We start from the raw sequence: 52,265 nt of genomic DNA, 5'->3' as shown, positions 1-52,265 counted from the left end.
AATATAATATAAATATTACAAATTTATATTATATATTAAGTTATAATATCTAATTAATCTTATTCTAATTTTAATATAATATTTATTAGTATAATTTTAATTATTTTGATTATATTTTATTTAAATATTTAATATTTTAAAAATTTTAGATATTTTTTTAATATATTATTTTTAATTTATATTATAAATTCTTTTATTAAAATTTCATAAATAAATTAATTAAATATATTTTATATAAATAGTAATATAAATATTATTTATAATATTAATAAATATTATATTTAATATACAAATATTTTAAAATTAAATTATATTTTCTTAATTAAATGTTACATATAATTAATTATTATTTATAATTAAATTATAATGACTAAGAAATTAAATTTACATAATAAAAACATATAATCTAAATTTTATCCTATTATTATTCTGTATTTTCGACTAATTATTAATTACAACATTATAATTATATTTTTAGTTTCTAATTTTAAATACGCCTTATTTTTACAGTATAAACATATCCTTTTTAATAATATCTTTATTATAGACAGGATTAGTTTTACTCAATTTAACATTTTTAGACCTAATAAGAAACAAAACAACAAACTACATTATGTTAAATTTATTTGCATTTTTTGAGTCATATTTTAAGTTTTCCATATATTCTTTTTACGTCTGGCATTATGCTATAACAAGAATATAAAATACTAATTTATAAAGCTTGAAAAACCGTTTTATAAGTTTCGTTATAATTGTGATAATAACATTGAAACTAAATGTTCATTCTATTAAAATAAATATGATTTGAAAATATTTAGTAGAATGATTTATTTATATAACAAGTGTGTGCTTTACTTTATGAATTTAATTTTTTTTTAATTCAAAATTGCATTTTCACATATGCTCTTTGTGCCTTAAATTGGTTGTTTTAAGAGAATTAATTAGTTTATGATTTGTAACTAATTATGTTAGAAAATAAATATTAACTTTAAATTGATAATTAAAATTTATAAGCCATAAAATTAAATATATAATACTTAATTTCTTATTAATTTACTAAAATTATTAAATGAAGAAATTTTATCTTTTATTAAAAAAAATTGTATTTTTAATAATAAAAATTGTATTTTTTATAATAAATAATTAACTTTTTTATAGAAAAAAATTGTATTTTCATAATAAAAATAAATATTAATTATGCATTTATAAATATAAAATAAAAATTTTATAATGTAAATATAAAAATTTTAATAAATATTAAAAAAAATATCTAATAAAAATAAAGTTTAAAATAAAGAATAATAAAATTGAATTAATAATCATGTTTTCAAATGTTAAATTTACTTTAATTGATTAAAGTTTTAAGAATTTAATTAGAAAAAAATGATTATTAAAATTTATTATTATGATTATTATTATAATTATTATTATTATTATTATTATTATTATTTATATTTTTAATATTATTATTATTATAATATTTATTTTCAATATCCTTTTTATTATTTTATTTTTTTAATTAATTTTCTTATACATTAATTTTTATATTTTTACTATTTTGATATTATTTAATATTAAATCTATTAAAAATTTTTTTTAGTTTTCTTCATCATTTTTTTTTATTATTATGTTTCTTTTTTAATTATTATTTTTATTTAAGCATTTTTATTTTTTTATGTTTTCTAATAAATTTTCAAAATTAATTTATTCCACATTATTCTTTTCTTTATTTATAAAAATACTATATTTTAATTAATTAATAAATTCATTTCTTCTTAATTTCAAAGGTATATTTCTTTATGCTTAATTTAATATTTAAATATTCTTTATTATTTTATCTTACTAATTATTATTTATTTCGTATTTTTAAAAAGTACTTGATAATGTTTTATTTTTATAAGCAATTTATCTTTTTTAATTTTATGATACATTTTTTTAAAATATATCAAATGATTATTCATTATGTTAGAATTTCGAATTATTTTATAAATATTTTGGTATAGTAATCGTATATTATTTTTTTAAATATATATTCTAATGAGATAGTTATTTTTTCATATAAAGAGGTTATTGATTATTTTTTTAATTCATTTATATTTATATTATAATTTTTTTATATTTAATTCTTGTGTTTATTTTAGCGTTTTGTATTTAAAATATTAAACAATATATTATATAATGTTATTAAATTAAGTGTAAATTTAAATGTATAATTAATAATAATGTATATTAAATTATACAAATCAATAAATAAATATAAAAATATCAATACAAATTAATTTTATATATATATATACAAAAAAGATAAATATAAAAAATTATTATTATATATTATATTATATATTATAAAATTTTATATTTAATAATTCTTATATAAAATATTATTATATCAAATGTTATATTTAAAATAATTAAATTGATATATAAATAAACTATTATATAAAAAGATAATAATATATTTAAGAAAAATAATCGAATAAAAATATTAATTAAATAAAAGATTAATTAATTAAAAAAAAATAGAATAATATATTAAAATATAAAGTTTTATTAATATCTTTATTAATTAATTAACAAAAAATTGTAATTTAAACATAAATAGATAATAAATATATATATATTATATATATATTTATATATTTTTTATATTTATTTATATATATATATTTTTATATATAATATCATAAATGAAAATAATACAGAATTTAAAAAATATATTTAAACAATAATAGTAAAAGCAATATATTTAATTTAATAAATTTGAGTCATAATTGAATTATTAGCTTTTGACTTCATATAAAAATATAATTATTTCCATATTATCATTGATATTTGTGAACTAATTGCATTCGCGTTATTAAGTAAAATTATAAGGATATATTTTATTTTTATATAGATTTATTATAGAATTATTTGCTATCTTTTAAAAAGATAATAACCGGAAATTTGAAATATTTCATTGTTATAGATGAGGCTAATCCTAAATTTTCATATTTTCCTGTAAAAAGAAAATTATCAAATTTTTAATACTATTAAAAACCTTATATTTAGCCTGTATCTGATACTTTAAAAGAAAAAAACTTTCAGAGTTTTTATAAAGATTATTAAATCAAAATAATAAAAAAAGTTTTACGTGAAAATATAAATAATAAGAAGACGATAAAGTTGATGATAGGAAAATGCATTGTATAAGTATAAATAAGCAATTTACTAATGATATAATTTTAAGATTAAGTTTCAATTGTAAAAATTGCAAAAAAGGTAATAGAGACTGTTTTAAGTAAATTTTAATATGGATTTAGTTGTTAGACAATTCAAGCATAAAAATCATTTATTTCAACGAATAATAGAATATTTAAATATTTTTTTATTTTTAAAATCTTAATAATCAGAATTTTTTATTTCTAATTAAAAATTTAGAGAATATGTCTTATAGGATTTATAAAAGGCAATTTTTATTTACTTTTTGCTACTAATATTGTTGCTCATGGTATAGATATAAGAAAAATTGGTTTAGTTATTAATTTAGATTGTCTTCTAGTGAATAATAAAGAGAAATACTTCGATATTAATCGTTAAACTTATATAAATATGTTAGGATGAAAATAATATAAAATTATTTGATGGAAATAATACTTTATTGGGTAAATATTTTTTAAGAATTGATTAAAAAGATAATGAAAATTTGGTAGTTTAAAGATTAAAAGAAGTTTTTTTAGATTTGAAAAATATTAATTTTAAATTTAGTTAATATTGTAATTAAGTTTACTTATTTATATAATAAAAACTTCATATAAAAAGTATAATAAAATTAATTATAAATATAAAAAAAGTTTTAAGATTTATTTTTATATATACATAAAAAACTCATTATTAAATCAAAAGTTGCATTTTTTTAATCAACTATTTTCGGATGACAATTCATCTGAACTTTAAAAAGTATCATTTAAAATACATTAATCATAAACATCAGTAATCAACCTCAATTACATTACATCTATATATGTAAATATCATAGATAAAACTGTAATAACACAAGACTCTAAAAAAGTAAACAAAATCAAATAATTATACTGATATTTTGCATAAGTAACATCCTCAATTTAACCTATAATCATAGTATTAAGCAAAAGTCCTATTTTTAATTAAAAATATATATAAAATAGTATATATAATAACCTGTCTACAATAAAAAATTACAAAGTCCTCCAGCCGTTCCCAAATTTTTTTTTTTGACAACCAAGTTTAAACACGGCCATAAAACACACTATAGAATTCCATAGCCAATCCCAAATATTCCCAAAGAAACGAAAACAAAAAAATAGCAATTATTTTATTATTTACAAACAGGTTCAGAATATATCATAATGAAAAAAAAATTAAAAAGCAATCCACCTGTAATCGCGAAAATCCCTTTATTTCCAAATTTATCTGAAAGTAATCCCACAAAAGGAATACATAAAGCCCCTAAAACAAACGGATAAGAATAAAAATTACTCGCATAATTTCTTTCTATACCATATCTATTAATTAATATTTCTAAAAAAAAAAAATGTTAAAAAAATTAAAAAGAAAAAAAAAAACCTTATATATTAGCCATAAAAGGTTCCAAAATCATAAAAGTGAAACAAATAGTAATAATAATAAGCCAATAAATAGGAATAAATTTTTTAATATCACCTAAATGAACATTCTCATTATTTTCACAATTTTATTTCTCATTTTCTCCGACACATATCCTATCAACAAAATTTAATAATAAAACACTAAAAAACGAAAATATAGACACATAAATGCCTATTAGTGCAGCTTCCCAAATTAAACCATTTCTATCATAAACATGAGGATATACAAAAGTAGAAACAAACATTGCAACTCTTCCTACTGCAATTATAAATCCCATTGAGAATGACAATTAATATTTAGGAAACCATCTATTTATTATATTAAATTCACACACATTAAAATTCTCCATCCCTAAACCAAAAAAAAACCGACCTAATAATACTAAATAATAGTTTTCTTTATATAAACCATAAGTACACAGTGATTACCCAGAAAGAAGACATATTGAACAAAATATCATGACTTTATAAACACCTAATTTATCAACTAAATATCCAGCTAATAAGGCTAAAGGGGGTACATTCATTACACTATAAAATAAATTGTATTAAAAACCAGTTATTTTTAAATGCTATTTTATTTGATTTTATAATACTGCAGGGAAATCATCCGAAAAATAACAGCCTATATTTGCACAGGATATTATAAATAATATTAAATAACGATATTTGTTTGGAATATCACTTTTTTTTATATCGATTTGTTCTATTTTTTTTAATTTTAATTTTTTTTTTTTTGAATAAAACCCTATATATCTTCGTTTTATTAGATTTAATTATAGCTTTTTTAAGGGGATTTCTTATTTTATCTGATTCTTAATTCATTAAAATTTATATTATTCATTGTATTTATGTATATATTTTTATTTTATTTTTACGTTTTTGATTTATATTAAAATATTAAAAATATAAATATATATATATATATATATATATATATATATATTTTAATATATAAATATAAACTTATATATATATTTAAAAAAAATATATATATATGTATAATTAAAAATTAATAAATATTTTTTTCGCAAAATTTATAAATTATAAATTAATTTTTTATTTTATAAATTAAACATAATTATTTAGAAGTGATAAGAAACATTAATTGAGACTCGTGCCAGCAAACATTATTTGACTTGTATTAGTAATATTATAAAAAAACCAAAATATAATTAATTTAAAAAATAAAAATAAGGTATTTATTTTTTTATAAAAGATAATATTATAAAAAAAATTATAAAAATTTTATTTAAAATTTAAAAAAAGAAATTTTATTATAATTTGCTTTATTTTATAATCCTTTAATCAAAAAAAATAATGTCTATGCTTTCAAGAAAAATATAACCAAGAATAACTTTTTAATTAATTATATAAAAATTAAAAACCAATAACTAATATAAATAGTTAATTCTCTTTAATTAAAAGTCTTATAAAAATTACAATTTATTTAATAATAATATTTAATGAACATATAAAGTAATCTTAATAAATAATAAATAAATAACTATATTAACACAAATTATTATAATATTTATTATCTCTTATAATTTATTTTATAAAAAAACTTAATTATAATTATACATACTTAATAGTTATTCTTTGATTTTAATTTAAGTAATGTGTGATTTTCGTTCTATTTAAATAAGAGATAAAATATGCTTGAAAATATTTAAATGGTTAACAAAATTGGAATAATTATATTATTTTTGAGTATATTTTTCGACTTTTTTTCATTTATGAAAATGACATCATTTTATATATTTTCTTTAATATAAATTATTTTAGAATTGAATCTTTATAAATTTTTACAATTACTACTATATTTAATATATTCTAAATTATACATTGGTGATTATATTAAAAGATCTACTTGATAATTTATTTATTTTAATTATTTGTTATACAGCTTTTTAAAAAATATCAAATGTGAATTAATATGAAAAAAGTTTATTTTAAATATTTTTTTTTATTATCTATGAAATTTATTTTGTTTTTCTTTTTTTAATTAATTTAAACCTTTTATATGAAATTAATTTTAGTAAAAAAAATATAAAAAACATTTATTTTAATTTAATTTGCTTCATTCTTTAAAAATTTTAAATGCCCTTAGAAAAGTACAAAATTTACCATTCTAATAAATTTCGTTTTTTTAAAATAAAAATTAATTTACATTATTTACTATATAAATTAATATAATAATAATTTAGCTAAATATGAATTTTTAAATTTTTCTTATAATTAAACTAACAATTAAAAATAAAAAATAAAAAAATGCTTTCTTATTCTTAACATTAAAATGATATTGAAAATATTTTTTAAATATAAAACATTAATTTATAATAATTAAACCAAAAATCCATAATAAAAGTAATTTAAATTTCTTTTATTATACTCTTTGTAGAATTAGCAACATGTGTAATAACAATATTTAATAATAATATACAACAATACCTAATAAATAGTAAATTTATAACTTTATTAATAGTATTAACATTATTAATATATATGAATGTAATACTTCTTAAAGATAAAATTGCTTAGGAAGTACCATAGAATTACTTTTTACTATTTATTTTTACATTTTGTTCTACCGAGTTTATGTGTTATATTTGTTCGGAAGAAATAAGGATTATTTAAAAATCATTAGGTTATCATTTAGGACTTAAAATAATGTTTTTTTCTATTTTCGGAGCTTTTTTAAATTTTGAGAGCTTAATCTTGAATTGTTTTTTTATTCATAAAAAATATAAATATATATATTTAGTTTTAAATACTTATTTAAACTTTTTTTTTTGTGCTTTTTTTTGTTATTATTTCTTGAATATACAATTTTTTGGTACTGGTTTTTCATTAGTTTTTACATTCGGAGCTTTTTTAAATTTAGATATTCTAAATTCGAAATAATATGGATCTTATTTTGATTATTATATTAAAGGCGTTGTTTGGTAAATTTATTATTTTAATTTGTTTTTCCTTTGTCTTTTAAAAGCTATTAAATCAGAATTGATTTGAAAATATTAAATATAATGATTTAAATGTAATAATATTTAGTTTTATTTATATTAATTTTATGTTTTATTATAAAAGCTTTTTTTATCATTTTTATGTTTAATTATGTAAGTTTTTTTTTATTTAAAATTAAACTTTTATAATTTTTAAAATGAATTATTATTATTACTTGCTTTTAGAAAAAATATAAATGGCTTAAATATTATATTTTAAAGATAAACAAATTATTAACTTTATAAAATATACATTAATTAAAAAACTTTAAAATAAAAAATTAAACTAATTTATTAAAAAACTAAACTAATTTATTAAAAAAATAATTTTTTCCAAATATAAAGTAATAAATAGATAATTATTCCTATAAGTCAAATTATTTTTAGGCCAAATAGTATAAAATTTAAAAATCCTGATTCTATAAATTAAATAAATTTTATATATTTTTATTTTTACTAATAATATTATTATAATTAGAAATAAATTATTTACAATTATTAATAATTAATTAAAAATATTTTAAATTATTTAGTTAAAGAATAATTTTAGTATTTTTTATTATCAAGTTATCTATAAAATTAAAAAATAAGTAAAAACGAAATTTAATTTAAAAATTATGTATATATACAGCAAATTTTAAGTATGTAATCCCTAAAAAATAAATCAATAATGATTTTTATATTTGTGACTGTATGCAATTTATAAATTCTAATTATTAAATGTTATAAATCTTAATTTTATCATATTAAAGGAAGTTTTTTTAGTTAATTTTATCAATGATTTAAAATTTAGTCTCTTGAAAATATAAAATTTTTAAATTTTAAAAAAATGTAAATTATATTAATATATTTATGTTTCAATCAATATTATTATACTTAATTTTTTAAACCTTTTTATATATATAATTTATGATTTTTATTATTTGTTAAATAAATCTAAATATAATAAGGCTATTTAATTATATATATTTTATTTATAAATTTTAACAAACTAATAATAAATATGTTATTATTATTTTTTATATTCTAATACTAATGTTTTTTTGTTATTTATATATAAATATTATAATTTTTAAAATATGAAAAATTAATATAAAGTAATTGTTATTATAAAAAAATATTTTAAATATATATTTTTATCGTTCAAATTTACAAAAGAACCAAAAATAGCTTGAATTTAAAAAAAAAACTAATGATTATTATTCTTTTATTGATTTTAATAATTTCAAAACATAAAAAAATAAATTTAATATTATTTAAAATTATAAAAAATAAATTTAATATTAAATATCTAGCAAACCGAATATTCATATTTTTTTTTTTATTAAATTAAACATAAATAAAAAAATCAAAATATATATATATATATAAATAAATAATATATATACTTACCTAATTATTAACTAATAAATAATTAAAAAAATCTTTATTTATTATACAATACAATGTTGAAAAGACTAATAAATAAATAAGATTTTAAAATAATAAAGATATAATTTATTTTACCTTTTTAGAATTCATAATTCGCACGTTAGCAATATTTAGTCAAAAAATACAATATTTTTATTATTTTATAGGTATTAACATTTTTAATAGCACTATCAGCATTTTTATTAATTATTTTAATATCAGCTAAAATAAATGTTATGTAGAAAGTAATTTATTATTATATTTAGCTTATTTTTATACTTTTTTATATGACCATATAAAAAAGTATTTATTGCTGTTTAGTGGTAAAGAGATATTTAAAAAAAATTCATTATTAAAAAGACCTTGAAATAGTTATAATTTATTTTTTAATGTTTAGAAATCTAGCCTCAAATAATTTTTAATTAAAAAAAAATTATATATTCTTATATTTTTTTTAAATAAATTTATATATTCTTATATTTTTTAATGTAATTGCCAACTTATTTTTATTTAAATTTTTTATTATTTTACTTTTTAGATATATATTTTAAAAAAATTGGTAATTGTAAAGCTGGTGCTTTATGTAAAATAGAAATTATATATATAGAGATTTTATAATGATTCTTTTAAATAAATACTTAGTTAATTAAAATATATTAATTATTTATTTTTGGCTTTCTTAATAAATATTAAATATGGATTAAAATGAAAAAATCATTATTAAGTCTTTTTTAATAATATAATTTATTTTAAAATTTTATCACTTAAGTGTATTTTTTAAAACAATAAAAATGATGTATATTGCAATAATAATATTTATTATTGCTTAAATAAAATAAAAATATATTAATAATTAAATAAAAAAATAAGAATAGGATATATATAAAAAATAAAAAAATTATTTAAATAAAAATAAAATATAAATTATATTATAATATTTTATTTCTATTATAAAAATAATTATTTTTGCTTACAATAATATAAATTATAATATTTTGAATTATTTAGCTAATTTAGTATTTTATAATATTAATAAATATATTATTATTATCATATTTAAAAAAATAATTATATTGAAAATTTATTTCGATTATTAACATTAAATTTTTGATAAATATTATACAAATCTTTAATAAAAGTATTTTAAATTTCTTCTTTTTATTAACTTTTTGGTTTATATTTTTTACATTACTAATATATAACCTATATTTAAAAAAAAATCTATACCTAATTTATTAAATAGTATATTTTTAATTATTAGCAAAATGGAAGTATCTTAAGAATTAAATCAATATATTCTGATAAAAAAGGCATATAGAATATAGGTTTTAAATATTATAATAATTGTTTTTTAGCATTGATATATTTTAAAATTTAAAAAATAATATTAAAATGATTAATTTTTTTTTAAAAAAAAATACAAATGTTATCAAAATATATATACTAAAATAAAAAAAATTTAAATATATAAAAAAAATTATCATTATATAAAAAAATTAAAATAATAAGTAAACAAATTATATTATTATAAATCAAAAAACTAAATAAAAAAAAAGCTAATCCATTTAACCTATAAAAAATAAATAAAAAAGTAGTGAAAATATAATTCGAATAAAAATATAAAAATATGATACAAAACAATCAATAACAAATATCAAATCATGTAAATAATAACTAAAATGGATAAATAAAGATAATTGGAAATTATTCTTACAATTTAAGACATTGTTTAGGTGAAGGAGCCTATGGAAAAGTGTTTGAAGGCATTGAGAAGAATACATAATAAACAGTAGCAATAAAAAAGCTAGACATCCGTTAATTTTAAAACGACAATTATTTACGTAATTCAATAATAAGTGAAATAGAAATTCTAAAAAGATTCAACCATAAAAACATAGTCAAATTTATAGATTTAATAACTACATAACGATCTTTATATATAATAACTGAGTTTTGTAAAGATCGAGATTTAAGGCATTTGTTACAAACAAAAAAATTAAATGAAGAGTAATCTATTAAAATATTAAAAGACATAGTTGATGGTATATAAAATAAATATTTATAAATTATATATAAATATATTTATTTTAAAATAATATAATAATAGGTTTTCGAGAATTAGTAAAACATAATGTAATACATAGAGATTTAAAACCTGCAAATATCCTAATACATGAAAATATTCTAAAAATAGCTGACTTCGGATTTGCGAAATATGTAGACTATTCATCAGCTTAAATGTTAAAAAGTTGTGTTGGATCCCCCTTATATATGGCTCCTTAAATCTTAGCTAGAAAATAATACGGTTTAAAGAGCGATATATGGTCAGTGGGTGTAATTTTTCACGAAATGGTATATAATGATGTCCCTTGGAAAGCTAGAGACGAAAAACAATTACTAAACAATATAATGAAATTTCCTTTTAAATTAAGACCAAATATTAAACTGTCTTCTTTTACTGAAGAATTATTAAAAAAAATGCTTGTAATAGAAGAAAAAGACCGAATTTCATGGGAAGAATTGTTTAAACTATTCGATTAATATGATAATAATAAACAGAACCCATAAATAAATTTATAAAGTATAGAAAACATACTTTAAAATAAATAAAATTTATAATAATAATAAAAGTTAAAAAAGACAATTTTCGATAATAATACAGGAAACAATGAAAAAACAGGAAATAATAATTAAAAAAATAACTCAAATAATAATACCACTTAATAAAATATAAAAAGATAAAACAGTAGTAACCCTTTATAAATAAAATAATTCGAAATTCTACAAACTTTTAACACTTTTAACAATACTAGGCAATAAATTTGCTTCAGACATTATGTAACAATAGATTTATTCTATAAAATAAAATAAAATACCAGTATTATTAATAATAATAATCTTTAGTATGAAAAATTACTCCTTTTTTTATCTTTTATAGTTAGAATGGAACAATAAATACTTTTTAATGACATAAATGATTTTTAAAATTGTAATAAGGACATTTTTGTATAGTCAAAGTAGCTTTAGGCTTTATTTTTTACAATAAAAAAAGAACTTGAGTTCATTAAATAATTCCTAGAAGAACTTTTTAATTATGCATAAAATAATAATATATTGAAATAGTTAAAATCGGATAAAGACTCAGGCTTTATTTTTAATATTATTTAAAATAATTAGGATTTATGTGATTCGGATAAATAAAAAGCAGAAGATTTAATTAGTTCTTTTGGAAATAATGTAGCCAAAGATATTGTTAATGAAATTAAAAAATTTATAAATTCTAAATCTAATAATGAACTTGAAATTTATAGGGGAAACCTAGTCTCTGCTGATTATATTTTCGATGTCATATAAAGTAAAAAAAAATACTTAAAGGACATGAAATATATTTTGAACAGTTACATGTTGAAAAATCTGAACATTTTGATTTTAAAGTCTATTTTGATAAAATTAATAATAGATTAGGTATTTTTTAATCGCCTTTTAGTTTTTTTGAATAAAATCTTATTTATTTTTTGTTATTTTTATTAAAAATAGAATTATATTTTATTTTTTCATATATATTCTTATAATATTGTTATAAATGAATTAATATCAAGTTTTTATAAAATTTTTGTAATATCTTTTTTTTATTATTATTATTATTATTATTATTATTATTATTATTATTTATTATTTAATTAATATTTTTAATTTAAAACCAATTTTATTTTATTTTATTATCCTTTTTTTAAAAAATATTTATATTTATATAATAAATATTTATAAATAACTTTTCTTAAACTCTTAATATTTTTTTATAAAATCTATTTATTTTACTTTTAATTTGAATTAATTTTATGTTTATTAATTAATTTTCTTTATATTTTTTTAATATATATACATTTTTTATTTACCAAAGTTTTATTTATATCTGCTCCTTTTTCTAATATATATAAAGCCATATTAAAATCTTCTCTTTCTAATATACTAAAAAGAGGATTTTAATATTAAACCTTATTAATATTTTTTAAATATTTAAAAATATAATTAAATATATTACCTATGTATATGTTGTCATATTAATATCTGCCTTATAATCTAGTAAAAGATCTACCATTTGATATTATCCCCATTAAACAGCTAAAAATAATGGAAATCTTTTCATTTTATCTTATATTTTAACATTTGCTTTGTTTTCTAATAAATATTTTGCAACGTTTAAACCAAATTCTTTATTTTTATTAGAACAGGAAATAGCTTTAAATAATAAACTTTATCCTAACTATATATATATATATAATATCTGTTTAATTTTTTATTCAATAATTTTTATAAAAAATATAAAACCCTGTCTTATAAATTGGGATTTATTTTATTTGTTTCAAAATGAATTTTGAATTTTTAAAAATTTTATTAGTCTAAAAGTAAGAATGCATTTCTTTATTAAGGAGTCTTGTTAAAATTTATATAGAAAATAAAAAAAAAATATTTTAATATTTTTACTAATGAACTATATCTTCTATAATTTTTATATTTAAAGAATAATTAAGATATAGAAAATAATATGATAATAGTAAAAATTATAGATGAGATAATATTTATTTGTATTAACATATTTTTAAATATATAATAATGTTTGTAATTAATTAATAAATAATTATTTTGTTTAAATAAATTAAAAAATTGCTTAAATTATAAAAAATATATATATAATATTAAATAATTGAAAATTTTATATAGATATATCTAAAAATTTTAATAGATATAAAAATATATAATGTATATTTATAAAAATTAAAAATAAAATATATATTAAACAAAAAATATAGATTTATTAATATAATTTTAATTTAAATATAAATGTTAAAAAAAAAAAAAAAAATATATATATATAAATATAAATATAAATATAAATATAATATATATATATTATAACTATTCTAAATAATTATATTTTTTTTTTTTATTTTATCATCTAAAAAATATTTATATATTTGTATATTTAGATTTATTACTTAATGATGTTACTTAGTTTTTATTATTTATCATTTTTAAACATTAATTTTTTAATTAAATTAATTTACAGATTTATTTATTTTTATTTTATACATTTCATAAATATAAAAACTTTTTATTCAGCAATAAATATTATTTATATATTATATATTTTTATTATCAATTTTAAAATTTTTTATATTTTACATTATTTGTTTTTCATTTATTTAAAATTTAAATTTTTTTTATATTTTTAAAATTTATTCCCTTATTATATTTTCATTTTTTTATTTATAAACTTATATATATATTTATTTAACTCAGAATTTTAATTTATTCAGATTACTTCAGAAAAATTTTATTTTTTATATTTTTTTCTTAATATTAATTTTAAAACTCTTATTTAAATTTAAAATTTTTAATTTATCTATTTGTTTTTTAATATAATATTGTTTTTTGTGTTTTTTATATTTAAATTTATTAAATATTTTTTATATTATTATTATTTTTATTTCTTTTTTTACTATTTGTTAGCTTTTTTTAAAAATAAAAAATAATAATATTTTATCATTATTTTTTTATTTCATATCATATTGCAATTTATTAATATTTTTTATTTTTTTTAAAAAAAACAATATATTTCAAAAATTAAATAATTAAATGACACTCTTATTAAATTATAAAATAATGCTTTTATAACATATAAATCCTATATTACCGTAAATATAAATTATTATTTATTAATATAGTAAAATTAAAATTAAATATATATTTTTTTATATATGAAATTTTAATCTTATATTCAATCTTCGCATAATTAAATTATTTATTATTAATCTTCTAAATTATTAATATTTTCAAAATCATTGTTTTCCTAAATACTTATACTTTAATATATATTTTATAAATCTTAAAAATTCACCTAACTCTAATTTTCATCATAAATATCAACAAAAATTTCTAAAATATCTTCAATTTCTCCCATAAAAACCCATTTTTTCTCATCTTTATTATTGTCTTCTTAATCATGTAATAGTGCCAATTAACGTTAATTAAGTCCGATTTATACATAATCATTTTATTTTATATAATACATCTGCATTTCGATTGGTTATAATTAAAACAAGGCATAGTTATCCCTAGTAGCCAAACAATTATTAGAATCGCACTATAAAATAATTTAATAAACATTGTTTTTTTAGCTATCTATATTTTGATATAACGGTACTATTTATAAATTTTTTTGATTAATATTTAGTTATTTTTTTGTCTTTTTTATATTTTCCATTTCCATTTGACTTTAAGAATTTTATGGCTTTTATGCTTTTCTTAATTTGCATAAAATTTAGAATCTTTATTTTTGTTAATTTTTTATATACAATATGTACTTTTATTTATGGAGTGAAAACATATTTTTTTCTAGAATTTATTATAAAATTATATATTTTACTTTTATTTTTTATAAAAAATATTATTATTATTTTTTTTTTTTAAAGTTTTATTACTTATTATGTTTTTTTAATATTTTACTATAAAAAAAGAAAATTCTATTTACAATTTAATACTTTTTTTTCCATTAAAGAATAATAGAAACATTTGTATATTTCTAATTTTTTGTATGTATTCAAACTTTTAGATTTAAATTTAAAAATATAAATAATTAATATAATTTATTTTATATTTATTTAAAAATAATTAACATTTATATTAATATTTATTTAAATTAAATTAAATAAAATACAAAAAAAATAATAAAATTTATATAATTTTATAATGTTTTGAAATTCTTATATCAATAGTATTTATAATATTTTTTTTGTCTATATTATAGTTATTATCGATTAAATGAAGACAAATATTAAGATATTTTAAATAAATACATTAAAATTTGATATTTTAGATATTTTTAATTATTTTATTTAAATTAAATAAAATATAATAAAATAAAAAAAAAATTATAATAATTAAAAATATTTATTAAATAAAAAATTATAAAATTAAAATTCTATATAAAGTAATATTAATATAAAAATTATTTTAATATAAAGCAAAAATAAACAAAATATAATAAAACTTATACAAAATATTATAAAAATAAATAAAATTATAAATATTAAAAATAATTTATAGGATTTATAAATTTAAGTATATATTTATAAATGATTATTAATAATATATAATAATATTATATAATATAATTATAAAAGAAAAAAAAAAAATATATACGAATTTTATTTTTTAAGTATATTTATATTTTATAATATAATTAAGCATAATAATAATAAATTGATATAATGGTTATTTTTTTTATTTTTTTAATAATTAACAAATAATTATTTATTTATTTAAATTATAGTAAATAATGAATAATTATGAAATCATTAAAATATAATATAATTAATTTATATTTTAAAAGATATATAAAAAAAATGTATATATATATATATAAACATATATATATATAAATATTTTTTATATTTTAATTATTAAATATTATAATATTATAAACCATTTAAAGATATTTTTTTGCTTATAATTTTTTATATTATTGAATTTTTTTTTATATTATGTTTTATAGAAATATATTTTTTTGTGAAATTATATAAATTTTGGTCTTATTATTAATCAGAAAAAATTAATTAGGTTTTATTAAAAGTCTTTATTGCAATATTTTTAATTTCAGAATCTTCATATATAAATGCCTATATAACCATATTTACTATTATAATTTTTATTAATTATTTATATTTTTGATATATATTATATAAATATTATATATTATATTATATTTATATTATTTTTAAATTTTTTTTATTATTTTTTAATAAAAATATATATTACATTCAATTTAGAATTATTTAATTTTTACATTATAGTATAATTAAATTTTTTTAAAAAAATATAAATTTAAAATATATATATATATATATATATTTAATATTATTTTATATATATATATATTTTAATATTATAATTAATATCAATTATTTCTTAAAAATTTTTTAATTAATTTATTATTATATTCATCAAATTTCTTATTTTTAATTTTTCTTTTTTTATTTTTTCGCTTTAAGAATTTAATTTAATACATTCATAATTCGGATTATAAAATTCTTCCAATGATTAAATAAATTTTAATTAGAAATGATTTATTTTTTAATTTTTTAAATATTTTTTTGAATATGTAATTTAGAATAATTTATCATTCATTAAATTTAGTAAATCTTATTTTATATTATCTTTGTTTTAAAAAACATTTAATTATTCTTCCAAAAATTATAAAACACAATCTTCTTTTTATTCAAAAACTTATATAAATTTTTTAATTTATCCATTTAAAGACTCTTATATACTTTCTAAAGGAGAAGAGAATTTATCAGTATTAAAAACTAATTCATAGCATTCATATGATTATTATTCATTAAAAAGTTTATGAAACTCATTTTATATTTATTTTATTTTCTCTATTTCTAATATTTCTTAATTATCTTCCAAATCTATTACATTTATAATTTTAATATTATTCTATTTAAGAATATTTTCATATTCTTAAATTTTTTTCGCATTGTCAGTTTATTAAATATTAAGATTACTTTTCTAATTTAAAAGTTATTCAATTTCATGATTAATATATTTAAAATCGTAACTTTTAATTTATTTTATTTCTTCAAAATTTCTATTTAAATAACTATAATTGTGCTAATAAATTAAATTTGAAGACTATTATTTTATACTTTCTTTTATTTTTAAAAGTTCTAATTAACTATCATTATATATATTTTTAAACTCATTATTATTATTATTAAAATTACTATTAATATTTTTATTTAAATTCTCAATTTTTTTATTTTTACATATATTTTAATTAATATTATTAGATTTTTAATTTGATGACATTCTTGTATAAATATTATTTTTTTATAAATCATGTCTATTATCTAATTTAATTTTTTTTAAATATTTAGCCATTTTTTCTTCACATTTCTACTTTATTTCTTCATTTAAATTAATATCTTCAACCTAATGCCTTCTATCAAATAAAGAAATTCTTGAATAAAGGCTATTCCATACTGTATTAAAATCTTAGAAGAAAGTCTTATCATTAAAAAAGTTCAAATAATGTTCTAATAATATAACTCCAGCTAATTTTATTCGATAATCCATAATTAATTATTTTTCCGGTTCATTTTTAGTTTTTTGTGATTTTTTATTAATATATTCAAACATAAACTCGACATAATCTTCTTTTAAATCATGTTTAACTAGCATTTAATATAAATTATTAAGGCTTGAAATATATTTTGGGTCACTCTAACTTTTAGTTTTATCAGTCTCGCCAAAAATAATTTAACTATATTCTTTTTTCTCTATTTTTCTTTTTTATTAAAAAAAAATTTATAAATCATTTGGAAGGATTTTATTCATTAAAGTGCCTTAAAATTATTTATTTATTTAACTTTTATTCTTTTTTTATAACATTTATGTCAAATATACCATCATATAACCTATTTTTTATACTTTTTCTCTATATTCATCAATATCATTTAATGACTTTTAATTCATATTTATATTTATATTCATTTTTATTTTATATTATTAATTATTATTTTTTTTATTAATATTTAAGATTATATATTTTTATTTAATTATTAATAATATTTTTTAAAGTAATTTTAATATAGTATTATTTAATAATATATAGATATAAATAAAAAATAAATAATAATAATATTATAAATTATATTTATTTAATAAAAATAATATTAAATTTAAATATAAATATATATATAGAAAAATTAAAAGATATTATTATTTATATTAAAAACATAAGGCATAATAATGTTTAGTTTAATTAGAAAAATATAATTTTTGGAAGAAAAATAAAAAAAATATTTTAATTTTGTAAAATAATAAAATAATATATTAATATTCGAATAATATATATATATATATATATATATATATATATATATATAAAGTATACCAAAAATAAAGGACATACAATAAATATATATATAAAAAAAATATTTTTGAATCAATAAAAATACCCAAAAATTCATTTATTATTTTTTTTATAATCTTAAACATTAATAAAATATACTAAAATACATGCTGACCCACAAAAAACACATGGCAAGCTAACTGTAACCCATCTAATAAACTCTTCGCTATTAAAATATTAGCTTTCACTAATAAAAAATAACACAAATCCCGTAAAAATTTTATCAAAAAAAGTATAAAATCCAAAAACAAATGAACAACTCTTATCTTTATTCCCCACAACATCCGAAATAAACGTAATAGCCGTATTCATTGTCAAAGATTACGCACATCCAGTAAAAATAGAAATTATATACATTAAAAAATACATATTTTATTAAGCAAAACCTAACATTATTGAAGCCGAAAGCATAAAAAATCCTCCTAAAGCGAAAGCTGATTTTTTTCCAATAATTTTGAAAATCTCATTCAATAAAGAGGAAGTAATTACACATGAAGTATATAAAACTAAAGGCACTAAAGCTATTTCTATAGGCGTTTTATTCACTACTTCATCTTTAGATGCTACTTTCATAACATAAACTAAATAAAAACTCATCATAGTAGAAATTGAATTAAAATATACCCTACATCCTACAAAAACAAACGCAAAAACATAAAATTTCTTTTTTTTTAGCCAATCTTGCCATCTGCATTCATGTCCTTATAAAATATTTAAATTTATAGTAGAGTCAGTCTAATTTTGGAGACTTATAATTATATTTTCAGCCGTTTTTTCATAACAACCTTTTTATAAATTCACTTCATTTATATTTATAATGAAAAAGAAAGAGGTAAAAATCCCAAAAAAATAAATAATATAAACTAATATCTCGAAATCTAATTTAGAATCCTATATGAATTAAAAAAGTATCAAAGCACAACTTAAAACTAATAAATTGGCAATATAACCGAATGTATTTCTCATATTATTTAACCAATCTCGCTTTTTCATTGAACTAGTTAAAGATGGAATTAAAGCCATATGAGAAACTTACATAAAAGATCTTCCTATATTAAAAATTGACGCAAATATTATATAATAAATTTCTTTTTCAGTCTAATTAATATTCTCATTTTCAAAAAGTTCCTTATTTTCCCCAACAAACCTATGGAAAATCGGAATAAATGAAACTAATACTAATACAAAACCGACTATATACCATGGCATTCTGCTTCCTAATTAAGTATGTGTTTTATCGGAAAAATAACCTACTATTGCAGTTGAGATTGCAGCGAATATTTAACCACTTAATAAAGCATATGAAGCTTTATTTAATTTTATTATATATTTTATCCAATATAGGAAATAACTTTTTTATTTTATTTAGTTTTTTATTTTTTTTATTACTTAAACCAACATGAAGCGCATAAATCATTAAAAAAATGGCCTAATGAATAGGCATATTTTTATTTTTTAGTTAAAATATCATATTTTTTTATTTATTATTAATTAATACTTTAAATTAATAAGCTTTAGTCTAATATTACTTTTGATATCATAAAATATGTTATTATTTATAGTTATTTTATTTTAAAAATTAAAAATAGATGATAATTTTTTATTACTTTGTTTAATATTTTATTAAGAATAATAAGATTCTTAAGAAAAATTATAAGTGATTTATAAAAGTTTTTATAATTTATATTTAAAAAATATTTAAAATAAAATTAAAAAAAAAAAAAGTGTTTTAAAACAAAATATAGTATTAAGAAAAAAAAAAAAAAATATAAAAAACTAATATATATATAAAATAACAATATATATTATTATTATAAATCTATTATAAAAAAACTATAATATTAAAATATAAAATTAATAAACATATAAAAAAAATAGAAATTAAATATTATATGAATTAAATAATGCAAATATTAATTATTTATAAAATAATAAAAATATTAAAAGAGAATATATATATATATATATATATATATATATATATATATATTATATATATATATTATATATTTTTATATATTTTTATATATTTATATATTTTATTTAATATATATTCTATTTTTATTTGTTATCAATTAATTGTATCTTTATCAGTATTTTTTTTTTTTATTATAGGTGTTATTTATTTATCTTTATTTTTTTATTATTTTTATTAAATTTATATTTCATTTTATTCTTTAAATTCTGTTTATTATATTTAATTAACTTATTTTATTATTTTTTTATTTTATTTTTCTTAATATGATAAAGCATAGTTTTAATTATAATTATTAATAATATATTGCATTTTCGTAAATGAAATATTATTAACCTTCGTAGTTCTGTTTTCTGAATGAGGCAAACAAGGCCTTTATAATTTTTTTTATTAATTAAAAATATTATTTATATTTACATTATAAAAATTAATTTTTATTAAGGAAATATTATACTTTTTTTTAAAAAAAAATTATATTCTGAATTTATTTTTCGAATAAATTTAGTATTTTAAAAACGCATATAAGTTGGGCTATATTTTTTTTATTATTAACAATAATTTTTAATAATACTTTATTTATTTTTATTTAATTTGCTTTCTTTAATCTAATTTTATATTTATGGAAAATATATATATTGCTTTTATATATTATTTAAATTTAAATCTTATTTATTAAAAGATTGTGATTAATTTTATCTTTATTTTTATAAAATGTATTCTGAATTATCTTTATTTTTTTATTTTTTTATTTCTTGTTTTTTAAATCCTTAAAATATCATTTATATGCGTTTTTTATTTTACTATATAATTTTTTTATTTTTACAAAATTAAATTATTTTAATAAATAAAAGCTATGAATACCTATAAAATATAACATAATATTACAGGATATATAAATATATGAAATAATTAAAACAACAATAATAAAAAATAAAAATTTATTTTCAAAATTTAAAATATTAATTTTTCTAAAATCCTTAACTAAGTAAAATATTTCTAACCATATTATTCATCATAGTGTTTCCACAAGAAACTGCTAGAACTTATTTATCTGGATAAGGAAAACATTATTAAATCATTTCTTTATTTATATATCCTTTGAAATATTTCCAATCTAAAGGCGGCTATTATTTGATTTATTTTTTTAAAAAATATTTTTTTAATAAAAAAACTTAATCTAGAGTATAATAAATCTTCAGTTTTTAACTATTTTTTTGATAATTTTCAATTTCTTTTCTTAATAAAATATCCTCCTATATACATTTATAATAATAATAAATATTTATATTCTATTTTTTAAAAAATACCTCAGTTTTATTTGCATATAATAAAACAAGTTATGTATTATCCAAATTATCTTCACATACATGTTATATTATTTAATACATTGGAGTGATTCCTGTTCCTCCTGCAATCATAAATATTGTTTAATATTATTATGTTTAAATATCTCCTGCTTACAATCTATTATCTATTTTACAGTTTCCTTAACCTAAATATTCGAATTTTCCATAAGGTCCACTAATTTCGATAAAGGAATTTAACTAAAAAAAAACTTAGAAATTTAAATTTACTTAGAATTTATATTTTTTTTTAAAAAATAAAATTATTTATATTTAATACTTATAAATTATCCAAAAAATATGTCAATTTTCCTCCTTCAGGATATCTTGGATCTGTATCTGGATAATAGACTTTTATTAATTATTCGAATTTTCCCTATTAATAATTTATTTTTTTCTTCGTATTAATTTTTTTACTTGCAACTTATAACTTGAAGTAGGTGTATATTTTCTTTAAATTTCTACGTTTTCAATATTTTAGCTTTTTTTTCTAATTAATTTTTTTATATTTTTATTTTTTACTGAATTATATAATGTTGTCCTGTTTTACAACCCAAAACTTAATCTTGTTAAGGCAATTTAAAAATAAAATTAAATGAATTTTAGCTTAGTTTTATTTTTCTATTAGTTAAACTTTTATTCGGTAATTTTTTAATGCAGTATTTATTGTACTGAAATTAAAATAAATATTTTAAAACAAAAAATTAAATTTATATTTAAAATTATATTATTTTTACATTTTTTTTTTTTTTTTTTTTTTTTGGATTAAAAATTAAAAAAAAAAAAAATTATTTTGTATTTTTATTTAAATATAAAATTATTTTATTTAAAAAAAAATAATAATTAATTTATTTAATTTTATTTAAAAAAAAAAAAAAAAAACTATTTATATTAGTCTATATATTAAAGTTTATAATAATTTTTTTTTTATTAATATTATAATAAAACTATATTAAATAAAAAATAATATATTAAAAAAAAACTATTAATATATATATATATATATATTATATCTTATAAATATCTTTAAAATATAATTTAGTCACATATTTAAAACTTATTCAATAATTTAATCTCTAGTTTCACTAAAATGTATATAAGCAATTGATTTTTCACCAAAATTTTATTTAATTAAATAATCAATTTTTTCATTTAAAAGCAATATTTCTTCACACTCTAATCCTTTAAGTATTTAACAAATATTAAAAATTTAATCAAGAATTTCCTTTTATTATAATTAATTTTAACAAAGAATAATAAAAGCTTATTCTAGATTTTCTAAAGACTTATCAAATTATTTAGAAAGAACATAATTTTCAAATATACTAATATGAATTTCACCTACTTTTTTGTTATTATTTCCTAATAAATTTTTCATCAAAAAAAGACATTATTATAATTATTCAATACTTTCTTAAAATTTCTTTTATTTATTTAGATTATAACTATAAAAAATATATAATAATATATAAATATTTATATTAAACCTGTAGTTTAATTTTAATTATAATAGTTAATATTAATTAGTATTATTAAATTTAAATATTTAAAAAACTATTAAATAATAAGATGAGGCTGCTTAAAATCTATTCATAATTTCATATTAAAGAATTATTTTTTCTAAATAATCGGAAAATTAAAGATTATTAATACCATATAATTTTTCCATTTAATCTTTTATTAAATTATATGTGATTATAAAATTATCATCTTTTCTATTAATAAGCAATAAAACTATATAAAAGTATTTAAAAAAATAAAAAAATAAAAAATAATATACTTGATAAAGCTTATAAACAATAAATAGTTTAAATATGATAACTACCATAATTTAAATTCCAAATATTATGAGCTTATTCGTATATTTCTTAAAAAAATATATATAAAAAAATAAATATATAAATATATAAATATATAAATATTATATATATATAATATTTATATATTTTTTATAATTATATATTAAGGATTTTTATGAATCATCTTTATTTTATTAAATTTAATTAAATAATTTTATTTTTATTTTTTTGAAATATAATTTTTAATATGTGTTATATATATATTATTAATTAAATAATTTTTTTAAAATAATACATTAAGCCTTTTCAAATTAATTGCAACAAGTGTACACATTTGCTTGTTCAAATAAAGTTTCTGCTATTACTGGATGATTATTTTTATAGTATTTTTTTCTTTTTTCCAAAATTTTATTCAAAATACACATCGCTTTATCGTATTTCTATTAAGAATTATAAATTTTAGCTAATAAAATATAAAAAATATTAATTTTAGCGTTTTCTTCTCCATATATATCTTTGCAAATTTTTAAGCATTCATTTTAGTTTTTTTCTGCTTTTTCTAAAAATAATTCTCTTTAAGTTGGAAAATTTTCACTATTTAAAAAATAAATATTAGATTCTTCATTTAAAAATAATGCAAATTCAAAAGATTTTTTCGTAAAATAATTTTAAACCTAAATTTTATTTTTTTGAATTTCATTTTCATCATAATATTAGTCTTTTTTTTATTTTTCTTATTATTTTTAAACCTAAAATTCCTTTGAAAAACTTTCTTTTAGTCTCCTTTATATTACTTATTTTTTTCTCAATTAATTCTTCCTCTTTTTATTTACTTTATTCTACTAATTCCCCAAATAAAGATAACGTACTGTAATTATTTTCTCCTAAAACTAATCTTCTTATAATATATCCCTTTTTTAGATTTTCTATGTATTCCTTTCCGTTAAAAGCTTCAAATTAATACGTTAAAGTTGCAATATCAGCATTTAATGGATGAAAAATTCCTAGAAATTTTTCACAGACATCCTTACTTTTTTACAGACATTCTTCTTATTTTCCAATCTCTCCTCTCTCTTCGTGAATTAAAGCCTTTATAAGCAGCAAATTTATACATAAAGAGCTTTATTGATATTTTAAGTCATCTAAATCTGGCAAATCAAAACTTTTATTTTATAATTCTTAAATAATAACATTAAATATTTTATAAGGAATTTAATAGAATTCTTAATTAGAGTTTTTTAAAAAAAAGAAATCATGTTTTTACAAAATCTCATATATATTTTTTCCTAAATAAATATGAATAATCAATGGAAAATATGATTTGTGATCAATGTTTTTCAAAAGGAATGTATTTTTATCATCGAAAGAATATTTTTTTTATAAAAAATCATCTTTTTTTTCTATTTATTATATATTTTATTTTTAATAAAAAAACGAACTCTTTCCTATCTAATAAAGATTTAATATATATTCTAAATCATTTATCTTTTATTCATATAAAACCATATTTAAAAATTTATCTATACTTTTATTTTTATTAGTTTCTTAATTTTCTTCATTTTTATTGTTTTAATTTTAACTTTCTTAATCTTTTTGTTGATTTTTATTTATTTACTATATAAATTTTCCTATCATGTAAATTTAACTTTAAATAACTTCATATTTAGCTAATTTTTCTTTATTTTTTAGTTTTTTTATTAATTCAGGATGGGTATTTTTTCGTGTATATTTTTAAGGATAATTCTATATTTCACTTATATTTTCAGGCTCATATTTTAGATAAAATTTAAACTTTGTTTTTATAAAAATTAAGTTTTATATTTTTATTTTTTTTAATTTATACATTATTATTATTATCTTTCTATAAAATAATGTTCTAAGGTTTAATATCAGAATAATATAATTAAATTCTATTCAACAAAATTAATTATTAGATTAAACATTTTATTAAAAATAAAAGATCTTCTTCATTCCATTTAAAATTATCATTTATAATTTAATCTAAACTAATTTAACCTTAAATAAATAATTTAATTAAAATATTTTTGTTTTTAAATATAAACCTTCCTTATAAATAATAATATTTTAATCTTAAAAAATCTATAAAATAAATAAATTTGTCTCATATTTCATCAATTTATTGCATATTTATTATTCTTTTAAAAAATCATCTTCAAATTCATCATAGAACTATATTTATATTAAATTTTATTAATTTTCTATGTCATAAAAACAACATTTTTTATATTTAGATTCAAAACTTTATTTTAAAAATATATATTTTTTCTCATCTTAAGTATTTATATTTTCCTAATAGCTTATAATTTATGTGCTTTTGATTTCTATTTAATTTATTTACTCATTCTATTCATCCTCAAATTCTTAAAAAATATTATCCAATTCAATAGAACTTTTTAATTCGACAAAAAATTATTAATTACTTACTTTATTATTCTATTGATTATTTATATTTTTTTAACTGTTTTCTTTGTTTTTCAATATTTCTTATATATCTTATCTTTATAACATTAATTACATTTTTTCTATAAAAAAAGTATAACTTTAATTTTCTATTGCGGACAAATATCTTATTTTTTTTAAAAAAATTAAATAAAATTAATTTTATTAAATTTACTCAATTGCTTTAGAATATAATACCATTAAAGTATCAACTAAGTTTATTGTTAGATTTTCTCCTTAAATAGATTCAATAATTTATATGTTTTAAATAATCTCATCTATATCCATATTTTTGTAATTTTTTATAGTCACTTCTTCTTCTTATATATGTTATCTATCGATTAATTTTTTATAATTTTATATTAATAATTCTAATTATTAATTTAATTATTAAGGATTTTAAATTTCATATTATTATTAGATTTATTTCTATTTATTTTTATGAGTATGAATAATATATATATGTGTATATATATATATATATATATATATATTACTTTATTTCCAATAAACCAAGTAATATTAACTTTATTAGATTTTTTATTAGTTTAATATTTTTTTAATTATTCAATACTTTAAATATTTATTAGGGTTGCTATATCGCCTTAATTAATACTAAATTCTAAAATAAATAATTAAGTAGTTAATATTTTTCTATATTTTTAAATTTAACAAAATAAATAAAAAAAATTCTATACTATAAAACCGGCTTCTTTTATATAATTTTTTAAACATCAAATACTTTATTATATTTTAATTATGATAAATATTCAATATTATAATATTCCCCTATATTAAATTATCCTTAAGCTAGTAAAAAATCAGAATTTTTAAGTCTATTTTATATTATTTTCTTTTTTTTTATTTATTAATTTATTAATTAATTTTTATTACTATATAATTAGTAGTTTCTTATACTATATCTTACAATTCTTTTAAATAATTCCAAACTTTATTTTTAAAAATATTTTTAAAAAAATCTCTTCCATCAGCAAAAGTTGGAAAACAAAACTTTTTAATTTAATATAAAATTTTTATAAATAATACTATTAAGAATAATACATCATTCAAAAATATTATCCTTGGAGGAGTAAAAGGATAATCTTAAGTTAAAATATATCAATATTTAAATCTTAATAAAAATTATGTAAAGATATATTATTTAATTATAAATATTATATTGTTAAAATCATCTATTTAAATAAAAATTTATATTAAATAATCTGTATAATTAATAAATGTTTTTTAAAAATACTGAAGATTTTAATTACGTTAATATTTAATCCAAAAGAAGGTTAATTTTTTATATCTATATTTATTAATAAATCATTTTATTTAGAAAAGACTTGAAGTTTTTGAATATCTTTTTTTAAAGAAAATAAATATAAGAAAGTAAGATAATTATATATTTATAATAAATAATAGATGTAAAATATAAACCAGATATAACTTTTTCTATATTTGGAATTAACAAAAATCTCGTACTAATAATTTATTTTAATTCTAGAGTAAATTCCATTTTTAAAAAATTATTCTATATTTAAAAAATTTATTTTTATTTTATTAGATAATATATATTAGATATAATATATTATATATTATATATTATATTATTATATATTATATATTATATATTATATATTATATTAATAATTTTCTTATATTTTAATTAAATTTATATATATTTATTTCGATTCTTATTTTTATTTTCAATTTTTTATTTATAATTGTTTTATTATTTATATTTGATGGAATAAATATAAATTTGATTTTTATTTTATTTTTAGATTTAGTAAATAATAAATATATATAAATAATTTTTTTTTAATTAATATAATATATACAAATAAATTAATTATATATTTTTTTAATTATATAATTGAAGAATTAATTTTAATATTATATTAAATTTTATGATTTATATAAATTATAAAAAAAAATTTAAAGTTTAAAATAATAAACTTTTATTAAATATTTATTTAATTTTTTCTATTATATTATATTAATTAATATTAATTTTTTTTTTTAATTTCTTAAAGCCTTTTTTTTTTTATTTTCTCATTTATTTAATATTTTTATCAATTTTTATAAAAGTAAGTTTATATTATATAAAATAATGTATTAATTAAAATCATTATAATTTTTTTTTTAAATATTCATATAAAATAATTATTTTTACATATATTTTTTTTTATTTTTTTTGTTTATTTTTTACTTATATAATTTAAATTTATTATTCAAAATTTAATTTTTTTATATTAAAACGTTACTAAAATAATATTTATTTTTATTGTTTATATTTATTTAATTATATTATATAAAACAAAGCAAAAATATATAATATTTAATATTAGTTATAAAAAAATATAATAATAATTTCTATTTAAAAAAATAAATAATGTCAAAAAAAAGTAGAAAAGAGTCTGATGTTTCCACAAAAAATCTTTAATAAAAACTATTGCCATAAGAAAATTAAGTTTAAAGATAAGATTAACATATTGATGATAAATAACCAACAAAAGAAGAACCTATATAAAAAAATTCTTAAGATTTAAATAATTAAGAAAAAATGAAAGAAAACAATGATTAAAAATCCGAATAAAAGCCAGAATAAAAAGAAAAAATATTAGAATAAAAATAAGAAAATTAAATAGATATAAATGAAATTAAAAGCATTTAATAAACATAAGTATAAATAGAAACATTATAATAAAAATAGAGTATTTTTATAAAAATTATATATAAATTTAAAAAAATATTTTTTTAAAATAAAAATATGAATTATAAAAAGTTAATGAAAATGAAAATACTCTAAATTATTTAGTTAAAAAAAAAATATTTTGAAAGAAACAGGTTTAATAGAAGCATATGATTGTAAAATATTTATATTAAATATAATAAAATAATAATATTAAAAAGATTTCATAAAATAATTATGTAAAAATGGGTTACCATCTGGAAATATATTTGAATATGCAGCTTAAGTAGTTTTAAAATATGAAGAAAAAATAAAAATAAAAGAAAATAAAAAAAAAAACTAATCTAAAACACACAACGGTATAAAAAATAAAAAAAAGAAAATTAAAATAAATATATATGTAAATATTAAATTAAAAAATTATATTCAAATAAAATAAAAATATAAATATATTTATATATTAAACACTTATTTATTTTTAATTATATTCATTTTTATTATATTTTTTGATATATTTAAATTAATTACAAAAAATAATATTTTTGCTAATATATATATTTTAATAAAGAATCTTATATATAAACAAATAAATCTTTAAGTCCAAAATAATAAAAAATTGATTAAAAATAAGATGTATTATAAAATAATAAATAATAAGAAATAACCCCGTAACAAAATTCTAAAGATAATGTTTTTATTGAAAAAAATTAAAACTAAACAAAAAAATAAGTTAATAAAAAAGATGAACCTTTAAATTAAGAAATTAAATTTGATGAAACTAAAAAATTAGAAAAATAAAATAATATTAAAAGTAACAAAAAATGAAAATTATTTTATATTTTTTTTTAAATAAAATAAAAAACTTTCATTTTTTTTTATTTTATTTTTTAAAATTAATTCAATTTTTGTTTCTTTTTTGTAATAAAAAAAAAAATATTAATAATTATTTTTTATAAAAATAATAAAAATATATAAATTATAAATTTTAAAATTCTTTAAAATATAAATAATAAATATTTAAAATCTTCATTTCAGAATTTATTTATTGTTATTTTCAATAACTTCATTTAATCTTTAAACAACAACCTTTTCATCAAACTTAAGAATATCCTAATTAAAGACTTATTTAACTTTTTACACAATCCCAATTGAGTTTTTATCCACTAAAGTAATACCTACCCCTAAATCATTATATCTTCCCGTTCTTCCTACCCTATGTAGATAAGTTTCATGATCAACTTCAAAATTTCTCTCTTTGATATTCCCTAGAGGACAATCTAAATTAATAACTAAACCAACTGTTCTTATATCTATTCCATGAGCGATAATATTAGTAGCAAAAAGTAGATCGAAATTACCTTTTCTGAAATCCTATAAGATTTATTCTCTTTATTTTGAATTTTTATCAGAAGTAATAAATTCGAATTTTAAATGAGATTTTTATGTCCTGTAAAAATCTAAAAATTTCTATACTTTATACAATTCATTGAAAAAAATTATTATTTAAGTTTAAATTGTTTAGCCACTCTATGTAGATTAATCTTTCCCTAAAACAGTATCTATTAGTTTTTTTACAATTAAAAATTTTTTTACAAGCCTAGAATCTTCAGTAACTTCTTGATCTTTGTTTTATTCTTTTATTTCTTCCTCATCTTCATCTATATAGAATTAATAAACGCCTTCCAAAGTAGTTTCTATACTAATAAAATGTATTTCATCATCATCATCTTCATCTTCATTTTCATCGTCTTCATCTTCTTATTATTTATTTTCTAAACTTTAGAATTTTTCTTTTGATTTAATAATCTTTGTAAATTCATTAATAGTTTCTTTATTTAGAGTAGCAGAAACAAGCTACATTATTACGTTTTCTCTTAATTTTATAAAGTTAATTAAAGTTCGGATTTTTTCAGGAAAAAATTTAAATGTAGTATCAGCTTCATCAATAACAAAATATTTTAAATTATCAGTCATTATCTTTTTGTCTGATAGTAAATATTTCTATAATAAATCTGGTGTAGAAACTAAAATTTATCCTTATAATTTTACTTATTCACCTGAATGTAATGAATCTACAAATATTCCCTAATTATATAAATATATTTATAGATTTTTAATTTTTTCTTTTTTTACTTCAGGAGCTAATTATTAGATTTCAACTCGAATTTATTAAATTAAATTTATTGTATCTGCTATTACTATTACTGTCGGTATATATATTTTCTCCTGAATATTTTTCTCTTTCTCAATATATTATTCGATTTTTGTAGCTGGCTTAGATAAGTTCTATAAAGCAAATTATAATGCAGGAATCACATAAGTTAAGGTTTTTCCACTTCCGTTTGGAGCCTTTATACCTATGAATCTTTAAATTTCTGATATTATAGGACCTATTGATCTATATTATATTAATGTAGGTTTATTTTTTCCATTTTTTATTAATTTTTCAATCAAGAGGGAATCTAAATCTTATATTTCGTTCCATTATTTGTCTATATATACGGTGTTTTTAAGTATTTATTTACATAATTATTTTTGTTCTTAATTTTCTTAATCCATTTGATAATAATTTTATATAATAATTAAGATATATTTTATTTATTTATCTATAATAATATTATATTATATATAAATATTTTTTTATTATTTTTTTTTTTTTGTTGAATATATTATTATTTTTATTAAAAATAAATATATCTAAAATTTCTGTTTAATTTAAAAATAAAATATTAAAATTAAATTTATTTATTTTGACTGAAATATTATATACATGATTATTAAATTAGTTTTTTATATTTATATGATGTTAATAAGTGTTATATCATAAAAAAAATATAATCTTATATTAGTTATTTTTTTAAAAAAAAATTATAATAATTAATATATATAAATGTTTTATTAAATAAAAAAAAAATATATAATATGTTTAATTTAATTATTTTTTTTTATATTAAAAATAAATTATTAAACTGAAACATAAAATATTTGTAATACAAAATTATTATAATAATATTATATTGTTATAGATTTTTTTTATATATTACATAATAATATTTTTAAAATAATTAAATTAAATATTTAATATTTAAAATATTTTCATCATTTTTTAATTATAATTAAATTAATTATATAATTATATATATTATTTTATACCTCTATAATTTTATTATTATTTAAGTAATATTTAATAAAAAAAAAATCTTATAAACTTAATTAAATTTAAAATTATTTTAATCATAATGAAAAACTAAAATTAATAATTATATAATCAATCGATTATTAAAAAAAATTGATGGATTAATATATATTTATAAAATAAATTAAGTATAATCATAATTAATTATTTAATTTTTTTATAAAAGAAAAATATTAATAATAATAAAAAATAAAATATATAAAAATTAAAATATGAGCGATTATTTAGCAGAATAATATTTATAACATTGTGAAAATGGTAAATAATAAAAAAGATTAAAAAATAAAAATAAAAAGGAAATCTAGATGAAGTCAAGAGATCACTTACTTAAAATAACGTATCTGTAGATTATTAAGATAGGGATGGTAAAAAAGAACAAATAAAAATCATACGTTGATTTTTTATATAGGAAATAATGGTTTACATATTGCATCTATGAACGGAAGATTAGAAATTTTAAGATTATTAGTATAAAACAGTATAAACCTAGAAACAGTAAATGGAGAAGGTAAATCGCCTTTACATTTAGCTTGCGAGAGAGGAGACAAAGAATGCATTTTATATTTATTGTTAAGTGGAATTAACCCAAATATAAAAAGTAATAATGGCCAAAAAGCAGGAGATGGATAGTTAGAAGCTAAAAATATTTTAAATAATGTAATTTGTGAAGAAAAAGCATTTAATATATTAAACTAATAATAAAAAGATAAATTAATAGAAATTTTTAATGATGTTGATGCCAAACCTATTGGATTTACTGAAGGAAACTTTATTCCTGGGTTAATAGATTTAGAAAAATCCAAAAGATTTAATAAATATATAGATGATACAATAAATGATAATATAGCAGAAAAAGATGCAAAGGATTTTATTAAATCATGTTCTGTTTGTAATAAAGAAGGAGTATTATCATATTTTTTTAATTTTATTTATATATTTTTTTTTTTTTAAAAAAAAAAGGTAAATATAGATGAATGGATTTTCGCTTTTTCAAAATTATTTGCTGTTGACTAACCTGCTTTTGAAAAATTCATTGAAGATTATGATTAGGCTGTTACTAAAAAAGGTAAACTTAAAAATTAAGGTTGAAAATATTATTAATTTTTTTACTTTTTGCTTTATATATATATATGTTTATTTTGTTTTACATTTTTTATTTAGATAATTTTTTAAATAATATTTGCATTTTTTTTATTAATTTATTTAAATATTTTTTGATTAAATTATGAATCTATATATTATTATTGTCCATAAAAAAAATTGAAAATTTTTCATTCATATAATTTTAAAAACTAAAAATAAAATTATCTTTGATTAAATCATAAAAAAAACAAATATAAATAAAAAAATATATATAATTGATAAAAAATACATTTTAACTATAAAGGAGAATTTTTAAAAAATAAAAATCTCAAATTTATTACTAGATATTTATTTTTATTTTATTTTTATTTTTTTTCTTCGTAATTCTAATTGCCTCTACACCTCTACATATACGAAATTTATTTTTTGGTTGTTTTTAGCAATATTGTTCTTTTATTCAGTTAGTTTATTAGATTCCCGAATTATTTAATTTCTACCGCAAGGACAAGTATCAAAATAATTGGCATCATTATTTTCTTGGCCTCAATTACCGTGTTTCTCATAGAACATATGTAAGCTATCATTTACTTAGTTTATTGCATAGAGATACACTTAGTGAAATATGTTTATTTTCTTATCGTTAATAAGATATAATTATATTTTCTTAAATTCTTTTTCAAATTTAGGTATAATGCTCATTTTATATGCTACGTTTCCAATTTTAATTAATGATTCTTCAAATCTCATTACTAAATCATTACTAAATTTGCTTTAGTTTAATAATTTTTTTTTTAATTAAAATTAGTTCTTATTGAATATTATAATTTTACCTTCTAACTGAATATGTTAATATTTTAAATATTCATTCGATGTAATTTTTTAAATTTTATGTCTGAACATCCCATTGTTATTAAATACTTGCAATTTTATAGATATTTTCATGAAAATATAATAAATAACTTAGCATTCCCTAAAAAAAAATTTTCGCCGAAAATCAAATTATTAAATACCATGTTTGGTATAGGAGGATGATTATTTTGTGCGATTTTGACTTTAGTTTTGAGTTTTAAGGTAGATTTTAGATTGGCTTTAGTGATTTTTTTAAAATAGGAAGTAAGAAAGCGATAGGAAGTTTATGAAATATTGATAACGTCAAAATATATAAAAAACTAATATTTTATTTTAAATATAATAATATATTAAATGGGATTATAAATTTTGGAAGTGTCATAATATTAATATTCGCAAAAATTTTTAATAGTATACACAATTTTTTTATATTATTGAAAGTTAATATTATATAATTCAAGTTTTCTATTTAATTTAGGTGATATTTATTATAAATAAATTATTAATCTTTTTTTTAAAAAAATATAATTATTTATACATATTATAATAAAACAGATAAATAAAAGAAAATATTTATTTTTTAATTAAATAATATTAAAAATTTTAAAAAATGATTCCACAAGATTTAAGTATGAAAAATTTCTCAACAGAGTAAGAAGCAATAGATCAAAGCGAAAATTTGATATTGCAAATATTAAATAACAAATAAATGTTAAATCCAGATAAATTTCGTTAATTATCCTAACAATATAAACGTAAATAGCAAGAAATAGATAGTGAAATAACAACATCAATCTAAAAATAAGTGGAAGGAATATAAACAGTTCAAGATTTTATAAAAAAAAATAAAGAAAATATTCTTGAATGTTAAAAATCAATAAATATACTTTAAAAAGATTACGAAAAAAACCCTTAATTTAAACAGGATTTAGAAAAATTCAAAAAACTATAGACTTATAAAAAAAACATATCTAGTTTAATAGATGAAATGAAATTTTTTTTTAACATAAAAAAGTAAATATAAAAAATGCGAGAAATGTTTAAAGAAGATGGAAATTTTGAATATATACATTTAAAATTAATTTCTTTATGTGAACTAAGAGACACTTTAATCCAAAAATTAACCCAAAACAACTCAAATTAATAAAACAATGAAGAAATGGATAAAATCCTCAAAGAGTTCGAAATGCTTTCAGAATTCGAGCAATCATTTTATTAAACTATATTCAATGATTTTTTAAAAAATGCACTTCATTTATCAAAATCAGAACCATCTAAAATAATACAAGTAGTAAAAATAATTGAAAGTGGAGACCGAATATTGACTTCAAAGAATCGAAATCCTTTATTTAAACTAAAAGCTATAAATACAATAAACGAATGTATAGACGAAAGATTCGATAATCGTTTAAAAGGCATATCTGATGTAATATAAGTACTCGAAAAAAGTAAATTTACAGTCAGTGATCTTTTAGAAGTATTAGATTATGTAACAAAATGCTTTCCGAAAAATTGGGATATATTTTAAGTTTATGAATCAAGATATAGATATAATATAGAAAAACGAATAATGCCTTATTTAGAAAATGAGGAAGAAATAAAAAATTCATATGGAATTTTATTAAACTTGATGACTTGGATAGACTCCTATTAAGAATTATTATCAAAAGCAGGAATAGATTCACTAGATTATATGTATTTAAAAACAAAGGCATTATAATTTATGCCTCATTTTTAAAATCATTTACGTGGAATGATGCAAGAATATATAGATTAATGCATGTAAAATGATAAAATGGAGTTCCAAACATATGAAGCTATAGAAACTTTAATAAGAAAAAAAAAAGAATTATAAGGGAATTATCCTGTGGACATTTTTTAACTTATAAATAGATAAATTGATGCATTAGGTCCAAAACTAGAAATAAGTTAGTTTATAGAATATTTAAGGTCTATTTCAGAAAATTTAAGCTAATAAATTATTAATATAGAACTGGAAAAAATAAAAAATTAACTAAAGGAAATTACACAAGAATAAGATACATTTATTTTCATGTGCAAAGTAATGCTTTGTGTTAACAATTTTTATAAATGTACTTTAAATGCTGCTGAAAGTAAAAATTAGGCACTTTCTTATGTTTAAAATACTGAAGAAAGCTATTTAGATAGAGTTGATAATATTTTTATTAATGAAATTATTAAAAAATTTAAAAATGCTATAAATGATCTCTTAGGAGTACTTATTAATATTATTTTTACTCCAATAAATGCATAAATTATCCCTTTACTTTTTACCTAAAAATGGGTTGAAGATGAACTTTTTCAACTATTAATTAATACTATGGAACATTATTTGAAATAAATAAAAAATGGACTTTAAAGTAAAATTCATTTCGGGTCAGTTTGTAAATTTTCTTTTGAAAAAGCCATGTAAAATTATTGGGAACATTTCATATTTTAAATTAAAAAAGTATATAAGAATATTTGTGAAGATTTTCAATATAATAATATTTCATAAAATTAAAATGTAGTAGAAAATACAAAGGAAGAAAAAAAAAAGAAAAAAAAAGCATAATAATAAGATGATAAATCAGAGCTTAAAAATCTTTTTACAAATAAATAAGACTTTTTGAAAAAAATAAAATCGGATTAATTATTTTTGTCTAACTTTTTTTAAGAAAACTAAATTGCTCATATTAGTTCCTAATAAATTACATTTATCGATATGCAATTTTAAGTTTTTATTTAAATTTTGAGTATTTCTAAAAATGATATTGATGTATTATTCCCATAAATTATTTAATCTTTCCATAAATAAATGGCTGCTTTTATATTAGAAAGCTGTTTATCTATAAGAGATGATGTTGATGCAGGATTTAAATAAAATTTAATGAATAGAATAAAGACATAAATTCAAAATATAAAAGATGAAAATTAAATCATTAATTGATTTTTTTATAATTTATAATAAATAACATATACTGTTTTATTTTAACTTTTTTTTTTATAAAATTAAAAATGCAATTTTTATTTATTTTTTACTTTTAAAAAAGTATATAAAATATATTTTTAAAATGGAAAATATTCATTTTTATTTTAAGATATATAAAATATTTTTTTTTTTAATCAATTCTTAAAAAAAGATGAATAAAGATTTTTCTTATTTTTTTCTTTTTAGACTGACTTAACATTTTCTTATTAACTTTTATTGAATTTCTAATTATTAATAAGTACTCTTTTTTCAGGTTTAGCACTTGATTATTGTCTTGGTATTTTTTCAACATTAAAAGCTTCTAAAGAGTCTAATGGAGAAGTATTGATTGTATTCTATTTAATAAAGGGATTAATTTTTATGACACTTTTTTGGAGTTCTTCTTTATTTTCGTTTCGTTTAATTTCTTATTAAATTCTAACACAAAAATCTTCATTTGCATTTTCCAATTATTTATAATCATTTAAAAAAGCATCACAAAACGATTCTAAAGAAAACAAAGCATTTTTATCTTAATTTTCCGCTTTTATTTTTTTAAAAAAATTGACATTTTGTTTCTCTTAAATTTAAATTTCCTTTAAATTTTCTTCATCTTCGCTAAAATTATAGTTTTCAATATTTTCAAATAATTAATTTTCACTAGATTTTTCATCATTATTTTTCTCTTTATTGTTTATTAAAATTTCGTCTTTATTTTTAATTATTTTTTCCTGTTTATTTTTACAAAAACTATTATTCTCATTATTATTATATTATTTATACTAATCATAATTTTTCTTTATAGAATTATAATTTAAATATTATTTCTATAAATCTAGTTTACTTTCTTTAATTTGTCTTTTTTCTAAACTATAAACATCTCTTAATCCTTAACAAACTTCTTCGAAATATTCGATTTTGATTCCTATCTATCTTAAATCTTCTTTTTTAAAATCGCTACCTAATTCATTTATATAAGTAAGTATTTTCTCTTAAAAATCAAAAACGAGTTAATGTTTAAAAATAAGAGACACTTTTTGTACCATTTCTTCATATTTTTAAGGAATATCAAATTTTAATTCTACTCTTAATTTTCTCATTACACTCCTTTTTATTAATAAAACAAAATATATACATTTTTTTTTTTAAAAAAAAAAACTAAAAATTATTTAATCTATAAAATAAATCAATAGCCTTTTTAATTCCAATTCCATGAATACTCGGAATATAATCACTCCCAGCCATAATACATATAAGAATTCTATTATTTTCACTCTGGGCTAAAAAACACCTTAGACTTTCACATTAAATAGTTTTTCTAAGAGCTTAATTTTCTGTATATTTATTTAAATCTAAATATTCACAACTCCCATCTAATTTTAATTTAAAAATAACTCTAGGACATCCATAACAAATCAAATCTGAATCTTCAGTAACCGCAGCATCAGTGATTCCTTTTCTGACCATAAAAGCAATTTAAGCATCTGCCTCATAAGGCGAGATCACAAATTTTATTTTATTATGAAAAAGAGTATCAATTACTTCATATATCATCTTTTTATTTACACGAAGACATCTTGAAAAATACTTAAATGATTCTTATTTTTTTCCTTCTTCGATTAATTTATTTGCTATATCTAAGTTTTTTTATTTTGTATTTTCTCTTTATTTATGAGTTAAGTCTTTTGCGGGTAATGAACGACCATCAAATACTATTATTGGCTCTATTTTATAAAATTAAAGTAGCTTTATTATTTTAAATAAATATATCATATATTCTTTCGTTTCTATATTATTATTTAATTGATATGAACATGCATAACAACCTTTATATAAAAAATACATGGCATCTACTGCTACCGATTTTATGTTTAATTACGATAAGTATTTTTTTTCTAATATAGGCTTTATTAGTTAAGATAATCCTTCTATACCCATTTTTAAAATATTTTTGGTTTACTTTTTTTTATTCTTAAGCGGTTAAAAATATTTTTTTTATATAAATAAATGTTTTAATATATCTAATTATTAAAAAAAATATATATAATAAAGCCCGCTTTTTTTCTTCTGAAAACAACACGTTAAAAATGCTTTTTATTTTTAGTAATTTATTAAAATTATTTTAAATTAATTTTTATATTTATAAAATAAATTAAACTAAACTAAAAAAAAAATTATAAAAAATATATAAGAACTTTCATTTTGTTTAGAATATTTTTTTACTAAATAAAAAATAACAATTTTAAAATTAAAATTTATTATCGACTATAAATAAACTTTAATAATGTTGTATAATAAAAATAAAAAAATCAAAGATCTTAATCAAGAAAACAAACCGAATCAAATAAATCAAAACAAATCAAATATATATATTAAAAAAATAAACAATAATTAAAACATTTTTTGTTATATTTATAATTTATATAAAGAATGACATAAAGTCAAAAAAAAATATTCTTTAAAAAAAGTAATAATGAAAAAATTTATTAAATAAAAAATTATAGATTAATATAATATAAATATTAAGCAAATAATTATATTCTAGGATAAATATTAAACACAAATAAGTTTTTATTTTGAAAAAGCGATAAATATGTTAATTTTTATTTTAGTGTTATTATATTTTTAATGATTTAATATTATAGTAAAGTAAACCAAAAAAATAATAGATATTGAAAAAAGTACTAACAGCCCCAATATATCTATTATAAATTATAAAACCTTTAATGTTGTATTTAGTTTATACCATCCTAAAAATAATACTCATTATATTATTCTACAATAAACTAAGTAAATATTTTAGCAAATATATATACTAATATATATAAAAAAACAGTAAAAAATACTAGTAAGTTCAAATAAATTCAAAATAGACGTTTTTTTGTTAGAGATATTAATAATTTATAATAGGCAAAAAAACATAACGATATTTTCTTAAAATAATTAATTAAAAGATTTTTATTATTTAGATACTTCTTAATAAGAAATATATATTAAAAGCCATATTTTTTAAAAAATATATATCAGATTCAGATCCTGTAAAAATAAACAAAAAAGCAAAAAAAACAATAATAATGTAGAAATAATAAACGAACAACTTAAATAAATATAATTTTCTGATAAAATATTAAAAACTTAGGATTTTATAAATCATATTGAAAATAATATCCATTATCATAAAATACAAGAAAATAAATAACTATGAAAATGAAAAATATATTTTGGAAAAGCAATTTAGGTTAGTTGATTTAAGTTAAGGAATTAGTAAAAGCAAATATTTTTTGATATTTTAAAGAATAAGTCACAAATTTTGAAAATAAATTTTCGGCTTTAGATAAATTTTTGATATATTTATAAAGGTTGACAAAATTTTAATATGATTAATAAATATTTTTTTATTTTAGAAAATTTTATAAATATATTTGTAAATAAATTATTTAGTTTTAAGGAAATAATTTAAAAAAGAAAGAAGCTTAATTAAAAGAAGACAATTAGAATTCGGGAAATAATAGGAGGAAATTTAAATACAATTAGATATTAAATAAATATATAACAAAAAGAGTGCAAGAAAATAATTTCTTTTACAAAAAAAAAATATAGATATATATATATACATATGTATTAATTTAAAAAAAAAATATTACTAAAATAATAAATAAAATTAAAATATATATATATATATAATATTATATAATTCGATAATAATGTAAGATAAATAAAGTAAAAAATCAAAAAATTTAGCCAATTTTTTTTTAAAGATTAACATTCATAATTTTTAAAATTATATAAGGTATTTTAATGATATTAATTTTTTAAGAATACTTCGGGAAATTAAATAGATTAAATGTTAATTAATATTTTTAGCCCTTTAATTTTGTCTTTTAAAAAAAAAAGTTAAATAAAATATAAATTTTAAAATTCAAAGAAAATATTTTTATTCAATAAAGGTTAAAAGATAATATCATTAATAAAACATAGTAATTGTATTAAAAATACTATTATAAAATTGATAATGTTTAAATAAAATAAAATATAAAAATATTATTATAAAATAACTAAATTAATTTTATTAAATATAATTATCTTTTAATACTTTTTATTTTTAAAGTATTATTAATATAAAATAATTAATATTTTTTATATTTAATCTTAAATAAATTAATTTATAGGAAATATTATATATATAAATAAAATAAAAATTTCATCAAATTTAAATATTTGTCTAATATGAATTTTATTATATTTATTTAAAGCTTTAAATTCAATAATCTTATAGATTTAATTAATTAAATGTTAAAAGATATTTATTAAGCTTTAATAGGCTAAATAAATATTTAATCAATAAGTTTTAAAAATAAGTATATAATTATTAATTATAAAGATTAATGCTTAAGATTTATAAAAATTAAAAAAGAAAAATTATTAAATAATGAAATATTATATAATAAATAAATAAATATTAATATAAATTATTTAATTTATTTTAATTAAAAATTTTTTATATTTATATATAATTTGAAAACAATTAATTTATATCTTTCTCATAATTACATATATATATTTTTTTAATAATACTTAATCAGAAAATTATTAATATTTTATTTTTTTTAAATAAAATATTTCTATCATAAATAATTTAAAATAAATTTTTAATATTCACAAATAAAAAAAATACATAAATTATAATATTATAATATCTTTTAATAATTATTTTATTTATAAAACAATATTTTTTTAATGTTTGTATATTTTGAAAATTTTCTATTTTTAATTTAACAAAAAAAAAAATGAAATTATATATATTTTATTACAATAATAATTTGAATATATCTAAAAAGAATTTACAATATATTAACTTAAATTTTTATATAAAATAAGTTATAAAAACATCTAATAAAATTCATTATTACTATTTACTATTTAATCCATATATACTATCTTATTTTTACAATTCAAACAAATTAAAAGGTTAAACACTATTATTGGCATCAATTTATTATTTTCCAGAGGATTATATTTAACTATTTTTTAATTTTTTTACACAACTACCTCCAAATTTCGGACTCTCTAGGTATTATTTATCTGTATTTTTATTAAAAGATTTCGGAGTATTAATATAGTTTTTAACGATAGGTGTATAAGCAAAAAAATTAACTGGGATAGAATCCATAAACTATTACTAAAGAATATTTTTACTTATAAAGTTTTTAGGAGTTTATAATACGAAAGCTGAGTTCTTAAAATAATTAAACATTTTCGACAAAAATATATTATTATAAAATGTAATAATATTAATATTTTCGAAAACACCATTAGCATTAATAAAATGAGTATTTTTACTTTATTAATTTCAAACATAGGCAATTCAACACATTAGTTAATCATGATTTTAAAATTTATTTATTATTTAAAAAGACTCTTATTAGCAGCATGTAAAGCATAAATACAACATAAAATTATTTAATCAATGCATCTAGCTTATAATATATCATTATTTTCAGTAAAAATATTTTTCATAGCTTCCCATAATTTCTCTCGAACATTTTCTTCTAATTCCAATTTTTATGTTATTTCGAATATTCTTAAAGCAGTATGATAAAACAGTCTTTTACAGATTACATTTAAATAAGATTATTATTATAATTAAGTATGTTTTTCATCAGCATAATTTTTTAAGGCAATATAAATAGAATTTATTTTATCATCCCAAATAAAATACAATAGAATTTTCCTTTCTTAATTAAAAAGATGTTATTTTATACTTTCTGGAATATGTCTAAATTATAAAATTAAAAAACAAATATTAAATATATAAATATATATATATATATATATATATATATATATATTTTTTTATTTTTTTATAATTAAACCTATCAAATTTAGCAAAATTAGATATAACTCTCCAAAAATCTAGACTTTTTATGTTACAAGTATTAATAATAAAACTAAGTGATATTTCTTTTATTTATTAAACATATAAAAAAGTTTATAAACACATTGCTAAAAGTGAGAAAAGAAATGTTTTATTATTTATTATTTAAATAAGTTAATTTTAGCAATTAATTCTACTTTCTTCTTAACTATATTATAATTAAAAAAAAATTATATATAAATACATATATAAACATTATATAAATAAAAAATTGTATTAACATGTAAATATATATATATATATATATATATATATATATATATATATATATATACATATATATTTTATTTAATTTAACCTTATCATATTTTCTAAAACATTTTTGTAAAAATTTATTATTTTTTTAATTAATTATTAATTGTTTTCCTCATTTAATTTCACTTTTTCTTCCAAAACGCATTTAATTATTTCCTTTATTTCGATTTCTATATTTTCATTATTTTTTTCTAAATAAAAATCTATTCTTTCCCATTTTTATTCTTTACAATGGAGATTTAACCAATTATAATTTTCTAAAGAAGTAGATATTGGTGTTTAAGGCGGTATTTTGAAATTTACAGATTTGAACTATTTATTAAAAACATTATTATTATTATTTAAAGAAATTGATTAATCTTTTTATGCATTTTCGTCATTATTTTTTGCACTAAAAGTTATTTCATCATCAAAATTTAGTACTTTTTATACTCTTTTATTATTATTGTCTTCATTTTAAGTGCATTAACCAGCCTAATTTTTAAATTAAAGGAAATCTTAAATAACATCAGGTGGTTACCCTTCCTTTTTAGATAAAAGTGAAGGCGTTTTATTAATAGAATTCGACTAATACCTATTAAAAAAAAGCATTTCTTACACACTTGAATAAAATGTATTATTAGAATTAAAAAAATACTCGAAATTTTGTTCTGAAGAATCAAGAAAGAAGTTAATAAAATTGCAAATTTTAATTTGAAAAAAAAGACTCAAAAAATAAAATGTTTTCTTTTTCCAATTTATTATTACTCAAAATTTCATTAATTTTTTCCTTTAAATTTTCCTCGTTTTTTCCTTTTAGAATTTCTTCATTTTTTTAATTCAAATTTTCATCTTTATTTTCCTTTAAATTTTACTCTTCTTTTTCGTTTATTTTTTCTAAAATTATTTTCGTACAAATAAAATGCAAAAAATAAATGCTTTTTTCAATATTTTCGTTTATTTAGAAAACTTATTTACCATATAAATATAAACTCCAGATTTTTTTTAGTATCTTATCTTCATTATTCTCTTATAAATAAAATTTTGTTACATTTTTTAACTTTTTATATAAACGATAATTCATTAAATAGTTCTCAAGATATTTCGATATGTTTTTTTATATTTACCATGATATTTTTGATGAAAATTCTGATAATATTTCAAAGAAATCATCCAAAGTATTTTATGGTGATAATCTTTTTATTATATCGTTTATTTTAATACATTTTTATTCACAAGAAGATATATAAATGGCAGATAAAATGTATTCTAAAGTATTTTTAGAAGGAAGTTCAGTTTAGTTTGTTTTTTACATGTATTCACTAATATAACTTTTAGCCGTTTTTATTATTTCTTCGTCAATATTTAATTCTTCTTTTAAATTATTTATAATTTCTTCCATAGTTGTTTTTTTATAATATTTTTTTTTTATTAATTGTGTTATTTTTTTAATGTTTCTATATAATTATTATATATTTTTTGTTATTTAGCTTAAATTAATTATTTTTATTTATTATATATAAGAAACTTATCAAAACCGCATTTAATATGGATTTAAATTAAATATGCGCGGATTAATGTTTAACATTAATATATTATTAATAATTTATTTTTATAAATGAAATTTATTTATAATTTCAAATTTTGAAAATTATATTTTTATAAAAAAATAAAAATTATTTAATAAGAAATTTATATTTATTAATTTTATCTCTTTTTTTTATAATTTGAATATATTTTTATTATTTTTTTTTTTTTTTTTTCATTGTAAAATTTTATTAGCTTTAAAATTTTAATTTTTTTTTTTTTTTTATTATTATTATTAGTTATAAAATTAAATAAATTATTAATTAAAAAATTAAATAATATATTATTGAATATCATAAAATATAATATTATACACATCATAAATTAATTATTTAATTTAGTAAAATTAATTATTTTTTTTTAATTTAATTTAATTTAATTTAATTAAATTTATATTTTTAATTATTTATTTTAATGTATTTTATGTATTTTATCTTAATATATATACTTATTTATTTTTATATCCTTTTTTTGCTTATATTTTATATGTTATAACATATTTTATTGTATATATATTAACAATAATGATAATATTATTATATGATTACAGTATAAATTAGATTTTAAATATTTTTTTTTCAAAAATTAAATATATACTTAATTTAATTAACAAATTATATAATATAATAAATTAAATTTAAAGGAAAAATAGAATTTTTTTATTAATGCTATTTTTATATATGTAAAACTATCAAATATAACAAAATAATTTAAATATATATAAATTAAATATAAAGAAATTCAAAATAAATATATATAAAAATAATAAAATATATTATAAAATAGAAAAAAATAGAAATTTTTTTTTATAAAAATGAAAACTATTACCATAATATTATTCTTAGCAATTTAATTAGCTATTTTAAAAGCCTAGTCTTTTGAAGAATGTAAATCTACCTTAGAGAATGTATTTATTAATAGCAGATTTGACGAAACATCAAAATTGTATTCTGCATTCAGATAAAGTAGCTCAATTATTCCGTTTCATTTAGGAGATTAGATTTTATGCTAAGACAAAACTAATGCAAACTTCATTACTGCTTACTTTGATTTAAATTTATATAATAAATAATTATATTAATAACCAATAGTAATTTGTGTCCCAAACAATTGCACGTCTAATATATTGAGAGAAAATAAATAATAAATATATGATATGATAAGTATTTTATTATAAAAACTAAATCTATAATAAGATGTTCATGTTTAAAACTTGAATTTTTATGATTCTTATAATGATTTGCCAGACTATGATTACGCTTCTATTTTAGTATTAATTTTTATTTCTTTGTTTATTTTTTTGGCTTGTTTTTCATCTTTTTATCTTCATATAATACAAGAAAAAAGAGTATTAAAATTAATAATAATAATATATTAAAATATATATAAAAAAATAGGAAAAAAAATTCATTTAAACTAATTATACCTAAAACTAGCAATCAATTTCTATTCATTAATTTTAATAAAATTAATCATTAAATTAACACATTTCAGAAACATCTACTTAAGATTTTACAAAACCTAACTCAAATTTCGATATATTTTTAGAATGTTTTTCAATAGAACATAATTTAAAGAAATTATTTAAAGTTTCAACAGATTCTGATAATTCGTTCGCGTATATAAATGGGGTAAGAGTTTTGAGTATTTTCTGGGTAGTTTTAGGACATGAATATAGTATAAGAATTAATTCGAATAAAAATAGCTATGATATATTAAATTAATTTTCAAAAGTTGGAATTATAACGATTGCTGAAAGTGGATTGTTCACTGTTGATATATTTTTTTATTTATCAGCATTATTAGCTACTCATATAATTTTGACTAAATATTATTAAATTAAAACTATTAAAGTAATTATTTTTAATAAATAAAAATTCATATTTAAATATTTTTCTAGTTTTATCATATTCTAAATATATGGGCTCATAGATTTATTAGAATTTGGCCTGCTTATATGATTGCATTACTTATTTTTTGGTAAGTTTTGAAACACACAGGAAATGGACCATTATGGTACATGTTATTAGGTTAATTAGATGTGTGTAAGGATAATGCTTGGAAAAATGTTCTTCTTTTAGACAACTTATTAGTTAAAAGTTACTCATAATATTGTTTTCGTTGGGGATGGTATTTATCAAATGACTTTTAATTTTACTTAATAACTCCTTTAATTCTTTGGATATATTTTAAATAGCCAAAAATAGGTTCTTTGTTAGTCTTTTTACTTTTAGGTGGCACTATATCTTTAAGTTATTACTTAGCTTATTCTAAAAATTACCAAGATCAAGTACTATCGCCAACATTTGATAATAGTAAAAATCTTGAATTAATGATTGATTTCTATTTTAAGCCTTATGTAAGGTATAGTCCCTTTTTAATTGGAATGTTATTTGGAGTTTTATACACAGAATACAAATAAAGTATAAAAATATTATATTTAAATATATTTATATAAATAAAAATAGATAATGCATTTATGGTTAATTTTATTTCTAAAGTTAAAAAAAGTTTATTTATTTAATTTTTATTTTATGGCTTGGGACTTTTCCTTTCTAATTATATTATCTGGTGTATTGTTCCTTTATAAAAAGACTCTAACAATTGGACTAAAATCGAACATGCTTTATTTTTGTCCTTAGCAAAAGTAGGATTTTCACTTGGATTTGCTTTATTTACTTTTCCTTGTACTTATGGTGTTAATGATATTTTTAATAAAGTTTTAGGTGCAAAATTTTGGGTCCCTTTAGCCAGAATTAGCTTCTGTTTATATTTATGTCATTATTTTATTATTCAAAGATCTCTTTATAATCAAAAATAAACAAGATATTTTAATAACTAATATCTTTTTTATAGTTATATTTCTGATTTGATAATTTGTATATTTGTAGCAACTGCTATATCTATGATATTTGAGATTCCTTTTATTAATTTAGAAAAGAATTTCATTGTGATGAAAAAATAAGAGGTTATTTAAAAAGAATAAGATGAACCAATATAATAAAAATTAATATAAAAAGATCAATAAATTTGAATAAAAAATTAAAAAAAACAATTATATATATATACACTATATGTATATATGAATAAATTTTTAATACATAATTTTTATTTGATTTTTTTTATAATTAATTAATATCATCATTAATTATTTAATACTTTTTATAAATGTTCAAAATCATTAATTAATTATACTTAAAATTAATATATTTAACTACTTTTTATATTTTAGGAAATAAAAACTAATAATTTATAATTAATCATTTAAATCAAACAATCGAAATCATCATAATCATTACTAAAATCAAACTTTATGATTAGAACTTTTTTTAAATCATTCAAAATAAAATTACATTCTATAAAATAATTCTCCAAAACAAAATTTTAGATAAAATTTATATTTTTTTCTTACAAAAATTAGCATATTTCATTATAAGAAATTTATTTATTTTTAGCAAAAATCAACTTTTAAGCCAAATTTTACCAAAAAATTAAATTTTAATGTAAATATTCTTCTTTTTTAAATAAAAGACCATATGATATTAAACAAACAATCACTTTATTTAAAGAATATTCATTTATTTATTTCGAAAAAACATTATCTAAAAAATCCTTGTATATTTTATTAAAAATATCACTTTTTTTTATATCTAAATTTAAAGCAATCATTGATGAGCAAACTAAAATAGGATTTTTTTTATTTTAAAAATAAAATTTTTCAATTAAATTTAAACTAAGATTCTAATATTTTTCTTAAAAAGGCAATTTTGCTAAACTGAAAATCAAAAAATCAAACGAAAATTGAAATTTTTCTAAATTATTTTCAATTTTTTGAACAAAAATATCTAAAACTTTTTCTTTTTTTTATTATTTTTATAATTAATAAACCTACAAAATTTACGAGAAATTTAAAAAGTTAAACAAATTGAAATTCCGAATTAAAAAACTTTCAAAATATTCTTAAATTTCTAAATTTTAATAAATTTTTGAATAAAAACAATAAATTTAAAAATATTCAATTAAAATTTAATTTTTTAAATTATTTTGGCCCCTAATTTTTTCTAAAAAAGCTTCATTTATAATTCTTAACAAATTTTTCAATTGTTTTTTCTATGAAAAATTACACACATTTTTTCTTAAAAAATCCATTTAAATTAATAAGTCTTCTATTTTTTCTTTTCTTTTAATTATTTTTTCTATATTTTTTTCGTTTTTTATTTTCTCTTCTTCTTATAAATCTTCATATATATACGTTAAACTAATTTAAATTAATAAATTTTCTTTATTTTATAAAATATTTAATTAAAAAACTTCCTCATTTTCAATTTATTGGAGTATTTTTTCTAAAAAAAATAAACATTTTTACTTTTCAATTTTATTTTTATATAAAAAATCTAAAATCAGAATATTATTTGGTTATATTTTATAAAAATCTTTACATTAAATACAATCTTGAAGTTAAAAAAAATCTATTTTTTGAATAAATAATAACAAAATTTTATTTATTTCATTCTGTTTTTATAAAAACTTTTATTTTATCATAATTTAAAGATTAAAAAAACCAAAAAAGATTGTTTTATAAATCAATATTATATTTTTCTAGTATTTTTAGTAGTTAGTTTTACAAAAAGTCATTCTAAAATTTCTAAGAAAGTAAAAAAAGTTAAAAGAAGAATTCAAAATTTAAACTTTTATTTTATTCTTAAAATATTTTTTCAATAATTTTTCCAAAAAGTTAATTTAAATCATCATTTATTTCAAAAAAAGGCTCTTTAGGCGTTTAAATTAAACATTTAATAAAAATTTACAATTAATCAATTTATAAAAATTTAGACTTTTTAAAATATTTAATTAATATATTTAATTTAGTAATATTTTTTCTTTTTCAAATAAATAAAATTTAAAAAATTGGTTTAAAAATCTTTTGATTTGCTAAATAATTTACTCACTTCAGAAATTTTTTAATTTTATTAAAATTCTTCAAGATACGTTAAGTTAAAAATTATTTAGCATTTATTTTTAACATATAGTTCATAATATAAATCCTCAAATTTATTAATTATTATTAATCTTATTTTTTTAAATACATTATTGTTTTTCTCCTCTTTAAAATTCTTAACTTATTATTAGAAAGAAAACAAAACAAAAAATATATTATATTTATTTAATTTTAAATTTTTTTTTACTAAAATATTTTAGGAAAACTCTATATTCTTCCTAATTTTAATTTTATATATTTTCTTTTATTTTTTCAATGAGTTTATTTAAAAGTGGATGATTATTTTATTGATCTGATAATTAACTTAAAATAAAAATTCTTTAAGTTATTCTATAATCATTTCCTAAACTAAATTAATTCTTGTATAAATTTATATATGCATTTATAAGTTCGTAATTTTAAAAATTTATACTTTTAAGTTTCATTAAAATATCTATAAAGAGACCTTCACTAAATTAATATTTTTCTTAATTTTATATTAGAATATTAATTAAGTTTTAAATTATTTAATAATTAGGTTAAAAAAGTTTAAACACACTCAAAATTTAAGATATTCTCAATATTTTTTAATTTTAATTACTCAACTATTATTTTATACTTTTAATAAAAATAATAATATCAAAAAAATAACAAATAAAAAATACCCATTATATGCTTAATAAATAGTTAAATTTTTAAACAAATTTTCTTTTTAGTATTAATTTTGATCTACTAAAAATTTAAGATTTTAAACAAAACTATTAGTAACATTAAAAGAATTTTGAAAAAAATATTAATAACAAAATCTATAAAGAAAACTATTCGAAAACTAAGAAAGACTAATTAAAATAATAATAAAAAAAAAAAAAAAAAAAAAATTGTACTTTTATAAACCTTCAATTATATTAATACAACAAAAAATATCAATATTCTAATTATTAGTAAATAAAAACACAACAATATTTTCTAATAAACAATTAATTTTATATTCTTAAACTTTATTTTCAACATAAACCGATAATTAAAGAACACTTAATAATTTAAAAACCACACAAAGTATTTCAAAATCAAACTAATGAAAATTATCAATCAAAACATCAATAATTTTTAACAAAAGATTTTTATATTTTTGATTTTATTAATATATCGAACATCCTTTTAGTATATTAAAAATAGTTTAATGAGTAAAATATTCCTTTTATTTATCAAAAAGATTTTCTAATAAATGAAACCAAGGATCATTTGGTAAATAAACAACGGCTAAATCTAAAAAAATTTAGCTTGCCTACCTTGCATTTATACTTTCAAAATTCTTAACAGATTAAAGTTTTAGACTGATTTTTAATAACTATTTCTTACCTTTTTCTTATTAAATTTATCCATATAGACCGCATTATATAACTTATCTAAAAAATGTTAATACTTCTATCAGAGTATTTGTTTTCATATTATCTATATTTTTTTCGATTTCATTTAACAATTTTTAAAATTAAGATTTATATTTTGTTAAGTCAGATTATTCTGTGTATTATTGATTTAATTTTGGTATTAACTACTGTAAGACGTAATATATGTCATTTGGATATAACAAGGACTCATTTTTAGTATATAAATATAATATATCTTCTATTGATTTAACTTATTTAAGAGTAATTATTAAATCATTTAAGGGACTTTGAATAGATTAAGAATATTAAAATTGATATATTAATTTACAAATTTATGATTAAAAAATACTGTTTGTTATTATCTTTCTGAACATTGTTTTTTATAAATTATTTATATAATATATAATATAAATTTATACTTTATAATTAAAAAATAAAATAAATGTATAAAATAATTATATTTTAAAAAAATAATTATTATATGTTGTTTCTTTAATTATATTTTCATAAAACTTCTTAATTAGAATCTAAAGTAATATTTTCTTCGTCCTTTTTCTTCATATTTATATGATTGGCTTATTATTAATAATAACTATGATCTTTAAAACCATCTTATTAAAATAGAGATGCATGAATTAATATTAAGCTAATTCTAATTTTATTTAAAAAATATATATATATATATATAATTATTTTATATATATATATATATATATTTTACTATAAAGACCTAGTATAACTTCGTATAAT

General features: G+C 15.3%; 9 protein-coding genes across 9 annotated transcripts, besides 84 other annotated features; 2 read left to right on the top strand and 7 right to left on the bottom strand. All coding sequences in view use genetic code 6, as the record gives it.

The window, feature by feature from the left end:
- Positions 1–111: 111 nt before the first annotated feature.
- Positions 112–167: a microsatellite.
- A 51-nt stretch (positions 168–218) lies between these two features.
- Positions 219–288: a microsatellite.
- Positions 247–288: a microsatellite.
- A 31-nt stretch (positions 289–319) lies between these two features.
- Positions 320–362: a microsatellite.
- A 713-nt stretch (positions 363–1,075) lies between these two features.
- Positions 1,076–1,183: a microsatellite.
- Positions 1,076–1,185: a microsatellite.
- Positions 1,076–1,186: a microsatellite.
- A 16-nt stretch (positions 1,187–1,202) lies between these two features.
- Positions 1,203–1,256: a microsatellite.
- Positions 1,257–1,397: 141 nt separating this feature from the next.
- Positions 1,398–1,476: a microsatellite.
- A 62-nt stretch (positions 1,477–1,538) lies between these two features.
- Positions 1,539–1,576: a microsatellite.
- A 738-nt stretch (positions 1,577–2,314) lies between these two features.
- Positions 2,315–2,413: a microsatellite.
- Positions 2,318–2,348: a microsatellite.
- Positions 2,340–2,409: a microsatellite.
- Positions 2,414–2,479: 66 nt separating the features above from the next.
- Positions 2,480–2,515: a microsatellite.
- Positions 2,516–2,609: 94 nt separating this feature from the next.
- Positions 2,610–2,682: a microsatellite.
- Positions 2,613–2,661: a microsatellite.
- A 1,902-nt stretch (positions 2,683–4,584) lies between the features above and the next one.
- Positions 4,585–5,152, bottom strand: IMG5_171820 (hypothetical protein; the record flags this gene model as incomplete). Its single annotated transcript, XM_004029808.1, has 2 exons — positions 4,585–4,934; positions 5,055–5,152. Coding segments are annotated over 2 exons (448 nt in total), but the record flags the coding sequence as incomplete, so codon positions are not given.
- Positions 5,153–5,520: 368 nt separating this feature from the next.
- Positions 5,521–5,588: a microsatellite.
- Positions 5,532–5,603: a microsatellite.
- Positions 5,604–5,835: 232 nt separating this feature from the next.
- Positions 5,836–5,872: a microsatellite.
- Positions 5,873–7,904: 2,032 nt separating this feature from the next.
- Positions 7,905–7,953: a microsatellite.
- A 2,535-nt stretch (positions 7,954–10,488) lies between these two features.
- Positions 10,489–10,536: a microsatellite.
- Positions 10,489–10,548: a microsatellite.
- Positions 10,492–10,548: a microsatellite.
- Positions 10,492–10,572: a microsatellite.
- Positions 10,573–10,614: 42 nt separating this feature from the next.
- Positions 10,615–13,531, top strand: IMG5_171810 (protein kinase domain protein; the record flags this gene model as incomplete). The annotated part of the gene is made up of 3 exons (XM_004029807.1): positions 10,615–11,082; positions 11,148–11,670; positions 11,779–13,531. The coding sequence occupies exons 1-3, from the start codon at positions 10,668–10,670 to the stop codon at positions 13,529–13,531; spliced, it is 2,691 nt and encodes an 896-aa protein (XP_004029855.1). The 5' UTR covers positions 10,615–10,667.
- Positions 11,084–11,146: a microsatellite.
- Positions 11,637–11,677: a microsatellite.
- Positions 12,670–12,717: a microsatellite.
- Positions 12,672–12,738: a microsatellite.
- Positions 13,532–13,815: 284 nt separating the features above from the next.
- Positions 13,816–13,850: a microsatellite.
- Positions 13,851–13,903: 53 nt separating this feature from the next.
- Positions 13,904–13,956: a microsatellite.
- Positions 13,906–13,952: a microsatellite.
- A 439-nt stretch (positions 13,957–14,395) lies between the features above and the next one.
- Positions 14,396–14,443: a microsatellite.
- Positions 14,444–15,441: 998 nt separating this feature from the next.
- Positions 15,442–15,510: a microsatellite.
- A 427-nt stretch (positions 15,511–15,937) lies between these two features.
- Positions 15,938–16,006: a microsatellite.
- Positions 15,960–16,012: a microsatellite.
- Positions 15,967–16,020: a microsatellite.
- Positions 16,021–16,184: 164 nt separating this feature from the next.
- Positions 16,185–16,221: a microsatellite.
- Positions 16,222–16,452: 231 nt separating this feature from the next.
- Positions 16,453–16,483: a microsatellite.
- Positions 16,484–16,730: 247 nt separating this feature from the next.
- Positions 16,731–16,841: a microsatellite.
- Positions 16,772–16,812: a microsatellite.
- Positions 16,842–16,929: 88 nt separating the features above from the next.
- Positions 16,930–16,978: a microsatellite.
- Positions 16,935–16,989: a microsatellite.
- Positions 16,937–16,989: a microsatellite.
- A 59-nt stretch (positions 16,990–17,048) lies between these two features.
- Positions 17,049–17,083: a microsatellite.
- Positions 17,084–17,783: 700 nt separating this feature from the next.
- Positions 17,784–17,824: a microsatellite.
- Positions 17,825–18,597: 773 nt separating this feature from the next.
- Positions 18,598–18,662: a microsatellite.
- Positions 18,598–18,681: a microsatellite.
- Positions 18,682–18,954: 273 nt separating this feature from the next.
- Positions 18,955–18,993: a microsatellite.
- Positions 18,994–19,073: 80 nt separating this feature from the next.
- On the bottom strand, positions 19,074–20,560 carry IMG5_171800 (major facilitator superfamily protein, putative; the record flags this gene model as incomplete). Its single annotated transcript, XM_004029806.1, has 2 exons — positions 19,074–20,370; positions 20,409–20,560. The coding sequence occupies 2 exons, from the start codon at positions 20,558–20,560 to the stop codon at positions 19,074–19,076; spliced, it is 1,449 nt and encodes a 482-aa protein (XP_004029854.1).
- Positions 20,372–20,404: a microsatellite.
- Positions 20,561–20,785: 225 nt separating the features above from the next.
- Positions 20,786–20,825: a microsatellite.
- Positions 20,826–20,969: 144 nt separating this feature from the next.
- Positions 20,970–21,057: a microsatellite.
- Positions 20,971–21,071: a microsatellite.
- Positions 21,072–21,416: 345 nt separating this feature from the next.
- Positions 21,417–21,472: a microsatellite.
- A 302-nt stretch (positions 21,473–21,774) lies between these two features.
- Positions 21,775–21,814: a microsatellite.
- A 72-nt stretch (positions 21,815–21,886) lies between these two features.
- IMG5_171790 (hypothetical protein) lies at positions 21,887–23,076 on the bottom strand (the record flags this gene model as incomplete). The annotated part of the gene is made up of 4 exons (XM_004029805.1): positions 21,887–22,247; positions 22,302–22,538; positions 22,618–22,676; positions 22,860–23,076. The coding sequence occupies 4 exons, from the start codon at positions 23,074–23,076 to the stop codon at positions 21,939–21,941; spliced, it is 822 nt and encodes a 273-aa protein (XP_004029853.1). The 3' UTR covers positions 21,887–21,938.
- Positions 22,132–22,162: a microsatellite.
- Positions 22,549–22,583: a microsatellite.
- A 755-nt stretch (positions 23,077–23,831) lies between the features above and the next one.
- Positions 23,832–23,879: a microsatellite.
- Positions 23,880–24,207: 328 nt separating this feature from the next.
- Positions 24,208–24,254: a microsatellite.
- Positions 24,216–24,272: a microsatellite.
- Positions 24,232–24,283: a microsatellite.
- Positions 24,284–25,148: 865 nt separating this feature from the next.
- Positions 25,149–25,194: a microsatellite.
- Positions 25,195–27,050: 1,856 nt separating this feature from the next.
- Positions 27,051–27,090: a microsatellite.
- A 1,018-nt stretch (positions 27,091–28,108) lies between these two features.
- Positions 28,109–28,146: a microsatellite.
- Positions 28,117–28,157: a microsatellite.
- Positions 28,158–28,243: a microsatellite.
- Positions 28,244–29,601: 1,358 nt separating this feature from the next.
- Positions 29,602–29,632: a microsatellite.
- A 131-nt stretch (positions 29,633–29,763) lies between these two features.
- Positions 29,764–29,799: a microsatellite.
- A 451-nt stretch (positions 29,800–30,250) lies between these two features.
- Positions 30,251–30,308: a microsatellite.
- Positions 30,309–30,320: 12 nt separating this feature from the next.
- IMG5_171780 (hypothetical protein) lies at positions 30,321–31,792 on the bottom strand (the record flags this gene model as incomplete). The annotated part of the gene is made up of 2 exons (XM_004029804.1): positions 30,888–31,792; positions 30,321–30,665 (listed from the first exon to the last, which is right to left on the bottom strand). Exons 1-2 carry the CDS (start codon positions 31,266–31,268, stop codon positions 30,321–30,323), a joined length of 726 nt encoding a protein of 241 aa, XP_004029852.1. The 5' UTR covers positions 31,269–31,792.
- An 865-nt stretch (positions 31,793–32,657) lies between these two features.
- Positions 32,658–32,704: a microsatellite.
- An 18-nt stretch (positions 32,705–32,722) lies between these two features.
- On the top strand, positions 32,723–33,691 carry IMG5_171770 (hypothetical protein). The gene is made up of 5 exons (XM_004029803.1): positions 32,723–32,748; positions 32,787–32,855; positions 32,900–33,147; positions 33,197–33,393; positions 33,451–33,691. Exons 3-5 carry the CDS (start codon positions 33,042–33,044, stop codon positions 33,577–33,579), a joined length of 432 nt encoding a protein of 143 aa, XP_004029851.1. The 5' UTR covers positions 32,723–32,748; positions 32,787–32,855; positions 32,900–33,041; the 3' UTR covers positions 33,580–33,691.
- Positions 33,692–33,806: 115 nt separating this feature from the next.
- Positions 33,807–33,848: a microsatellite.
- A 72-nt stretch (positions 33,849–33,920) lies between these two features.
- Positions 33,921–33,949: a microsatellite.
- Positions 33,950–35,196: 1,247 nt separating this feature from the next.
- On the bottom strand, positions 35,197–36,879 carry IMG5_171760 (hypothetical protein). Its single transcript, XM_004029802.1, has one exon. It carries the CDS (start codon positions 36,465–36,467, stop codon positions 35,883–35,885), a length of 585 nt encoding a protein of 194 aa, XP_004029850.1. The 5' UTR covers positions 36,468–36,879; the 3' UTR covers positions 35,197–35,882.
- Positions 36,880–37,548: 669 nt separating this feature from the next.
- On the bottom strand, positions 37,549–39,331 carry IMG5_171750 (hypothetical protein; the record flags this gene model as incomplete). The annotated part of the gene is made up of 2 exons (XM_004029801.1): positions 37,549–38,500; positions 38,553–39,331. 2 exons carry the CDS (start codon positions 39,329–39,331, stop codon positions 37,549–37,551), a joined length of 1,731 nt encoding a protein of 576 aa, XP_004029849.1.
- Positions 38,068–38,137: a microsatellite.
- Positions 39,332–41,816: 2,485 nt separating the features above from the next.
- Positions 41,817–41,861: a microsatellite.
- A 1,330-nt stretch (positions 41,862–43,191) lies between these two features.
- Positions 43,192–43,239: a microsatellite.
- Positions 43,201–43,242: a microsatellite.
- A 313-nt stretch (positions 43,243–43,555) lies between these two features.
- Positions 43,556–43,611: a microsatellite.
- Positions 43,612–44,345: 734 nt separating this feature from the next.
- Positions 44,346–44,453: a microsatellite.
- Positions 44,454–45,376: 923 nt separating this feature from the next.
- Positions 45,377–45,437: a microsatellite.
- Positions 45,381–45,428: a microsatellite.
- Positions 45,438–45,473: 36 nt separating the features above from the next.
- Positions 45,474–45,565: a microsatellite.
- Positions 45,509–45,547: a microsatellite.
- A 332-nt stretch (positions 45,566–45,897) lies between the features above and the next one.
- Positions 45,898–45,934: a microsatellite.
- Positions 45,935–47,286: 1,352 nt separating this feature from the next.
- Positions 47,287–47,772, bottom strand: IMG5_171740 (hypothetical protein; the record flags this gene model as incomplete). Its single annotated transcript, XM_004029800.1, has 1 exon — positions 47,287–47,772. The coding sequence occupies one exon, from the start codon at positions 47,770–47,772 to the stop codon at positions 47,287–47,289; it is 486 nt and encodes a 161-aa protein (XP_004029848.1).
- A 2,156-nt stretch (positions 47,773–49,928) lies between these two features.
- Positions 49,929–49,981: a microsatellite.
- A 2,203-nt stretch (positions 49,982–52,184) lies between these two features.
- Positions 52,185–52,231: a microsatellite.
- Between the last annotated feature and the right edge of the window lie 34 nt (positions 52,232–52,265).

This window comes from Ichthyophthirius multifiliis, assembly GCF_000220395.1.
Source record: "Ichthyophthirius multifiliis unplaced genomic scaffold scaff_1120509251264, whole genome shotgun sequence".
NCBI lineage: Eukaryota > Ciliophora > Oligohymenophorea > Hymenostomatida > Ichthyophthirius > Ichthyophthirius multifiliis.
Note: the sequence above shows the minus strand (reverse complement) of the source record. Positions and strands in the feature narration are given on the sequence as shown.